This window comes from Arachis hypogaea, chromosome 2, assembly GCF_003086295.3.
Source record: "Arachis hypogaea cultivar Tifrunner chromosome 2, arahy.Tifrunner.gnm2.J5K5, whole genome shotgun sequence".
Classification (NCBI taxonomy): domain Eukaryota; kingdom Viridiplantae; phylum Streptophyta; class Magnoliopsida; order Fabales; family Fabaceae; genus Arachis; species Arachis hypogaea.
In genome coordinates, this window is record NC_092037.1 from 37,890,741 (window position 1) to 37,962,829 (window position 72,089).

A 72,089-nucleotide genomic window follows, 5' to 3' on the forward strand; every position below is an offset into this window, starting at 1 on the left:
AAAAGGTGCATGTGCATCATCTCTTATCAAAACTTTTGACATAAAGACATCTTTATACTATCTATAATCAGACATGGTTGGACATCTTAAATTCATTAATTGAGTTCCTATCCTATCTTTAAAAGTACTTGGATCTCCTACAAAATTTTTAATAATGGTATATATCAATGTGAATGTAGCATCTGGTGACTGATCTTCTTGTTTAATGCTATTAATAATTAATTTTTTTTCTTGGATGCTGAAAAAATTATCCCACCAGCCTTTTAATTGTCCTGTAAATTATTGGGTTAACATAATTGCTGCTTCTTTATCGGAAGTTTTTCTCATCTTATAAGCAGTTGCAGCCATAGTCATATTACACATTTGATCTAAAATGGCCTGTTCACTTAATCCATTGATATTCTATTCTACTAAATCTGATCTTGAGAAACTATTCTGTACTAATTGCGTTCTTTCTTCTAAGCCCACATCTACTAGTGATGATCTAGAATAATAATTTCTTGTTTTAGAATAATCTCTTTTGTGAGATATTTTATTTATTTCTAATTCTTCTTTCTTTTTTAATGTATTAGTCGTCATTTTTCCTAGACTAATACTTCTGAGTTTTTCTTTTAGTTCTTCAACTTCTGCTTCTACACTAGATTTTAAATTAATATTATCTAAGCTTTGTAATTTATATACAGGTTTTTCTATAGGTTTTTCTACTTTAGTGGTTTTTTCTATATTTTCTATTCTTCTTAATTGATTTTTTATTATATCTAACATGGTATTAGTAAAGTTTAATTGTTGATGTAATTTCTTAATATCTCTTTTTTCTATATTTCCTTCTGCATTGCTATCTTTATAAGATGTTGCTTCAATTTCTAGATTTTTTTCAACTGGTATTTTAATAGTTTCTTTAGGAGGATATTCAGATTCTATTATTGATCCTGAACTAGTTTTCCATACAACAGTTGGTTTTGTTAACAGACATAATTTCTTGTTGTTTTCAGAGTAATAATTAACATACCAGTCAAAGAAATATAAATTAATTCTATTTTCTTTCATAAATCATAAAATAGTTATCTTAGTCTAATGACATCATTTTCAGAATAATTGGTAAAATATCAATCTCTTAATGGTTTATTATAATCAACTTTAAAATCTTGTCTTATCTATTTTTTATCAATCTCAAATGGTTCTTCCTTGATAATTACTGATAATATTTGTGATTCCATTAGATCGTATTCTGAAGGTGCTTTATATACAGGGGTGGCTATATGAGGCCTTTATATTATTAATTCCTATAATATTATCCATATTTCCTATTGATGAATTATCTATAGAATTTCTATGACTAATGGTTTCAACACTATCAGGAATTCTTAATGATTAGGATCTATTCAACCTAATTCTAATATCCGATCCTTCTCTTATTATTTCTCTTAATCTAGTGTTTTCTTTTTGTGGCTCTTTAATAATATCAGGTATTACCTATTTTTCAGGCATTTTGCTTATTAATTCCTCATGTCTTAGCTTTCTAGGTGTTTGTATATTAGATCTTTTAAGATTTACATGCATAATTATTGTTTCTTCTTTTGCGGATTGTTTTAATGCTTTAAAGTTATAATTAACCTTAGTTATTTTATAATATATTCTATATATTATTTCAAATAGATAATATTTTTCATTTATAATTTTCTCATTAGATCGGACCTGCAATTTTAAGGCTTGCCAAGTGTATTCATTTTTTAAATTCATAGCATAATTCGGATAACAATTGAAGAAAACTGGTCCATTATGACAGTTACTTTCTAATATTCCTATTAATGAATCAGTAAAATTTTGAAATCTGGTATCTCTTAAGGTCAATACTATAGAAAGATTTATTCCAATTCTAAAATTAGGTTTTATTGCTACTTGTATTAATCCTATGGATGAAGTTGTATCCTTTGTTACTATGTTCTTTTAGCTTATCTTCTTCTAAGATGGTAATAGTCCTATTAGTACTTGTTCCTGGTTTACAGTATTCTAACATATGAATTTCATAATCTCTTCCTTTCCAGAAATTTCTTTTTTTTTATATACTTCATCTTTATCTATTATAGGTATATTCCAATTATGAAAACTTTCCTCTAACTTAGCTATTTCTAATTTATTTTTAGTTCCAGAGGTGGATGCTTCACCATTATCTGTTTTTACTACTAAAGAATTATTTTTTCCTAGATTTAAACTATTCATTGTTCTCAATAAACTAGCCATTTTATGGTTAGAACTTTGTGAGTTACAAGACCACCCTCGTTAACTGACGGATTCACTGCCTCACTAGGACTTACAACCGGGACCAAGATCTGGGATGACCAACGTATTAACAGTTCTCACTACTACTTCAAATTTTTAACTATAAAACTTTTAGTTTATGAAAAAGATTTGTAATAAAAACCCAGTTAAAAAATATTTCTTTATAAATGTTATCAATCCCGTATGCTTTTAGTTATTGTGTGAATGCTTCGTGCTTTTCTATCTTTGTTTTGAGTTTTAATTTTTCATCGGGCTTCTAATAATTATTAATTCTTTCTATATATAATATTATATGAGCTTTAGAAATATCGTGGCACTTTGTTATCCTTCACTTTACGATGTGAGGTAAGGCTTAGAGTAATAAAGTGTTACATGATCAACATCCATCTAGCAATGAAGCACAGTATTAATAAAGAGAAGAAGAGAAGTATGAACTAGATAGGAGCTAGTTTTTCAGATAAAAAAGTTACAATAACAATGACAAGTTCCAACTTTCAATGAGCAAACATCTGTACACCTTCATATTGAATTCAAAACCAATCTGTAAGCAAATTAATAATCCAAAAATACAACAAAAAAAACATAAAACTCTCAAGGAAGAAACACCATGAATAAGCTTGTGAACAGTGTATCTAATAGAAGGTGCACAATCATCCAATTCATCATCACCCTTTTTAGCTTCCTTCTTATCAAGGACATCGTAAGCACTCTGAACAACCTTCAATCTTATCACCAGTTGTTTTGCGACTGCTTCCCTAATAGATTCCACCGCAACTACGAGATCCTTGAACACATCCGGGAGCTGAGAAGCTCCACCGATACTGGTTTCGAGCGTGTTCAGTGAATGAGCCTATACTGTAGAGTTTGAAGGTGCTTAGACTTGGTGTCTACAATGCATGACACCTCTCCTTGTCAATTTTTTAGAGTGGGATAATGTGGTGGTAATGAGGAGGAAGTGACAGCAACAACGATGATGGTAGCAATAGATATGGGGATGAAGATTAAATGAGAAATAATATGGGTGGTAGTGGTAAACAATTGTGAACTGGGATAATAAGTAAATGAGGGTTAGGGATTGAAAATTGGGAATGAAATATGTTAGGATAAAAAGGGTAGTTTAAGAAATTTGAATAGTTATTTAAGATTTACGTAATTTTGTCACCTTTTATTTTTTATGGTAGAAAGTCAATTTTATTTTTTCATAGATAAATTTGTCAATATTTTTAATATTCATAGATAAAAATGATAATTTATTCAAAATTAAAATACCCATTTAATTAGTTTTAAAATAGTCAACATATCTTTTTATACTCAATTTTGAAAAGGACCAAAATATGCTTTTAGGTTAAGGTAATATATAACTCCTTATGCAATAGTATACTAAAAAGGATACTCAAAAGGATAATTTTACATTTTTTAGCTAGTTAATTATTAGAAAGATATTTTAATATATTTTTAAATTTAATTAATATTTCAGGTGAAAATATAAAAAAGATATAAATGGTTGGGTTTAAATATAATTTGTTTACTTATTAATGATGCAATATTAAATTATCACATGTTTAATCTTAAATGATTCCAACTAAAAAGGATAATTGTTTTTCTTAATTAATTGGAGTTTGGAAGAAGCAACCATTAATTAAGTGGGTATTTTATTTTTTATAAAATTAAATTTAAAATTTTATTCTTTTGCAACTAAAGAACTTTAATCCCAAAAAATATTTTAGCCTCTTTTAACAAAAAATAAAGTATCTAATTATTATTAAGACAGTTAAAAACTCTAATTCTAAGAGAATATTTTAGTCTTTGTAAAATAAATCCTAAAAAGATATTTTACTATTTTAAAATAAACTAAAAATGTATTTTAGTTTTTTAAGAATCAAACTCATTCTATTTATAATATAATCAAACACTATTAGTTAGTCCTATAATCATAGTTTAGTCTTTTTTTTTAAATATTGATTTTGTTCACAATATTTGCGTCAATTTCAAAGTTATTCTTAACGTTTAAATAATCTTATTTATGTATATAATGTTTTAAAATTAAATCAATGTTGTGCTTCCACGATAGACAAAAATATCTATATGCACGTGTGTAATGCTAATAGTGAAATTTTAACAAGGCTGACTGTCACGGCCTTGGACACACTCCAACGCTACCGTACCGGCACTTGGATTTACTCAACCTCTTGAGTTAAGACCAAGTCAGTCTAACCCTCAGTATTTAGCAAGAAAGCTAAGAACACAAGAGAAAGGAAGTTTTGGTGGAAAGAACACTTCATTACTCAAGTGTTTATTACGAATGACTCATACATGACTTACACTAACTCTCACCTCCTATTTATAGCCATCCACCTCTTTAATGGATAGTTAGGATTAAATCTAATCAACGGTCCAAATTAATCATCTAGAACCTTCATTATAAATATCTAATCCTATCCCAACTTTCTAAATACTTCTAGATTATTCTATACTACTCTTCATACTTCTTTATATACCCAGATTCTTCTAGATTACTCTATGCCCTTCTAGAGTCTTCTAAAACCTTCTAGGATATTCTAGGACCTTTTAGAATATTCTAGAATATTCCAAAATCATCTAGAGCATTCTCAAACACTCTAGAAAACTATACAAACACTATTAATTTTAATATTCTAAAATTTACTGTGATATTCTCTCTCACCTAATGCATAGATATTCTCGTCGCATTCTATTCATGATAGCGCTCCAGGTGTTCTTGGATTTCCCACAGATCTTCACGAGCTTCCCAGCTAGCTTCGGTTATCAGGAGTCCTTTCCACTTGATCAAGTATTGGATACTGATGACAAGTCATCATATACCCATTTTTCAAGCTAATTTCACTTGTTTTGTTAAGCATTTATGCACTTTCTTGCATCCTAAGTAAGTGATTTGGAGTGAAAATGCATAACTTCTTTAAATCAAGCAACCACCATGAAATTAATGTTAATCCATGAGGTTTGAGCTAACTTTGATTGAATTTTAATTGATTTATAAGCCTCTTGAATTTAGTGACACTTGGAGTGGTTGTTTTGGTTTATTGTAGGTGAAGAAAAGAAAAGAAAAGGAAAAGCGTGGCCTAAGAAGTGTAGCCTAAGGAAAGGAAAGCATGGCCAAGGAGAGAAGAAGCGTGCCGCATGCTAAAGGGGGAGGCAACATTGCCCTCCACAAGGGCAGACTGCCCTCTAGGAGGGCAACATAAGGAAACCAAATAATGAAGGCAACTCTGCCTTGCCCACTACAAGGGCAGAGCACAAAATGTGCCTTGGAACCAAGAGGAAGAGAACATTGCCCTGCCCTTGTGGAGGGCAGAATCGGGCTCTCTAAGGAAGAAATTCAAGAGAAAAATGTCACCCATGCATGCTACAAGGATCGAACAAAGAACCATGAGGAAGCCAAGACTTAAGGATGAGTGCCGTGCCAAGAAACCAAGGAAATTATTGTAGCGTGTGCGTCCTCCGTGTTTCGAACACGGGACAGCAAAGTGGCAACTCTGCCCTGCCCTTGGCGCGGGCAGGGCAGCATTTGGATTGGCGCAGCACCTTGCGCACCAAGAAGCAAATCTGGTGCACCAAATCCTTCCCTGGCAGCACCAACGCGCACCACGACCCTCTCCTGGCAGCACCACAACTTTCTGCCCTGCCCTTGGCGCGGGCAGGGCAGCGTTTTGTGTTCCTGGTGCACCACGCACGAGTTCTGGCGCACCAATCTTCGACCTTGGCAGCACCACAACTTTCTGCCCTGCCCTTGGCGCGGGCAGGGCAGCGTTTTGCGTTCCTGGCAGCACCAAGGCCGCACCAACTCGCACCAAGGCCGCACCAACCGTCCGCACCATGCACCAATTTTCTGCCCTGCCCTCCACAAGGGCAGGGCAGCCTCCTGGGAGTGATTTTTAATGGGCCAAAAATTCAAATTAAAAATCCATTTGAATTCATTTCTTCACCAAATCAAAAGCCCATCCAAATCCCAAAATCCAAGAATAGAAAGTGTATAAATAGAAGCTAGTTTGATGTAATTAGGGACTTTTTTTTGGAACCTTTTACCATTTTGACTTTTTACCTTTACTTTCAATTTCACCTTTCTTTTGAGGTTTTGCAATTGTTCTTGGGAGACTTGTCCGAGCACTAAGAGGATCAAGGGAGAATTGACTGATCTCCTTCCTCATTCTCACTTGGGCAATTCTACTCTTCTGTTTCTGAGTTTTGGGTGTGTGAAATTGAGAAAATTCTGTCTCAATTCCCATTCAAACTCTTTTCAATTTGTTCTCTGCATAATTCAATTTTATTTCTGTTCTTCTATTGCTTCTTCTTTAATTTTCTGTCAATTGCTTAGAGAACTTGGATCTAGGAAGGCAAATAGAGATCTAGGCTCTGTTACCTAGTCTCTTGAGACCTGAGACCCAATTTTACTTTTGGTTCTTCTGTGAACCTCTGCTACATTTTATTTCCTTTCTGTTTGAATGCTTATTGCTTCTGATTTAATTTTTGCTCTCTTAATTGTTGCAATTCACTTCTTCTTTGTTTAGATCCTGCAATCCCAGTCCTCAATTCCCTTTTATATTCAAGCCATTTATCTTTCTTGCCATTTAAGTTACTGCAGTTTATGTTTCTTGCACTTTAAGTTTCAGTCATTTACTTTCTTGTTCTTTAAGTTTCTGCAAATTTACTTTCCTGTCCTTTAATTTACTGCACTTCTCCCTTCCCCCTTTACATTTACTGTCATTTACTTCCTGTTAAACACAAATCACTCAACCAAAACTTGATTCGCTTGACTAAATCACCCACTAAACTAAAATTGCTCAATCCTTCAATCCCTGTGGGATCGACCTCACTCATGTGAGTTATTATTACTTGATGCGACCCGGTACACTTGCTGGTGAGTTTTGTGTTGGATCGTTTTCCACACATCAAGTTTTTGGCGCCGTTGCCGGGGATTGAAATAGATTGACAATGATTAAGTGAAGTGGGGGTCTAGATTAAGCACTCTTTCTTTTCTGTTATTCTAATTCCTACTAACACACTAACTGTTTGAGAAATTGCCTCTATTAACTCACTAACAATTTATCTCAAATAACTGCACCTAATTCTCAAGCGTGTTGTTGCTTGGTCATCCTGATTGTTTGCATATCACAGGAAATCAAGTTTCTACAGACAAAGGGTATCATGACATGAAGCCACCACTCATTACACTCATTAAGAACAATTGTTCTTATGACGGAAATCCATCGGATGATCCTCAGCAGCACATATCCACTTTTCTAAAGACTTGTAATGCAGTCAAAACTGATGGTTCAGATCATGACACTTATAAGATCCTGTTATTCCCCTTCTCATTAAAGGGTGAAGCTGCACAATGGTTTGAAACTTTTCCTCAAGGAAGCATCACTAGTTGGGATGATTTGGTTACCAAATTTCTGGCCAAATTCACCTCATCTAGACAGATCATCCAGCTGAAAAAGGAGGAACATCTATTCACACAAGGGGACGAAGAACCACTCTTTAAGGCCTGGGAAAGATACAAGAAAGCGACTGATAAAGTGGGCTTCCGAGCTTTCTATGAAGGATTGACCCCAGAAACAAGAAAAGCAGTGGATTACTTCTCAGATGGCCTACTCAAAGCAACAACAACTGCCCAAGGAATTGCAGACCTCAATGACAAAGGAGTCAACAACCAACAGTCATTTGAGAAATCACAAAATGCAATCTCAGAAAAAGAAGTGATGAATAGTGAAGGGGTAAATGCGTTCAAAGACTTAAACAGACAAATGCATCCTCAACCACAGCAAAACATGGAAACATCTGCTGCAGTGAATGCCAAATTTCCACCATGGAGACCCCATTCTTATCTGAGAATGAGGGAGTTTCAACATCAAGAACAAGGAAGTTTCCACCAAGGCAACCTCATGATCACAAATAATCAATATCACACATCTACTAATACCATTCAAAGCCAACCCTCACAACACAGGCACTCCCAAACCCATCTCAACTGGAGAAGGAGTGAGTACCAAAATCACAGACCAAGGGAATTTCATTATAACAACCCGAACTTCATAAACCATCAAAAACACCATTACAGCAATAACAACCATTACATGCCGCCACCACACCCACCCTTCCTACCTTCAACATGTCATAACCAACCAACCTCACAAGACTCTCAGAGAATCACAAACTTAGAGATCCTAATGGAAAGAATGATGAAACATCAAGAGGAAACAACAAGGAACCAAGAGATGTTAATGAGAGGAATTGAGGAGCAGATAGTTCAACTAGCGAAGTACTTTGCAGAAATGGGAGAGAAGAAACCAGATACTTTCTTCAAAACCATTGAAGACAAACCAACCAACAACAAAGATGCTACAAAGAAGGAAGGATGGAAAGGGATCATAGAAGACAATGAGAAAATACTGGACAAAGGAAGCACCAGTCAAGAAAAACACAACAAGGAATTCTTTCAAGAAGAAGCAGAGGATAAAACTAAAGAAAAGCAAAAATTCCTCACTGGAAAGTTTTCACTAGGGGATCGAGTGGTGATCAATATTCAACCCTTGAAGGTGTCCCCACAGTTACCTGAGCACTACACTGTGACTAAGATCCTTCCACAAGAATTTATAGAAGTCATCAAAGAGGAAACCGGAAGGAAGTTCACAGTGAAGACAGACAAGCTAAGGCACTGTGATTTTCGACCCCCTTGAAGCAAAAATGAAGATGTCAAGCTAGTGACAATAAAAGAGCGCTTGTTGGGAGGCAACCCAACCTGAGGTAGTTTCTTTTCATAGCTTCTCAATAAAAATGTTGAATAATTGGTATGCATTGCAAGGAGCTAAGTTTGGTGTTGCACACCAAAACAATTTGAGGAAGAATGAAAACTTCTAAGTTTGGTGTTCCACCAAAAATATCATTTAAAAACACATTTTCACCTCTTGCATGATTCTAGCTCCAAGCAATCAAAGACATTATTCAACTGTTGAATTGTTTTCTAGCTTTTATTTCATTAAACTTTAGCAAGGATACATGGTTTCAAATATGGTTAACTTGTCACATCTGAGACAGTGGCAAAACAATTAAGTTTGGTGTTCACACACCAAAACAAATCCTGAAACCACACTCAGTTTATGCACACTAACCATATAACTAAGGGCTTGAGAAGCAAGCAACTTTGAGGATTATGCAGGACATGAGTCAGCAATTGAAGACACTATGCATTTTAACTCAAAGAGAACACAACAGAAGGAAGAATCAAAGGGCTGCAACTTCAAAGGTTGTATCTGAACTTAATCCTTGCTGCTGTGTATTGTTTCGAACATGGGAACCTTTGTATGTCTTGCTCAAGTGTTTATCTAGTTGCAAGTGAAATTGTTTGCCAAAAATGATAAGTCTGCACAATGCTTGTTATCCATCACATAGTTTAAATATTGCTTTGTTTCCCATATGCTTAAATAAAAGAGTTTGGTTTGAATTGAAAAGTAAAATATCCAATGTTGCATAAGTATGAATGGAAGTTGGTGGTGGTATATGTGTTTGATCAAAGGCATGACTCATGAAATAAGTGTTGCATAATATCATTCTCATTCAATTGTGAGTTAGCTTGCTGTTACAAAGACTCCTATCAATAATGAAACAACCTTGGTAACAAAAACAGAAAGAAAAGAAGAAAGAAAAAGCCAAAATGGCAAGAAAAATAAAGAATAAAGGTTGGACACCAATAGCTTGAACCTTAGGACATATGCCTGTGGTGTTCTTGTACTAAGATCTGCTTTGGATGAGTAAATTCTAAGGGGTATTTTGAAACCCGGTCACTTAGATCAACTGATTTGGGATGGCCAATTGAAAATCCACAATAAAGAGCAACTTAGATACAGAACATTTAGTTATCCAAAGAGATGCTGGGCATCAATGATCCTAGGAAGAATTAATGAGCCAAGTGTCTGTGGTGGAAAGATGTTGAGCAAAAAGAAAAGAAAATAAAGCCAAAGGCTATGCTGCAGCATTTGACACCCAACCTATAAAAGAATAATAAGCTTGTTAAGCTTTGTAAGCCAAGAAAAGTTAGCAAGGGAGTGAGTAAAAAGTGAGTATTATAACAGCAAGTTTAGCAAACCTTTTGATGCAAAATGTATATTATGTAACAAGAACAATAACTTGAGTTGTCATTGTCTGCATAAATGCCCCATAGATCAAGTTCTGCTATCTGCATAATAAGGATAAGTATCCTTTTCTTATTCATTCCATTTACTCTTAGTTTTGATACTTGCTTGGGGACAAGCAAGGTTTAAGTTTGGTGTTGTGATGACAAGTCATCATATACCCATTTTTCAAGCTAATTTCACTTGTTTTGTTAAGCATTTATGCACTTTCTTGCATCCTAAGTAAGTGATTTGGAGTGAAAATGCATAACTTCTTTAAATCAAGCAACCACCATGAAATTAATGTTAATCCATGAGGTTTGAGCTAACTTTGATTGAATTTTTATTGATTTATAAGCCTCTTGAATTTAGTGAGACTTGGAGTGGTTGTTTTGGTTTGTTGTAGGTGAAGAAAAGAAAAGAAAAGGAAAAGCGTGGCCTAAGAAGTGTAGCCTAAGGAAAGGAAAGCGTGGCCAAGGAGAGAAGAAGTGTGCCGCATGCTAAAGGGGGAGGCAACATTGCCCTCCACAAGGGCAGACTGCCCTCTAGGAGGGCAACATAAGGAAACCAAACAATGAAGGCAACGCTGCCCTGCCCACTACAAGGGCAGAGCACAAAATGTGCCTTGGAACCAAGAGGAAGAGAACATTGCCCTGCCCTTGTGGAGGGCAGAATCGGGCTCTCTAAGGAAGAAATTCAAGAGAAAAATGTCACCCATGCATGCTACAAGGATCGAACAAGGAACCATGAGGAAGCCAAGACTTAAGGATGAGTGCCGTGCCAAGAAACCAAGGAAATTATTGTAGCGTGTGCGTCCTCCGTGTTTCGAACACGGGACAGCAAAGTGGCAACTCTGCCCTGCCCTTGGCGCGGGCAGGGCAGCATTTGGATTGGCGCAGCACCTTGCGCACCAAGAAGCAAATCTGGCGCACCAAATCCTTCCCTGGCAGCACCAGCGCGCACCACGACCCTCTCCTGGCAGCACCACAACTTTCTGCCCTGCCCTTGGCGTGGGCAGGGCAGCGTTTTGTGTTCCTGGCGCACCACGCACGAATTCTGGCGCACCAATCTTCGACCCTGGCAGCACCATAACTTTCTGCCCTGCCCTTGGCGCGGGCAGGGCAGCGTTTTGCGTTCCTGGCAGCACCAAGGCCGCACCAACTCGCACCAAGGCCGCACCAACCGTCCGCACCATGCACCAATTTTCTGCCTGCCCTCCACAAGGGCAGGGCAGCCTCCTGGGAGTGATTTTTAATGGGCCAAAAATTCAAATTAAAAATCCATTTGAATTCATTTCTTCACCAAATCAAAAGCCCATCCAAATCCCAAAATCCAAGAATAGAAAGTGTATAAATAGAAGCTAGTTTGATGTAATTAGGGACTTTTTTTTGGAACCTTTTACCATTTTGACTTTTTACCTTTACTTTCAATTTCACCTTTCTTTTGAGCTTTTGCAATTGTTCTTGGGAGACTTGTCCGAGCACTAAGAGGATCAAGGGAGAATTGACTGATCTCCTTCATCATTCTCACTTGGGCAATTCTACTCTTTTGTTTCTGAGTTTTGGGTGTGTGAAATTGAGGAAATTCTGTCTCAATTCCCATTCAAACTCTTTTCAATTTGTTCTCTGCATAATTCAATTTTATTTCTGTTCTTCTATTGCTTCTTCTTTAATTTTCTTTCAATTGCTTAGAGAACTTGGATCTAGGAAGGCAAATAGAGATCTAGGCTCTGCTACCTAGTCTCTTGAGACCTGAGACCCAATTTTACTTTTGGTTCTTCTGTGAACCTCTGCTACATTTTATTTCCTTTCTGTTTGAATGCTTATTGCTTCTGATTTAATTTTTGCTCTCTTAATTGTTGCAATTCACTTCTTCTTTGTTTAGATCCTGCAATCCCAGTTCTCAATTCCCTTTTATATTCAAGCCATTTATCTTTCTTGCCATTTAAGTTACTGCAGTTTATGTTTCTTGCACTTTAAGTTTCAGTCATTTACTTTCTTGTTCTTTAAGTTTCTGCAAATTTACTTTCCTGTCCTTTAATTTACTGCACTTCTCCCTTCCCCCTTTACATTTACTGTCATTTACTTCCTGTTAAACACAAATCACTCAACCAAAACTTGATTCGCTTGACTAAATCACCCACTAAACTAAAATTGCTCAATCCTTCAATCCCTGTGGGATCGACCTCACTCATGTGAGTTATTATTACTTGATGCGACCCGGTACACTTGCCGGTGAGTTTTGTGTTGGATCGTTTTCCACACATCAGATACTTGGTGGTTCTCCTCTTCGTTGCACGACACGATTGGCTAAGATATCTTCGATTTCTTTATCAAAGGATCTAATCACCATAGGCGGAGCACGACTCGAGTCACCTCTATTTAGTTTATCTTGGTCTTTATGATATGGTTTATGCATACTCACATGGAAGACCGGGTAGATCTTCATAGTGGAAGGGAGTTGTACTTTGTAAGCAACCTTCCCAACACATCCAATGATCTTAAATGGCCCTTCGTATTTGCGGATTAAGCCCTTATGAACCTTGCGAAAGGCTTTGAATTTATGTAGAAGAAGTTTAATCATTACCTTGTCTTTCACTTGATAGCTTGCATGCCTCCTCTTCTTATCTACCCATTTCTTCATCCTCTTTGTAGCTTTGTCGAGGTAAGAACGAGTGACATCTACTTGTTCTTCCAATGACTTAATCATATGATAAGCTCCTAGACTCTTTCCTGAGTAAAAGAAAGAAAGAGAGTGTGGTGTAACCGTTTGTTGTCCGGTCACAATCTCGAATGGACTTTTCCCTGTGGACTCGCTCCCTTGCAAATTGTATGAGAACTGAGCAATGTCGAGGAGTTTTGTCCAATCCTTCTTATTAGCGTTTACAAAATGCCTCAAGTAACACTCGAGTAAGGCATTCACTCTCTCAGTCTGTCCATCGGTTTGAAGAGGAAAACTTGTTGAAAAATGAAGCTTCGACCCAAGAAGTTTGAACAACTCCGTCCATAGTTATCTTGTGAAGCGTGGATCTTGATCACTAATAATACTCTTAGGCAATCCCCAGTACTTCACCACATTCTTGAAGAATAGTCGTGCTGCTTCCTCTGCAGTGTAGTCAGTAGGGGCAGGTATAAAGGTAGCATACTTTGAAAATCGATCTACCACAAGAATAGGTCTAAACCCCTCATACTTTGGTAAGGCAGAGATGAAATCTAGAGAGACACTTTCCCATGGTCACTCTGATGGAGGCAGAGGTTCCAACAACTCACTTGGTGTCATGTTTTCAATCTTATCTTGTTGGTACACAAGACAAGTCTTCACATAGCTCTCCACTTCATCTCTCATTTGAGGCCAATAATAAGAAGATTCAATGAGTGCCAAGGTCCTTCACTGACCTTGGTGACCAGCCCACTTGGTGTCGTGGCATTCTCTTACTAATTTTCTTCTTAGATTTTCTCATTTAGGGATGTATAGTCTTCTTCCTTTGGTACAGAGAAGGTTATGTTCTAGCCAAAATCTTTTGCTCTTACCTTCTCTAGCCAACTCTACCAACTTCTTAGCTAATGGATCATGATGCAACCCTTCTTTGATGGTATACACAATATCTCCTTCGACCATAAAAATGATTGCCAACTCAGCCTTGCAGCTCAGCACATCTGCTACCACATTAGTCTTGCCTGACTTGTATTCAAATTCGAAATCAAACTCAACTAAGAAATATTGCCACCTAGCTTGTTTGGGGCTTAACTTCTTCTGAGTTTAGAAGTAGCTTTTAGCTACATTGTTTGTCTTGACGATAAAGTGTGAACCAAGCAAGTAGTGACACTAAGTTCTCAGACAATGCACTACCACTGTTATCTCCTTCTCTTGGATGGTGTATAGCCTCTCTGTATCATTCAACTTGTGACTCTCAAAGGCATTCAGATGTCCTTATTGCATCAGAACCCCTCCAATAGCATAGTCAGAAGCATTAGTGTGGACTTCAAATACCTTTGAGTAGTTGGATAGTGCTAGTACTAATCCTTCTGTGATAGCAGCCTTCAACTCATCAAAGGACTTTTGACACTCCTTTGACCATTTCCAAGAGTGATTCTTCTTGAGAAGATTAATTAATGGTGCAGCCTCGGTGGAGTATTCCTTAATAAACCTCCGATAGTAATTAGCAAACCCGAGGAATGACCTCAATTCAGATACCTTATTTGGCGGCTCCCATTTTTTGATAGCCTTTACCTTTCCTTGATCAATGCAGAGAGTTCCATCTTTAATTATGTATCCCAAGAAATGGACTTCATCCCTTGCAAAAAAATACTATTCCTTCTTCACATATAGGTTATTCTCTCGCAAGATCTTAAACACAGTTCGTAAATGTTCTACATGTTCCTCTAAACTATTGCTATAGACAACAGTATCAGCTAAGTAGACCACTATAAACTGATCAAGGTAAGGTCGAAAGATCTCGTTCATCAAGGTACAGAAGGTTGCAGGAGCATTGGTCAAGCCAAAAGGCATCACCAACCACTCATACGATCCATACCTCGTGACACATATGGTCTTAGGCTCATCACCATCAGCAATCCTCACTTGGTGATATCTTGACCTCAAATCCAGTTTTGAGAACCACTTGGCTCTACCAAGTTGATCAAACAAATCAACTATCAAAGGAGTAGGGTATTTGTTCTTAATGGTTACCTTGTTAAGTGCTCGATAGACGATAGTCGATGCATAGTCTCAATGAACCATCATGCTTCTTTTGAAAAAAGACTGGTGCGCCATAAAGTGCCTTCGATGGACTGATGAACCCAGCATCTAGAACATCCTTGAGTTGCTTCTTTAACTCCTCAAGTTCTGGCAGTGCCATCCTATAAGGTGCTGAGGCAGACGGCTTTACTCCTGACTCCAATTCAATCTTGTGGTCCACCTTCCTCCTAGGTGGTAGTTGTTTTGGCAACTCAGGAGGCATCATGTCCTTATTTTCTTCTAGGACTTCCTTTATTTTAGGAGGAGCATATTCTTTTTTAGATGTTGACTCCTCTTGTAATAGAGCCAAATATGTAATCTCTCCCTTCTTGAACCCTTTCTTGAGTTGCATAGCAAAGAGCATCGGTGATTCTCCAACTTTAGAGACCGTAGGGACCATGCATGGAGATACTTTCTCCATGACGCATACTATGTCATAGTATGGCTGATAAACCCCAATTTTGTGGTTTATTTTGTGCCGATTTTAGGGGATTTTTTAATCTTTTCTCACATTTATTCAATGAAATAGCATGACTTTGTGAATTTCTTCTAATTTGTGCTTGAAAGTAAAAACATGCTTTTTAGGCCCAAAAATTGATAATTTTAATTCCATTCGATGCCTTGATATGTTTGTTAAGTGATTTCAAGATTAGAAGGCAAAGATTGGGTTGAAAGAATGAAGAAAAAGCATGCAAAAATGGATAATTCATGAAGAAATGAGGATTTGCTTAATTGAAGGCCACGCGCTTGCGTCACCCATGCATATGCGTGAGAAGGAGATTCGCCATTGATGCGCACGCGTCACCCACGCGTACGCGTGATGGTGCACGAAATTGTGATCAATACTTTTCACAACTCAAATAATCCCCGGTGATGAACCCAAAAACTTGGTGTTCAATACCATGGCATAAACACAACTTCGCACAACTAACCAGCAAGTGTACTGGGTCGTCCAAGTAATAAACCTTACGCGAGTAAGGGTCGATCCCACAGAGATTGTTGGTATGAAGCAAGCTATGGTCACCTTGTAAATCTTAGTCAGGCAAACTCAAATGGTTATGAATGATGAATAAAACATAAAGATAAAGATAGAGATACTTATGCAATTCATTGGTGGGAATTTCAGATAAGCGTATGGAGATGCTGCGTTCCTTCCGTCTCTCTGCTTTCCTACTGTCTTCATCCAATCCTTCTTACTCCTTTCCATGGCAAGCTGTATGCAAGGGTTTCACCGTTGTCCGTGGCTACCTCCCATCCTCTCAGTGAAAATGTTCAATGCACCCTGTCACAGCACGGCTATTCATCTGTCGGTTCTCAATCAGGTTGGAATAGAATCCAGTGATTCTTTTGCGTCTGTCACTAACGCCCAGCCTTCAGGAGTTTGAAGCTCGTCACAGTCATTCAATCATTGAATCCTACTCAGAATACCACAGACAAGGTTTAGACCTTCCGGATTCTCTTGAATGCCGCCATCAATTCTAGCTTATACCACGAAGATTCCGGTTAAAGAATCCAAGAGATATCCACCCAATCTAAGGTAGAACGGAGGTGGTTGTCAGGCACACGTTCATAGGTGAGAATGATGATGAGTGTCACGGATCATCACATTCATCAAGTTGAAGAACAAGTGATATCTTAGAACAAGAACAAGCGGAATTGAATAGAAGAACAATAGTAATTGCATTAATACTCGAGGTACAGCAGAGCTCCACACCTTAATCTATGGTGTGTAGAAACTCCACTGTTGAAAATACATAAGAACAAGGTCTAGGCATGGCCGTGAGGCCAGCCCCCAAAACGTGATCAAAGATCCAAAGATCAAAAGATTCCAAAGATCAAAGATGAAAATACAATAGCAAAAGGTCCTATATATAGAGAACTAGTAGCCTAGGGTTTACAGAGATGAGTAAATGACATAAAAATCCACTTTCGGGCCCACTTAGTGTGTGCTTGGGCTGAGCATTGAAGCATTTTCGTGTAGAGACTTCTCTTGGAGTTAAACGCCAGCTTTTGTGCCAGTTTGGGCGTTTAACTCCCATCCTTGTGCCAGTTCCGGCGTTTAACGCTGGGAATTCTGATGGTGATTTGAACGCCGGTTTGGGCCATCAAATATTGGGCAAAGTATAGACTATCATATATTGCTGGAAAGCCCGGGATGTCTACTTTCCAACGCCGTTGAGAGCGCGCCAATTGGGCTTCTGTAGCTCCAGAAAATCCACTTCGAGTACAGGGAGGTCAGAATCCAACAGCATCTGCAGTCCTTTTTAGTCTCTGAATCAGATTTTTGCTCAGGTCCCTCAATTTCAGCCAGAAAATACCTGAAATCACAGAAAAACACACAAACTCATAGTAAAGTCTAGAAAAGTGAATTTTAACTAAAAACTAATAAAAACATACTAAAAACTAACTAAATCCTACTAGAAACATACTAAAAACAATGCCAAAAAGCGTATAAATTATCCGCTCATCACAACACCAAACTTAAATTGTTTCTTGTCCTCAAGCAACTGAAAATCAAATAAGATAAAAAGAAGAGAATATACAATGAATTCCAAAAACATCTATGAAGATTAGCATTAATTAGATGAGCGGGGCTTTTAGCTTTTTGCCTCTGAACAGTTTTGGCATCTCACTCTATCCTTTGAAATTCAGAATGATTGGCTTCTTTAGGAACTCAGAATCCAGATAGTGTCATTGATTCTCCTAGTTAAGTATGATGATTCTTGAACACAGCTACTTATTGAGTCTTGGCCGTGGCCCAAAGCACTCTGTCTTCCAGTATTACCACCGGATACATACATGCCACAGACACATAATTGGGTGAACCTTTTCAGATTGTGACTCAGCTTTGCTAGAGTCCCCAACTAGAGGTGTCCAGGGTTCTTAAGCACACTCTTTTTGCCTTGGATCTCACTTTTATTTCTTTCTTTTTCTTTCTTTTTCTTTCTTTTTCTCTTTCTTTTTCTTTCTTTTTTTTCGATTTTTTTTTGTATTCACTGCTTTTTCTTGCTTCAAGAATCATTTTTATGATTTTTCAGATCCTCAGTAACACGTCTCCTTTTTCATCATTCTTTCAAGAGCCAACATTCATGAACAACAAATTCAAAAGACATATGCACTGTTTAAGCATACATTCAGAAAACAAAAGTATTGCCACCACATCAAAATAATTAATCTGTTATAAAATTCAGAATTCATGCAATTCTTCTCTTTTTCAATTAAGAACATTTTTCATTCAAGAAAGGTGATGGATTCGTAGGACATTCATAACTTTAAGGCATAGACACTAAGACACTAATGATCACAAGACACAAACATAGACAAATATAAGCATGAAAATTCGAAAAACAGGAAAATAAGGAACAAGGAGATTAAAGAACGGGTCCACCTTAGTGATGGCGGCTTGTTCTTCCTCTTGAAGATCCTATGGAGTGCTTGAGCTCCTCAATGTCTCTTCCTTGTCTTTGTTGCTCCTCTCTCATGATTCTTTGATCTTCTCTAATTTCATGGAGGAGGATGGAATATTCTTGGTGCTCCACCCTTAGTTGTCCCATGTTGGAACTCAATTCTCCTAGGGAGGTGTTTAGTTGCTCCCAATAGTTTTGTGGAGGAAAGTGCATCCCTTGAGGCATCTCAGGGATTTGATGGTGAGAGGGGTCTCTTGTTTGCTCCATCCTCTTCTTAGTGATGGGCTTGTCCTCATCAATGGGGATGTCTCCCTCTATGTCAACCCCAACTGAATAACAGAGGTGACAAATGAGATGAGGAAAGGCTAATCTTGCCAAGGTAGAGGACTTGTCCGCCACCTTATAAAGTTCTTGGGATATCACCTCATGAACTTCTATTTCTTCTCCAATCACGATGCTATGAATCATGATAGCCCAGTCTATAGTAACTTCGGACCGGTTGCTAGTGGGAATGATTGAGCGTTGGATAAACTCCAACCATCCTCTAGCTACGGGCTTGAGGTCATGCCTTCTCAATTGAACCAGCTTTCCTCTTGAATCTCTCTTCCATTGGGCGCCCTCTTCACAAATGACTGTGAGGACTTGGTCCAACCTTTGATCAAAGTTGACCCTTCTAGTGTAAGGGTGTTCATATCCTTGCATCATGGGCAAGTTGAATGCCAACCTTACATTTTTCGGACTAAAATCCAAGTATTTCTCCCGAACCATAGTAAGCCAATTCTTTGGGTCCGGGTTCACACTTTGATCATGGTTCTTGGTGATCCATGCATTGGCATAGAACTCTTGAACCATTAAGATTCCGACTTGTTGAATGTGTTTGGTAAGAACTTCCCAACCTCTTCTTCGGATCTCATGTCGGATCTCCGGATATTCACTCTTTTTGAGTTTGAAAGGGACCTCGGGGATCACTTTCTTCAAGGCCACAACTTCATAGAAGTGGTCTTGATGCACCCTTGAGATGAATCTTTCCATCTCCCATGACTCGGAGGTGGAAGCTTTTGCCTTCCCTTTCCTCTTTCTAGAGGTTTCTTCGGCCTTGGATGCCATAAATGGTTATCAAAAAACAAAAAGCAATGCTTTTACCACACCAAACTTAAAAGGTTTGCTCGTCCTCGAGCAAAAGAGAAAAGAAGAGAGTAGAAGAAGAAGAAATGAAGGAGATGGAAATGGCGTTGTGGTTCGGCCAAAGGGGGGAGAAGTAGTGTTTAGGTTGTGTGAAAATGAAGGAGTGAAGATGGGTTTATATAAGAGAGGGGAGAGGGGTAGGGTTCGGTCATGTATGGGTGGGTTTGGGTGGGAAAGTGGTTTGAATTTGAATGGTGAGGTAGGTGGGGTTTTATGAAGGATGGATGTGAGTGGTGAAGAGAAAGATGGGATTTGATAGGTGAAGGGTTTTTGGGGAAGAGGTTTTGAGGTGATTGGTGAATGGGTGAAGAAGAGAGAGAGTGTTGGGATAGGTGGGGATCTTGTGGGGTCCACAGATCCTGAGGTGTCAAGGAAAAGTCATCTCTGCACCAAGTGGCGAGCAAAATTGCTCTTTGTGCCAATTCTGGCGTTAAACGTCGTGCTGGTGCCCATTTCTGGCATTTAACGCCAAGTTCTTGCCCTTTACTGGTGTTTAACGCCAGTCTGGTGCCCCTTTCTGGCGTTAAACGCCCAGAATGGTGCCAGACTGGGCGTTAAACGCCCATCTGCTAGCCTTACTGGCGTTTAAACGCCAGCAAGATCTTCCTCCAGGGTGTGCTGTTTTTCTTTCTGTTTTTCATTTTGTTTTTGCTTTTTCAATTGATTTTGTGACTTCTCATGATCACCAACCTACAGAAAACATAAAATAACAAAGGAAAATAGATAAAATATAACATTGGGTTGCCTCCCAACAAGCGCTTCTTTAATGTCAGTAGCTTGACAGAGGGCTCTCATGGAGCCTCACAGATGCTCAGAGCAATGTTGGAACCTCCCAACACCAAACTTAGAGTGTGAATGTGGGGGTTCAACACCACACTTAGAAGTTGGTTGTGGCCTCCCAACACCAAACTTAGAGTTTGACTGTGGGGATTCTATTTGGCTCTGTTTTGAGAGAAGCTCTTCATGCTTCCTCTCCATGGTGATAGAGGGATATCCTTGAGCCTTAAACACAAAGGATTCTTCATTCACTTGAATGATCAATTCTCCTCTATCAACATCAATCACAGCCTTTGCTGTGGCTAGGAAGGGTCTGCCAAGGATGATGGATTCATCCATGCACTTCCCAGTCTCTAGGACTATGAAATCAGCAGGGATGTAATGGTCTTCAACTTTTACCAGAACATCCTCTACAAGTCCATAGGCTTGTTTTCTTGAATTGTCTGCCATCTCTAGTGAGATTTTTGCAGCTTGCACCTCAAAGGTCCCTAGCTTCTCCATTACAGAGAGAGGCATGAGGTTTACACTTGACCCTAGGTCACACAAGGCCTTCTTGAAGGTCATGGTGCCTATGATACAAGGTATTGAAAACTTCCCAGGATCCTGTCTCTTTTGAGGTAATTTCTGCCTAGACAAGTCATCCAGTTCTTTGGTGAGCAAAGGGGGTTCATCATCCCAAGTCTCATTTCCAAATAACTTGTCATTTAGCTTCATGATTGCTCCAAGGTATTTAGCAACTTGCTCTTCAGTGACATATTCATCCTCTTCAGAGGAAGAATACTCATCAGAGCTCATAAATGGCAGAAGTAAGTTCAATGAAATCTCTATGGTCTCATTTTGAGCCTCAGATTCCCATGGTTCCTTATTGGGGAACTCATTGGAGGCCAGTGGACGTCCATTGAGGTCTTCCTCAGTAGCGTTCACTGCCTCTCCTTCCTCTCCAAATTCGGCCATGTTGATGGCCTTGCACTCTCCTTTTGGATTTTCTTCTGTATTGCTTGGAAGAGTACTAGGAGGGAGTTTAGTAATTTTCTTGCTCAGCTGTCCCACTTGTGCCTCCAAGTTTCTAATGGAGGACCTTTTTCAGTCATGAAACTTTGAGTGGTTTTGATTAGATCAGAGACCATGGTTGCTAAGTCAGAGTTGTTCTGCTTAGAACTCTCTGTCTGTTGCTGAGAAGATGATCGAAAAGGCTTGCTATTGCTAAACCTGTTTCTTCCACCATTATTGTTGTTGAAACCTTGTTGAGGTCTCTGTTGATCCTTCCATGAGAGATTTGGATGATTTCTCCATGAAGGATTATAGGTGTTTCCATAGGGGTCTCCCATGTAATTCACCTCTTCCATTGAAGGGTTCTGAGGATCATAAGCTTCTTCTTCAGATGAAGCCTCCTTAGTACTACCTGGTGCATTTTGCATTCCAGACAGACTTTGAGAAATCATATTGACTTGCTGAGTCAATATTTTGTTCTGAGCCAATATGGCATTCAGAGTGTCAATCTCAAGAACTCCTTTCTTCTGATTTGTCCCATTGTTCACAAGATTTCTTTCAGAGGTGTACATGAATTGTTTATTTGCAACCATTTCAATTAGTTCTTGAGCTTCTGTAGGCGTCTTCTTCAGATGAAGAGATCCTCCAGCAGAGCTATCCAAAGACATCTTGGACAGTTCAGACAGACCATCATAGAAAATACCTATGATGCTCCATTCAGAAAGCATATCAGAGGGACACTTTCTGATTAATTGTTTGTATCTTTCCCAAGCTTCATAGAGGGATTCTCCTTCCTTCTGTTTGAAGGTTTGGACTTCCACTCTAAGCTTACTCAATTTTTGAGGTGGAAAGAACTTTGCCAAGAAGGCATTGACTAGCTTTTTCCAAGAGTTCAGGCTTTCTTTAGGTTGTGAGTCTAACCATATTCTAGCTCTGTCTCTTACAGCAAAAGGGAATAGCATAAGTCTGTAGACCTCAGGGTCAACCCCATTAGTCTTGACAGTGTCACAGATTTGCAAGAATTCAGCTAAAAACTGATGAGGATCTTCCAATGGAAGTCGATGGAACTTGCAATTTTGTTGCATTAGAGAAACTAATTGAGGCTTAAGCTCAAAGTTGTTTGCTCCAATGGCAGGGATAGAGATGCTTCTCCCATAGAAGTCGGGAGTAGGTGCAGTGAAGTCACCCAGCACCTTCCTTGCATTGTTGTTCTTGTTTTCGGCTGCCATGGGTTCTTCTTCTTTGAAGATTTCTGTTAGGTCCTCTACAGAGAGTTGTGCCTTAGCTTCTCTTAGCTTTCGCTTCAAGGTCCTTTCAGGTTCAGGATCAGCCTCAACAAGAATGCCTTTGTCTTTGCTCCTGCTCATATGAAAGAGAAGAGAACAAGAAAATATGAAATCCTCTATGTCAAAGTATAGAGATTCCTTGAGGTGTCAGAGGAAAAGAAAAATGGAAGGAAGAGGTAGAAAATTCGAACTTATCAAGAAAGATGGAGTTCGAATTGTGCATTAAGGAATAGTGTTAGTCCATAAATAGAAGGAGGTGAGAAGAGGGGAAGAAATTTTCGAAAATAAAGTAAAAGATTTTAAAAACATTTTGAAAAACTTTAATTGATTTTCGAAAACCAAGATTGAGAAAGAAGTAAAGTGATTTTTGAAAAAGATTTTGAAATTAAAAATTAAAAAGATTTGATTGAAAACTATTTTGAAAAAGATGTGGTTAAGAAGATATGATTGGTTTTAAAAAAAGTGATTGAGAAGATATGATTTGAAAAACATTTTAAAAAGATTTGATTTTTTTTTAAAAATTAACTTGGCTAACAAGAAAAGATATGATTCAAACATTAAACCTTTCTCAACAGAAAAGGCAACATACTTGAAATGTTGAATCAAATCATTAATTGATAGCAAGTATCTTTAAAAATAGAAAGAAATTGATTTTGAAAAAGATTTGATTGAAAAGATTTGATTTGAAAAAGATTTGATTTTGAAAAACTTTGAAAACTTGAAAAAAATTTGAATTGAAAACAGAATCTTCCCTCTTGTGCCATCCTGGCGTTAAACGCCCAGAATGGTGCACATTCTGGCGTTTGACGCCCAAACTACTACCCTTTTGGGCGTTAAACGCCCAGCCAGGCACCCTGGCTGGCGTTTAAACGCCAGTTTGCCTTCCTTACTGGGCGTTTTGAATGCCCAGCTTTTTCTGTGTAATTCCTCTGCACTATGTTCTGAATCTTCAATTCTCTATATTATTGACTTGAAAAGACACAAATTAAAAATATTTTTGGATTTTTAATAACAAGAAATAATCAAAATGTAACTAAAATCAAATAACAATGCATGCAAGACACCAAACTTAGCAGTTTGTATACTACTGACACTAACAAAAAGATAATGCATATGAGAAACACAAACACTCAAGTCAAGAGAATTTAAAGATCAGAGTAATGAAATCATCAAGAACATCTTTGAAGATCACTTAAGACACATGAATGAATGTAAGAAGAACATGCAATTGACAACAAACTTAAAATGAAACTCTAGACTCAAACAAGAAATTTTTGGATTTTATGATTTTGTAATTTTTTTGTGCTTTTTCGAAAATTAAGTGGAAAAGAAAATAAAGATATCAAAATTCTTAATGAGAATTCTAGGAATCATGCAATGTTAGTCTAAGACTCCGGTCCAGGAATTAGACATGGCTTCATAGCCAGCCAAGCTTTCAAAGAAAGCTTCGGTCCAAAACACTAGACATGGCCAATGGCCAGCCAAGCCTTAGCAGATCACTGCTCCAACAACAAGATTGATAGAAATCAACAAGCTCTTGTGATGATAAGTTAAAACCTCGGTCCAAAATTTAGACATGGCTTCACAGCCAGCCAGACTTCAACAGATCATCATGAAACTCTAGAATTCATTCTTAAGAATTCTGAAAAAAAAATACCTAATCTAAGCAACAAGATGAACCATCAGTTGTCCAAACTCAACAATCCCCGGCAACGGCGCCAAAAACTTGGTGCACGAAATTGTGATCAATACTTTTCACAACTCAAATAATCCCCGGTGATGAACCCAAAAACTTGGTGTTCAATACCATGGCATAAACACAACTTCGCACAACTAACCAGCAAGTGTACTGGGTCGTCCAAGTAATAAACCTTACGCGAGTAAGGGTCGATCCCACAGAGATTGTTGGTATGAAGCAAGCTATGGTCACCTTGTAAATCTTAGTCAGGCAAACTCAAATGGTTATGAATGATGAATAAAACATAAAGATAAAGATAGAGATACTTATGCAATTCATTGGTGGGAATTTCAGATAAGCGTATGGAGATGCTGCGTTCCTTCCGTCTCTCTGCTTTCCTACTGTCTTCATCCAATCCTTCTTACTCTTTTCCATGGCAAGCTGTATGCAAGGGTTTCACCGTTGTCAGTGGCTACCTCCCATCCTCTCAGTGAAAATGTTCAACCCACCCTGTCACGGCACGGCTATTCATCTGTCGGTTCTCAATCAGGTTGGAATAGAATCCAGTGATTCTTTTGCGTCTGTCACTAATGCCCAGCCTTCAGGAGTTTGAAGCTCGTCACAGTCATTCAATCATTGAATCCTACTCAGAATACCACATACAAGGTTTAGACCTTCCGGATTCTCTTGAATGCCGCCATCAATTCTAGCTTATACCACGAAGATTCCGGTTAAAGAATCCAAGAGATATCCACCCAATCTAAGGTAGAACGGAGGTGGTTGTCAGGCACACGTTCATAGGTGAGAATGATGATGAGTGTCACGGATCATCACATTCATCAAGTTGAAGAACAAGTGATATCTTAGAACAAGAACAAGCGGAATTGAATAGAAGAACAATAGTAATTGCATTAATACTCGAGGTACAGCAGAGCTCCACACCTTAATCTATGGTGTGTAGAAACTCCACCATTGAAAATACATAAGAACAAGGTCTAGGCATGGCCGTGAGGCCAGCCCCCAAAACGTGATCAAAGATCCAAAGATCAAAAGATTCCAAAGATCAAAGATGAAAATACAATAGCAAAAGGTCCTATATATAGAGAACTAGTAGCCTAGGGTTTACAGAGATGAGTAAATGACATAAAAATCCACTTTCGGGCCCACTTGGTGTGTGCTTGGGCTGAGCATTGAAACATTTTCGTGTAGAGACTTCTCTTGGACTTAAACGCCAGCTTTTGTGCCAGTTTGGGCGTTTAACTCCCATCCTTGTGCCAGTTCCGGCGTTTGACTTTGAACGCCGGTTTGGGCCATCAAATCTTGGGCAAAGTATGAACTATCATATATTGCTGGAAAGCCCAGGATGTCTACTTTCCAACGCCGTTGAGAGCGCGCCAATTGGGCTTCTGTAGCTCCAGAAAATCCACTTCGAGGGCAGGGAGGTCAGAATCCAACAGCATCTGCAGTCCTTTTTAGTCTCTGAATCAGATTTTTGCTCAGGTCCCTCAATTTCAGCCAGAAAATACCTGAAATCACATAAAAACACATAAACTCATAGTAAAGTCCAGAAAAGTGAATTTTAACTAAAAACTAATAAAAACATACTAAAAACTAACTAAATCCTACTAGAAACATACTAAAAACAATGCCAAAAAGCGTATAAATTATCCGCTCTTCATGTGACCAGAGAATCATCAAGCGATGCGCACGTGTCATCCACACGCATGCGTGATGTTGGTCACGTGACTCACTTAAAGGAAAAACATTGGGGGCGATTTCTGAGTTGAAGGAGGCCCAAATCCAACTCATTTATGATGATTTTGAACCCAAGGATGCCAAGGGAATAGGGGGACACTCATAGTATAGTTTTCATCATGTTGTAGGTAGAATTCTAGAGAGAGAAGCTCTCCCTTCTCTATAGAATTTAGGTTAGTTTAAGTCAATTTCTCTTAGATCCAACTTTTAATTCTTGTTTTGATTTAGTTTTTCCTTTTTAATTCCTTGTTATTATACCTTTGTTCTTCTAATTCTTGTTGTTAATTTCCTTTTCATGTCATTTTCATATTGATGCACTCTTATTGATTTCGATTTCCTTTTAATGCAATTTTATATTCCCATGTTTCTTGATGTTTACCTCACTGCTATTGTTGATTTCTTGCTTTTGTAAGTTATAGCTTTTATTAAGTCTTGCAATTTGTGATGTTTACTTTTATTGCACTCTAGGTGTTTGTTAAAATGTTTTCTCTAGTTTTTGAGTAGTTTTCCTTACTCTTGGCCTAGGCTAAGAGAATTGAGTGACCTTGAGTCATTGGGTCTCATTGAATTGGTGATTTGAGAACCCTTGGTGGTCAATTTGATAACCATTGACTCTAGCCTACTACTAAGCCAATTAGTAGCTAGGTTAGGACTTATGGATTGATGTTGATCAAGCTTATTTGACGTACTTAATGCATTGAGGTAGACATTATACTTACTTCAAGCACAAGAGTAGACTAAATGGGTTGGTCCCTTATAATTATGAATGTATGGTTTGTAGACAATGATGGTGATCTCAATTACCTATGTGTAGCCAAGAGTTCTTTCCTTTATTTTATTAGTTCTTGTTATTTACTTTCTTGCTTTTATATTTCCTTGCCAATTATAAATCAAACCCCCTTGTCCTTCATAGCCAATAATTAATCACTTCATTGCAATTCCTTATGAGACGACACGAGGTTTGAATACTTTGGTTAATTTTCATTGGGGTTTGTACTTGTGAGAACCAAAATTTTATTAAAATTTGAATTGAGCATTACTAGTTGGTTGGAAATTATACTATCAATGGAATTATTTTGAATGAAATTCCTAACCATACGAAAATGCTCTTTCAAGTTTTTGCGGTTTGTAGACAAGGATGGTGATCTCAATTACCTATGTCTAGCCAAGAGTTCTTTCCTTTATTTTATTAGTTCTTGTTATTTACTTTCTTGCTTTTATATTTCCTTGCCAATTATAAATCGAACCCCCTTGTGCTTCATAGCCAATAATTGATCACTTCATTAAAATTCCTTGTGAGACGACCCGGGTTTGAATACTTTGGTTAATTTTCATTGGGATTTGTACTTGTGACAACCAAAATTTTATTAAAATTTGAATTGAGCATTACTAGCTAGTTGGGAACTATACTATCAACGGAATTATTTTGAATGAAATTCCTAACCATATGAAAATGCTCTTTTAAGTTTTTGGTGCCATTGTTGAGGAATTGCAATGGTGTTATGTTATTGGCTATTGTTCATATGTGAATATTGTGAATAGTTTGATTTTTTCTTTATTTTCTAGTTTGTTTTATTTTCTTTTGATACTATGAATTGTCATCCTTTTGGCTATGAGTTTGGTTATAACTATGTTGTAGGGAATGGAAGCGTCAATAAGGACATGCATTAAGGGTGGAACAATCAAAGATGGGAGGAGCCTTAAGGGATTGATCAACCTTCTTGGCAACAACCTCCTCCGATCTCTTATAGGTGTAATTTCGCTCCTGATGCATACCAATCTAATATATGTTGTGACCCTCATTGTGACTGTCAACCACAACCACCACATACATATGACCCTTCCCCTCAACATAGCCCTCAACATAGCCCTCAACACCTATACTCACAAGCCCCTTACCACTATTCACCTACATATGACCTTAATCCTTACCCATCATACCAACCACCTTATGAGCCATATAAACCATACATAGAGCCACCACAATTCCAACATAATTACTTCCAAGAACTACCTCAATGTATACCATCTCCATACCCTTACCAAGATAAACCACCTTCCAATTATGAACCATTTTTCCCAACCAATGAACCCTCTCTTCCGCCACCACCTTCATTGGACCAATTTCTCCAACCCCTAATACAAGAACAACAAGATCTTCTAATTCGTTGCCAAAAGCAAGGGGAAGTGGTGGCTAACTTAACTGAAGTGATGAGCCAATTGGCCTCATTGTGCACAACTATTTAAGACACCCTTATTGTTAAATGTGGAGGATTAGTTGAAGAGCACAATGAGAAGGAGAATTTGGAGCTTCAAGGTGGAGAGGAGGAATTGAAGCAAGAATTTTGATGCCAAGGCATCTTAGGCTAGTTTCACTAGCCTTTTTCTTTGTTTTTAGTAGGTTTGATGCACTTTCTTGCATTATAAGTAAGCAATTGGGTTAGAAATTCAGATATGCTTAGATTCATCCAACCATGGTTAATTTGATGCAATTTTATGAGAATTATACTATAATTACTTGGATGCTAAGAAGAATGATAATTCTCATAGATTTAGCAAGGCTTTGATGCCTATGTTGGTTGATGACAGGTAAAGAAATACAAGGAAGGAGGTTGAAGAAGGGTCATGAAGAGGAGGAAGAAGAAGCAACGTTGGTGGCTAAGTTGGACCACCAACGTTGCCTCCAACATTGAAAAGAGGGCAGAGCAATACTCTGCATAATTTGCTGATACACACATTAGAGGCAACGTTGGCAAGCCAACGTTACCCCTAACATCATAATAAAATGTGCTTTCTCGAGATTTTGAAAATTTGTAGCAACGCGCACGCGTGCTTTACGCGCACGCGTGAATGGGTAATGTTGGACCAACAATGCTACCTCCAATGTAGGGGCCAACGTGCCCGATTCTGAGCTCAAAATTTTGATCTTGAAAATGTGCAACGACGCGCACGCATCCATGGCACGTACGCGCAAGTGAGCTTTCGAGCATCCACACGCACGCGTACAGCACGCGTACGTGTGGATCAGCCAACGTTGGGGGGAACGTTGCCAGTCCAACACTGATGGCAACGTTCTTCTAAAAGCTTTGAAAATTGGAAATTAGGATTTTTGCATCCACGCGCACGCGTGCATTACGCGCACGCGTACATCACGCGCACGCGTGGATGAGCATTTTTACCCCAAGTGCATGGACGCGCAAGGCACGTGTACACGTGGATAGAAGAACGCTGGCACTCCAACGTTGAGTCAAACGTTGATGACAGCAAACAGAACTGAATTTTAAAAGAAACGTTTGATTCAACGTTGGCCACCAAACGTGGACTGCAATGTGAAGCATTAGGACTTGGCACATTCAAAGCAGAGCTATTCTCAACAGCAAGGAAACCCATTAGAGCAACTTCAACCCAATTCAGTTAAGGCCAAAAGCCCAATTCAGAGACTGAAGAATGAATGAAAGGAAGTGTATAAATAGCTTAGAAGTCAAGTTTAGGGGAGACTTTTTTTGGGATTTTTTTGGATCACTTGGACGGAGATTCATCTGGAAATTCTGCCAATTTCCATTTTTTCTATAATTTTACCTCTGTGACGTATTTTTCAATTTCATTTTCTATTCTTAGAGCTACGAATAACTAAACCCCTTTTATTGGGGTAGGGAGCTCTGTGTAATTCATTGGATCAATATTAGTTTTCATTCATCTTCTTCTTTTTTTTCTCTTGATTTTGCTAGAAAGCTTTCGGTCTTCATTCAATTGGATAGTTATCTTGGGAAAGAAGCTATTCATAATTGGATCTCCTCTAAACCTTGGAAGAGGAATGAGGAGATCATGCTAGAAATGCTTTCTCACATTGGATTAGATTGGGGTTTGGATGGATATCGTGACATGCAATCCTACCAACACGTTGATCTATGAATATGTGTGGTATAATCAGTGACCATACTTCATCACTTCCCATGAGCACTTAAATCAAGGAATTGGGAATTTATTCATGCTTAGAGAGATTAGATTGCCAAGGAATGGGGATCTAATCACCTAAGATTACCAAGGAGATCAATGAATACATTGATTGAGGAAGAGATGAAAATGAACTTGATCCGAAGAATTATCACATCTCTTGACCCCAATGAGCTCCGATCCCCATTCTCTGATTTACCCATTCTCTTTACATTCTAATCCTTAATTTCATGCTCAATCCCCATCCCCGTTTACTTTCTTGCAATTTAAGTTTTTGCTCTTTATATTCTGCCATTTAATTTCTATTCATTTAATTTCTTGCAATTTAAGCTTCTCGCCAAATTACATTCTGCAACATAAATTCCATTTCCTATTTCGCTCAACTCGAACAATTCTCCAATTAAAGTTGCTCAACCAACCAATCTCTGTGGAATTTGACCTTATTCTATTGTGACTTTTTACATGACGATAATCTGGTGCACTTGCGAGTAAGAAAATTATTGAGAGATAGTTTTCGAGTGAATCAAATTTCCACCAGGGGAGGAAGTTAAGACAATTGAGCCGAAAGAAGTGGTTGAAGACCTAGGAGATGTTGAAAACCTATAGGAATGTAGAATTATAGAGCCCTCTTCCAAGAAACTTGATATTGATGTTGAGGAGGGTATATAACCTCCAACGCATATCATGGTGGAGAACTTTGAAGAGGTTGATCAAGAGATGAATTCAATCATTGATGAATTCTTATGTACAATTGAATCCTCTCCCATTAGACATGAAACTGAGGTCATAGAAGAATGTGTACAACCTCATATACCCTTGGTGAGCAATGAAGAATAGATGGAATTGGAAGAAAGTGACCAAGAAGAAGGTTTGGAAGAGGTTGAGCAAGAGACAAGTTCCATCATTAAAGATAACTCTACACCAAGTGACATTGATGACCTTGTTGAAGATTCTTCCAATGGATGTGAAGTTGATGTTGAAGTGGATTTCACACAACCTCCAAAATTTGATTTGATTGATGATAATGAGGAGTTAGAAGAAGTTGACAAGCAAGGAGAAGTTTAAGGAAGTTGTCAAGAGGTGGAAGTCATCAAGGAAGAGTATAAGGGAATAACACTTGCAAAACCATTGGAGATATACCTTCCTAAGCCACCATCCAACATAACATTTAAGTGGGTAAAATTCTTATCCCCAAGCTTTATTTTCTCACTTGAATATGGTTTGATTGAAAATGATTGACAACTTAATTAGAGCTCTTTGTGGAGTTAATAGTAGGAGAGAATTGTGTAGTGGTTGGAGATTTGATGTTAGGCTCATCAAAGTTGAACCCTCAAGGCATAGGTCCCATGGTTGGGAGAGTGCTAGATTGCTTGGGTCTAGGAGAATGTTTGGGTGCTCATATGAGAATTCGGCTTGCCTACCACCCAATTGGAATCATGATGATCAATTAGAAGATGGGTGTGTGATGTGTGAGCATCTTTCCTATCTTTTGCTAGTGAATTTGCATTTAATTTGTTGAATTTAATCAAGAATTAAGTATCTTTTAGCCACTATGGATGCTACTTTGATTTGTATGAAATTCTATTTATTTCAGATAGTATTCGGATGAATTTGATGGAGTTTCCACAGAAAAAGAGAAGAAGGCGAATGATGCTATTAATCCTGACCTCTCTGCACTCAAACCTGAATAACTCGAGCTACAGAGGTCAAATGCGAACAATATTTGGATTGAACAGAGAGTTCTGCGGGAGGTGTGCTGGAAGAGTGCCTTGTGCACGAGCAAGCCTACGCGTACGTGTATATCATGTGTGCACGTCACTTGTAGTTTTGGCACCCCACGCGTAAGCGTCTAGGATGCGCATGCGTGCATTAGGGAATTAGCGTAAATATGTTTTGAACAAAAAGTTGTGATGGCCTTGCATTGGCATTGTGTGAGAGGCACCAATCAACTCACGCGTATGCGTCCCTGACACGTACGTGTCCCTCTCGTTCTCAGACCACCCACGCGTGCGCGTGCTTGATGCGCACGCGTCGCATGCAAATTTACATCTGCAACATAAATTTCATTTCCTATTTCACTCAACTAGAACAATTCTCCAATTAAATTTGCTTAACCAACCAATCCCTGTGGGATTCGACCTCACTCTATTGTGAGTTTTTACTTGACGATAATCTGGTGCACTTGCCGGTAAGAAAATTGTTGAGAGACAGTTTTCAAGCGAATCTAGTTTATGGCGCCGTTGCCGAGGATTGGTTTTGTATTGACAATGATTAAATTGAAGGATAACTAGATTGAACATTTTTATTTTCTTTTGAAGTTTTATTTCAGTTGTTCATTTTCACTTTCTGCAATTTTTGTTATTTCCCCTTTTATTTTTCTTTCTTTCCTTGCTTTCCAGCAAACTAACCTACTAACCATTTGATAAATTGCTCTAACCAAGCTAACTATACTCTGTTTTAGTAGACTCTGCACTTGCTGTTCCTTGTACTTGTTCATTGTATGACAGGTAGAAGAAGGGAAACCTCAACCTCTTTTGATAGTGAACCGGAGAGGACCTTCGTTAGATTAAGGAGGGAATCAAGATGGAAGAAGGTTATTGGTGTAGAAGAAGAGAAGGAATACTTGGATATAGACATGGAGGATGATATGGACAACCATCATGAAGGAGAGGTGAACAATCATGCCAGAAGAGGCACAGACAACCCTGCTGGACAAGAGAGGAGAGTGTTGGGTTCCTATATCAATCCAAACCCAGGAAACTGTGGTAGCAGCATTCAAAAGCCAACTATCCATGCTAATAATTTCGAATTAAAGTCTCAGCTCATCACACTCATCCAAAACAATTGTTCTTTCCGGGGAAGTGCACAAGAGGACCCCAATGAGCATCGCACTACATTCCTAAGGATCAGTGATATAGTTAAATCTAATGGTGTTCATCTTGACACCTATAGATTGTTACTGTTTCCATTCTCTTTGAAGGACAAAGCATCCAAATGGCTGGAATCATTCCCTAAGGAAAGCTTGACAACCTGGGAAGATGTGGTTCATAGATTCTTGGCAAGGTTCTATCTACCTCAAAGAGTGAATAGACTGAGAACCGAGGTGCAGACATTCAGACAGTATGATGGTGAAACCTTATATGAAACTTGGGAGAGATTCAAAGATTTGACAAGGAAATGCCCCCTGATATGTTTAATGAATGGGTGCAACTGCACATCTTTTATGAAGGGCTTTCCTATGAATCAAAGAAGGCTGTGGACCACTCATCTGAAGGCTCCCTTAACAAGAAGAAGACTATTGAAGAAGCCATTGATGTCAAAGAAACAGTGGCTGACAATGAGTATTTTTATGCCTCAGAAAGAAGCAACAATAGAGGAATCATGGAGTTGAACAACATAGATGCAATCCTAGCCCAAAATAAGATGATCACTAAGCAACTAGCTGAGTTAACCAAGCAAATGAAGAAAAATCAGGCGGCATCCATCCACACTCAACCATTACCTCAATCAGAGCCAAACACAAAGGAAGGAGTTAACTGGGAGGAAGTCAACTACCTAGGAAATTCATCTAGGAAAGTTAATGATCCATATTCCAAGACCTATAACCCTGGTTGGAGGAACCATCCAAATTTCGGGTGGGAAAACCAACAAGCCCAAGGCCAAGACCATAAAACTCATAAGTCCAACCAGAACACCTACCAACAATCCAACCCAAGATCATATCAACACCCATACAAGAACTCTTCCCAGCCACCATACCAAAACCAAAATAACCACTCTCAACAACTCCATCCCAACCAACCATCAGCACATGATGATGATAGAATATCCAAAATTGAAGCTATGTTTGCACATCTCTGCAAGGAATCTGAAGACATGAAAAACTTTAAGGAAGAAGTGAGAGCTAGTATAAAAAGTCGAGGAGAAACTATTAAGAAGCTTGAGGCTCAAGTAGGACATCTCTCACAACAAATCCCTAAGTCCACAGATAGCTTCCTGGTGCGGTGATTTAACAACCACAGACTAACCGACAAGTGCACCGGGTCGTACCAAGTAATACCCTAGGTGAGTGAGGGTCGATCCTACGAGGATCAATCGATAAAGCTACAATGATTGAGTGATTGGCTTAGTTAGGCAAGCAGAAAATGGTTTTGAGATGTTCAAAAGGTTTAAGTTGAAAATATCAGAAGGCAGGCACATAAGTAAATAAGTTGAAAATAAAATATTGGAGAAACAGTTAAGGCTTCAGAGTTATTTATTTTCCTGATTGACTTTTCTTATTAATTATTTTAGTCATGTAAGATTTAATTTATGGCAAACTATTTGTGAATAGATCCTAATTCCTTAGACCTTCCTAGTCTCCTCTAAAATTCATCGACTGCCAATTCTTTGGTCAATTAATTCCAATTAGAGGGTGATATCAAATTCCAGTTTATATGCCACAAGAATCCTAATTATCCAAAAATAAAGGGGTTATATGTCACGTATCCCGTTAAATACAAACAATTAGAAATTCAGGATAATATGTTTTCAAGCTGTTGTTCAAGTAAAGAGCTTTTTCAAGTTATACAAGAACTCAATTAGAACATGGGTCATACTTCCATTCCACCCAAATTCATAAAATAAAGAACAAAAACAATTATTGAAATATAAATCAAAACATGAATTAAAATATAAAAATAATAGTATCAATCCATACAATAGACAGAGCTCCTAACCTTAACAGTGGAGGTTTAGTTGCTCATGGTTCAGAGAGAAAATAAGGATTCAGGTAAAAATGTACTGAGTTCCAATCTGATGGATGAAAAGTTAACTAATGGAATCCCTTTTTATAACTAATCCTAATTAATTTTAGAAAAATCAAATTTAATTTAAATCAAAATTAATTATAACAATCACCAAGTCTTCAATTGATGGATAGGGACCACTTGATTCCTTCACTCTGCAACCTCTGATCTGTGCTTTCCAGGCTGAAAACTGGGTCAAAAGCAGCCCAGAAATCGCCCCCAGCATTTTTTGCACGTGGCGTATGTCATGCGTATGCGTCAGTCACGCGTACGCATCGATAGTCTTTTTCGCGTGTCACGCGTAACTGTCAAGTACGCGCACGTGTTGCTGTGCAATCTTCAAATCACGCGTACGCGTCATCTACGCGCACGCGTCGCCATGGAAAGCTCCAAATCACACGAACGCGTACGCGTCGCTCCTCGCTGGTTTTCTCCTTTAATTCTTGTGTTGCAAAAACTCCATCAAATCTAGCTGAATGCTACCTAAATTAAACAGAAATGCAGAAGACTTAAAGTAGCATCCATAGTGGCTAAAAGATAATTGATTCTTGATTAAACTCAACAATTTAAGTGTAAATTCACTAGGAAAAGATAAGAAAGATGCTCACACATCACAACACCAAACTTGAACTGTTGCTTGTCCTCAAGCAACCAAAACTAATATAGGCTTAAGATGTGAATTTACATGAGAATAAGAGTTCGATTAAGCTCATGTCTCTTCTTATAGTGGGGTTTATAACTGCAATCATAAATAGGTTTGGCATCTCACTCTCCTTTGAATCAGAAGGATGTCATTGTCATTCGGAATTAGAATCTGGATAATATTATGAATTCTCTGATCTTTATATTTCAGTTTAATCCTTGAACAAAACAAAATTTACTTTAATTAATTTTTCTTTCGTGCTTTGCACCTTGAGCCTAGCCGTGACTTTAAATATTTTGTTTCAAGGGTTACTTGACACAGAAACACCACAAGCACTTAACTGGGGAACTCTCTTTGAGTTCTGATTTTTTTCTTTCAGTTACTCCCAAACAGTGGTGCTCAAAGCCTTTGGCATACTCTGTTAAACGCACTTGGTCTCGACTCTAAGTGTTCTATCTCAAGGATTACTTGACACAATCACACCACAAGCATATGACTAGGGAAACAACTCTTTGAGCTTTTAATGGTGTCTGACCTCCCTAGTCATTGATGCTCAGAGCCTTGGACCTTGCTTTTATAGTTTCTTTTTCTTTTGCTATTTCTTTTGCTTTAAGGATTAATTTTTTTTGTTTCAGAGAAGTCATAATAATTTTTTAAATTCCTGTTTCTTGTACATCAACATTCCTTGATTCAAATTCAAATATACACTGTTCATGTCATGCATTCAGAATCACAGAAAATACCACCACATTTAAGTAAATAAGACTACTCTTAAATATAACTCAATTTCTCATGCAATACATCACTTCTTTTTCTTTTGAATTCAAGCTTTAGTGAGTATTACATGAGACAATTTTTTTTGGGTTAAAAGTACTAATGATAATGCAAGCAATCAAAGCAACAGAAAATAGAAGATAACACAATAAGAACGGAGGAGAAATAGAATTAAAGGAACTCAACCACCTCAGTTATGCTGGTGGTTATCTCATTCCTTCATGAAGAAGATTATTCTCCCTTTGGTGCTAGACAGAAAAGCCATAGGCGAAGCGTCAACACCAAACTTAAAGGTTTCCTTGTCCTCAAGTAAAGAAAAACTGCAGACAGAGAGAGACATAAAAGTAATTTATATGATGAAAGAAGAATAAAAAGATAAAAGAACAAGAGAGAATTAGGATTTGGGAGGTGGATGATTTGAAATCAGGCGCTGAGGTGGTTCAATTGGGCGTCGCATGCTGATGAGCGGATAATTTATACGCTTTTTGGCATTGTTTTTAGGTAGTTTTTAGTAGGATCTAGCTACTTTTTAGTATATTTTTATTAGCTTTTAAGCAAAATTCACATTTTTGTACTTTACTATGAGTTTGTGTGTTTTTCTGTAATTTTAGGTATTTTTTGGCTGAAATTTAGGGACCTGAGCAAAAATCTGATTCAGAGGCTGAAAAAGGACTGCAGATGCTGTTGGATTCTGACATCCTTACACCCGAAATGGATTTTTTGGAGCTATAGAAGCCCAAATGGCATGCTCTCAATTGCGTTGGAAAGTAGACATCCTGGGATTTCCAGCAATATATAATACTTAAAAACTTTTCCCGAGTTTTGACGATCCAAACTAGCATTCAAACACCAACTTCCTGCCTTATTCTGGCGTTAAACGCCAAAAATAGGATAAAAGCTGGAGTTAAATGCCCAAAATGGCATAAAAGCTGGCATTTAACTCCAAGAGAAGTCTCTACACATGAAAGCTTCAATGCTCAGCCCAAGCACACACCAAGTGGGCTCGGAAGTGGATTTCTGCACCATTTACTTATTTCTGTAAACCCTAGTAACTAGTCTAGTATAAATAGGACTTTTTACTATTGTATTGACATCTTTTTTGGGGAAAATCTTTGGACCTTTTTGATCATCTTTTGATCTTTTGATCACTTTGGAAGGCTGGCCATTCGGCCATGCCTGGACCTTCATCACTTACGTATTTTCAACGATGGAGTTTCTGCACACCATAGATTAAGGTGTGGAGCTCTGCTATTCCTCGAGTATTAATGAAAAGTACTATTGTTCTTCTATTCAATTCAAGCTTATTCTTATTCTAAGATGTTCACTCGCACTTCAACATGATGAATGTGATGATCCGTGACACTCATCACCATTCTCAATTTATGAACGTGTGCCTGACAACCACTTCCGTTCTACCTGCGAAAGCTAGAGTGTGTATCTCTTGGGTTTCTAATCAACGATTCACATCGACTCCCCTCTGACAATGGGGCATCTAAATCTGAGATTAGAACCTTCTTGGTATAGGCTAAAATCAATTGGAAGCATTCCTGAGATCTGAAAACTCTAAACATTGTCTGTGGTATTCCGAGTAAGATCTGGGAAGGGATGACTCTGACGAGCTTCAAACTTGCGACTGTGGGGCGTAATGACAGACACAAAAGGATCATTGGATCTTATTCCGACACGATTGAGAACCAACAGCTAATTAGCCATGCGGTAGCTGTGCCTGGTATTTTTCATCTGAGACGAAAAATCTGACAGTTGATTAGCCATACAAAAACCATAGAGGACCATTTTCACTAAGAGGATGGGAGGTAGCCATTGACAGTAGGAAAGCAGAGATTCAGAAGGAATAACGCATCTCCATACGCTTATTTGAAATTCCTACAAATGAATTACATAAGTATCTCTATCTTTATTTTGTGTTTATTTATCTTTTAATTATCAAAACTCTATAACCATCTGAATCCGCCTGACTGAGATTTACAAGATGACCATAGCTTGCTTCAAGCTGACAATCTCCGTGGGATCGACCCTTACTCATGAAAGGTATTACTTGGACGACCTAGTGCACTTGCTGGTCAACTGTGCGAAGTTGTGAAGAAACGTGTGAATCATGGTATTGCGCACCAAGTTTTTGGAGCCATGCCAAGGGATAACAATTTTGCCTACCAAGTTTTTGGTGTCGTTGCCAAGGATTGTTCGAGTTTGGACAACTGACGGTTCATCTTGTTGCTCAGATTAGGTAATTTTCTTCTTGTTTCAACCTTTATTTTATTTTCAAAAAGTTTTCAAAAATCTTTCAAAAAAATTTTTCTCTTCTCTTTTGCTTTTCCAAAAAAAAACAATTTTGAAAAATTTCAAAAAAATTAATAAAATAAAAAAACAAAAAAATATTGTGTTTCTTGTTTGAGTGTAGTGTCAATTTTTAAGTTTGGTGTCAATTGCATGTTTTAATTTTTCTAAAAAAAATTTTCAAAAATTCATGCATTGCATTCTTCATGATCTTCACGTTGTTCTTAATGAGTCTCCTTGTTTGATCTTCATATTTTCTTGTTTTGTGTCTTTTGTTGTTTTTCATATGCATTTTTTGAATTCATAGTGTCTAAACATGAAAAATCTCTAAGTTTGGTGTCTTGCATGTTTTTCTTTGCTTGAAAATTTTTCAAAAATAAGTTCTTGATGTTCATCATGATCTTCAAAGTGTTCTTGGTGTTCATCTTGACATTCATAGTGTTCTTGCATGCAATATTTGTTTTAATCCAAAATTTCTATATGTTGAGTCATTTTTGTGTTTTTCTCTTTCCTAACTAAATTAAAAAAAATAAAAAATATCTTTCCCTTATTTCACTCATAAATTTTGAAATCTTTGGGTTGACTTAGTCAAAAAATTTTAAAATAAGTTGTTTTTTATTAGTCAAGTCAAGATTTCAATTTCGAAAATCCTATGTTTTCAAAACTTTTTCAAAAATCAAACCTTTTTCATCTTTTCTTTCATGTTTTTCGAAAATTTTAAAAATTGTTTTTCAAAATCTTTTTCTTAATTTCATTTCAAATTTTCAAAAACCTTACTAACAATTAATGTGATTGATTCAAAAATTTTAAGTTTGTTACTTTCTTGTTAAGAAAGGTTCAACCTTTAAACTCTAGAATCATATCTTTTAGTTTCTTGTTAGTCAAATCATTAACTTTAATTTTCAAAATCAAATCTTTCTAAATTTCTTTTTCAAATCTTTTTCAAAATAAATTTCAATCATATCTTTTTAATCATATCTTTTCAATCATATCTTTTCAAACATATCTTTTTCAAATCATATCCTTTTCAAAATCAATTTCAAAATCTTTTCTAACTTCTTATCTTTCCAAAATTGATTTTCAAATCTTTTTCAATTAACTAATTGACTTTTTGTTTGTTTTACTATTTCTTATCTTTTTCAAAACTACCTAACTACTTTTCTCTCTCTAATTTTCGAAAATCACCTTCCTCTTTTTCAAAATTCTTTTTAATTAACTAATTATTTTAAATTTTAATTTTATTCTATTTCTTCTCTTAATTTTCGAATTCTAACAAAATTTTAAAATAAAAACAAAATATTTTCCTTTTTCTTTTAATTATTTTCGAAAACTCTCTCTCTCATCTTCTTCTATTTATTTAATCACTAACACTCTTCTCTTCTTCTTATAATTCGAACCCTCTCTCCCTCTATGTGTTCGAATTCCTTATCTCTTCTCTCTACATTATTCTTCTATTCTTCTTTCTTCTACTCACATAAAGGAATCTCTATACTGTGACATAGAGGATTCCTCTTCTTTTCTGTTCTCTTATTTTTCATATGAACAGGAACAAGGACAAAAATATTCTTGTTAAAGCAGATCCTGAACCTAAAAGGACTCTGAAGAAGAAGCTAAGAGAAGCTAAAGCACAACAATCCAGAGAAAACCTTACAGAGAATCTCGAAAAAGAAGTAATGGCCAAACCCCAACAATGCAAGGAAGATACTTGGTGACTTCACTGAACCGAATTCTAACTTCCATGGAAGAAGCATCTCAATCCCTGCCATTGGAGCAAACAATTTTGAGCTAAAGCCTCAATTAGTTTCTCTGATGCAACAGAATTACAAGTTTTATGGACTTCCATCAGAAGATCCTTTTCAGTTCTTAACTAATTTCTTACAGATCTATGATACTGTTAAGACCAATGGAGTTGATCCCGAGGTCTATAAGCTTATGCTTTTCCCTTTTGCTGTAAGAGACAGAGCTAGAATATGGTTGGATCTCAACCTAGAGATAGCCTGAACTCTTGGGATAAGCTGGTCACGGCTTTCTTAGCCAAATTCTTTCATCCTCAAAAGCTGAGCAAGCTTAGAGTAGATGTTCAAACCTTCAGACAGAAAGAAGGTAAATTCCTCTATGAAGCTTGGGAAAGATACAAACAACTGACCAAAAAGTGTCATTCTGACATGCTCTCAGAATGGACCATCCTGGATATATTCTATGATGGTCTGTCTGAATTGTCTAAAATGTCATTGGACCATTCTGTCGGTGGATCTATTCACCTGAAGAAAATGCCTGTAGAAGCTCAGGAACTCATTGAAATGGTTGCAAATAACCAGTTCATGTACACCTCTGAAAGGAATCCTGTGAATAATGGGACGCCTCAGAGGAAGGGAGTTCTTGAAATTGATGCTCTGAATGCCGCCATATTGGCTCAGAACAAAATATTGACTCAACAGGTCAATATGATTTTTCAGAGTCTGAATGGATTGCAAAATGCATCCAACAGTACTAAAGAAGCATCTTCTGAAGAAGAAGCTTATGATCCTGAGAACCCTTCAATGGCAGAGGTGAATTACATGGGTGAAGCCTATGGAAACACCTATAATTCATCATGGAGAAATCATCCAAATTTCTCATGGAAGGATCAATAAAAGCCTCAACAAGGCTTTAACAACAATAATGGTGGAAGAAACAGATTTAGCAATAGCAAGCATTTTCCATCATTCTCTCAGCAACAGACAGAGAATTCTGAGCAGAACCCATCTAGCTTAGCAAATATAGTCTCTGATCTATCTAAGGCTACTCTCAGTTTCATGAATGAAACAAGGTCCTCCATCAAAAACTTGGAGGAACAAGTGGCTCAGCTGAGTAAAAGGGTTACTGAAACTCCTCCTAGCACTCTCTCAAGCAATACAGAGGAGAATCCCAAAAGAGAGTGCAAGGCCATAACTGTGATCAATATGGCCGAACCTGGAGAGAGTGAAAAGGCAGTGATTCCCTATGAGGAAGACCTCAGGAAACGTCCACTGGCCATTAAGGAGTACCCCAATGAGGAACCAAAGGAATCTAAGGCTCATATAGAGATTCCATTAAACTTCTTTTTACCATTCATGAGCTCTGATGACTATTCATCTTCTGAAGAAGATGAAGACATTACTGAAGGGTAAGTTACCCAGTATTTAGGAGTAATCATGAAGCTGAATGCCAAGCTATTTGGTAATGAGACTTGGGAGGATGAACCTCCATTGCTCATTAATGAACTGAATACCTGGATTTAGCAAACTTTACCTCAAAAGAAATAGGATCCGGATAAATTTTTAATACCCTGTACCATAGGTACCATGACCTTTGAGAAGGCTCTGTGTGACCTAGGGTCAGGTATTAACCTCATGCCACTCTCTGTAATGGAGAAACTAGGAATCTTTGAGGTACAAACTGCAAGAATCTCACTAGATATTGCAGACAAATCAATGAAATAGGCTTATGGACTAGTAGAGGACGTGCTAGTGAAGGTTGAAGACCTTTACATCCCTGCTGATTTTATAATCCTAGACACTGGGAAGGATGAGGATGAATCCATCATCCTTGGCACACCTTTCCTAGCCACAACAAAAGCTGTGATTGATGTTGACAGAGGAGAGTTGGTCCTTCAATTGAATGAGGACTACCTTGTATTCAAGACTCAAGGTTCTCTTTCTGTACATATAGAGAGGAAGCATGAAAAGCTTCTCTCAATATAGAGTCAAACAAAGCCCCCACATTCAAACTCTATGTTTGGTGTTGGGAGGCCACAACCAAACTCTAAGTTTGGTGTTGGGAGGCCCCAACCATGCTCTGAATGTCTGTGAGGCTCCATGAGAGCTCACTATCAAGCTATTGACATTAAAGAAGCGCTTATTGGGAGGTAACCCAATTTTTATTTATCTATGTTATTTTATGTTTTCTTTAGGTTGATGATCATGTGGAGTCACAAAAACAACTGCAAAAATCAAAGCAAAATGAAAAACAACATTAAAAACAGACACCCTGGAGGAAAAACATACTGGCGTTTAAACGCCAGTAAGAGTAGCAGAATGGGCATTAAACGCCCAGTCTGGCACCATTCTGGGCGTTTAATGCCAGAAATGGGCACCAGACTGGCGTTTAATGCCAGAACAGAGTACCAAGTTGGCGTTTAACGCCAGAAACAGGCTACAGCTTGGCGTTAAACGCCAGAAAAGGTATAAAAGCTGGTGTTCAACACTAGAAACAGGCAGCAGTCTGGCGTTAAACGCCAGAATTGCACTCTAAGGGTGTTTTGCACGCCTAAATGGAGCAGGGATGAGAAATCCTTGATCCTTCAGGATCTGTGGACCCCACAGGATCCCCACCAACCTCAACTCATTCTCTCTCTCACACACCTTTTCATAACACTTTTTCTCAAATACCATTCACCAATCACCTCCATCTCTCTACCCCAAATACCCCTCACGAATCAACTCCATATCTCTTCCCCAAAAACCCCACCTACCTCCAAAATTCAAAATCCTTTCCCTCCCAAACCCAACCCAAAATACACGCACCCAACCCTCCCCCACTCCTATATAAATCCCTCTTCACTCCTTCATTTTCACACATTACAACCACTCTCCTACCCCCTTGACCGAACCTATCTCTCCCTCCATCTCCTCCATTTTCTTCTTCTTCCCCTTCTTTCTTTCTTCTTTTGCTCGAGGATGAGCAAACCTTTTAAGTTTGGTGTGGTAAAAGCATTGCTTTTTGTTTTTCCATAACTATTTATGGCACCTAAGGCCGGAGAAACCTCTAGAAAGAGGAAAGGGAAGGCAAAAGCTTCCACCTCCGAGTCATGGAAGATGGAAAGATTCATCTCAAAGGTCCATCAAGACCACTTCTATGAAGTTGTGGCCTAGAAGAAAGTGATCCCTGAGGTTTCTTTCATGCTCAAGAAGAATGAGTATCCGGAGATCCGACATGAGATCCAAAGAAGAGGTTGGAAAGTTCTTACCAATCCCATTCAACAAGTCAGAATCTTAATAGTTTAAGAGTTCTATGCCAATGCATGGATCACTAGAAACCATGATCAAAGTATGAACCTGAATCCAAAGAATTGGCTTACAATGGTTCGGGGGAAATACATTAGATTTCAGTTCAGAAAATGTAAGGTTGGCATTCAACTTGCCAATGATGCAAGAAAACGCACGCCCTTACATTAGAAGGGTCAACTTTGATCAAAGGTTAGACCAAGTCCTCATGGACATATGTGTGGAAGGAGCTCAATGGAAAAGAGACTCAAGAGACAAGCCGGTTCAATTGAGAAGACCGGACCTTAAGCCTGTGGCTAGAGGATGGTTGGAATTCATCCAATGCTCCATCATTCCTACTAGCAACCAATTCGAAGTAACTGTGGATCGGGCCATCATGATCCATAGTATCATGATTGGGGAGGAAGTGGAAGTTCATGAGATCATACCTCTAGAACTCTACAAGGTGCCTGACAAGTCCTCCACTTTGGCAAGGTTAGCATTTTCTCATCTCATTTGTCACCTATGCAATTCGGCTGGGATTGACATAGAAGGAGACATCCTCATTGAAGAGGACAAGCCCATCACTAAAAAAAAGGATGTAGCAAACAAGAGAGCCCACTCATGGACCTCAACAAGAGCATGAGGAAATTCCTCATCAAGAAATCCCTGAGATGCCTCATGGGATGCATTTTCCTCCACATAACTATTAGGAGCAACTCAACACATCTTTGGAAGGCTTGAGTTACAACATGGACCAACTAAGGGTGGAGCACCAAGAGCACTCCATCATTCTCCATGAGATTAGAGAAGATCAAAGAGCTATGAGGGATGAGCAACAAAAGGCAAGGAAGAGACATAGAGGAGCTCAGGCGTTCCATTGGATCTTCAAGAGGAAGAACTAGCCGCCATCACTAAGGTGGACCCGTTCTTTGATTTCCTTGTTCTTATTTTTTTATTTTTCGAATTTGATGCTTTATGTTTGTCTATGTTTGTGTCTTTACTACATGATCATTAGTGTCTAGCGTCTATGCCTTAAAGCTATGAATAATTCCATGAATCATTCACCTCTCTTAAATGAAAAATGTGCCTAATTACAAAAGAACAAGAAGTACTTAGATTTCAAATTTTATCTTGAAATTAGTTTAATTATTTTGATGTGGTGGCAATACTTTTTGTTTTCTGAATGAATGCTTGAACAGTGCATATTTTTTATAGTAAGTTTATGAATGTTAAAATTGTTGGCTCTTGAAAGAATGATGAACAAAGAGAAGTGTTATTGATAATCTGAAAAATCATGAAATTGATTCTTGAAGCAAGAAAAAGCAGTGAAAAAGAAAAAAAGTAGCGAAAAAAATGGCGGAAAAAAAGAGAGAGAAAGAAAGAAAAAGAAAAAGAAAACAAGCAGAAAAAGCCAATAGCCCTTTAAACCAAAAGTCAAGGGTAAAAAGGATCCAAGGCATTGAGCATTAATGGATAGGAGGGCCCAAAGGAATAAAATCTTGGCCTAAGCGGCAAAATTAAGCTGTGCCTAACCATGTGCTTATGGCATGAAGGTCCAAGTGAAAAGCTTGAGACTGAGTGGTTAAAGTCGTGATCCAAAGCAAAAAGAGTGTGCTTAAGAACTCTGGACACCTCTAATTAGGGACTTTAGCAAAGCTAAGTCACAATCTGAAAAGGTTCACCTAATTATATGTTTGTGGCATTTATGTATCTGGTGGTAATACTAGAAAACAAAGTGCTTAGGGCCACGACCAAGACTCATAAAGTAGCTGTGTTCAAGAATCAACATACTGAACTAGGAGAATCAATAACACTATCCAAAATTCTGAGTTCCTATAGATGCCAATCATTCTAAATTTCAAAGGATAAAGTGAGATGCCAAAACTGTTCAAAAGTAAAAAGCTACTATCCCCGCTCATCTAATTGGGACTAAGTTTTATTGATATTGTAAGATTCATTGTATATTCTCTTCTTTTTATCCTATTTGATTTTCAGTTGCTTGGGGACAAGCAACAATTTAAGTTTGGTGTTGTGATGAGCGGATAATTTATACGCTTTTTGCCATTATTTTTAGGTAGTTTTTAGTAGGATCTAGCTACTTTTTAGTATATTTTGTTTAGTTTTTAAGCAAAATTCACATTTCTGGACTTTACTATGAGTTTGTGTGTTTTTATGTGATTTCAGGTATTTTCTGGCTAAAATTGAGGGACCTGAGTGAAAATCTGATTCAGAGGCTGAAAAAGGACTGCAGTTGCTGTTGGATTCTGACCTCCCTGCACTCGAAATGGATTTTTTGGAGATTAAAAAACCCAAATGGCACGTTCTTAAATGCTTTGGAAAGTAGACATCTTGGGCTTTCCAGAAATATATAATAGTCCATACTTTGCTCGAGTTTTGACAATGTAAACTGGCATTCAAACGCCAACTCCCTGTCCTATTCTGGCGTTAAACGCCAGAAACAGGATAAAAGCTGGAGTTAAACGCCCAAACTGGCATAAAAGCTGGCGTTTAACTCCAAGAGAAGTTTCTACACATGAAAGCTTCAATGCTCAGCCCAATCGCACACCAAGTGGGCCCTGAAGTGGATTTTTGCATCATTTACTTATTTCTATAAACCCTAGTAACTAGTGTAGTATAAATAAGACTTTTTACTATTGTATTGACATCTTTTTTGGGGAACATCTTTGGACCTTTTTGATCATCTTTTGATCTTTTGATCACTTTGGGAGGCTGGCCATTCGGCCATGCCTGGACCTTCATCACTTATGTATTTTCAACGGTGGAGTTTCTGCACACCATAGATTAAGGTGTGAAGCTCTGCTGTTCCTCGAGTATTAATGCAAAGTACTATTGTTCTTCTATTCAATTCAAGCTTATTCTTATTCTAAGATGTTCACTCGCACTTCAACATGATGAATGTGATGATCCGTGACACTCATCACCATTCTCAATTTATGAACGCGTGCCTGACAACCACTTCCGTTCTACCTGTGAAAGCTAGCGTGTGTATCTCTTGGGTTTCTAATCAATGATTCACATCGACTCGCCTCTGACAATGGGGCATCTAAATCTGAGATTAGAACCTTTGTGGTATAGGCTAGAATCAATTGGCAGCATTCCTGAGATCCGAAAAGTCTAAATCTTGTCTGTGGTATTCTGAGTAGGATTTGGGAATGGATGACTGTGACGAGCTTCAAACTCGCGACTGTGGGGCATAGTGACATATGCCAAAGGATCATTGGATCTTATTCTGACACGATCGAGAACCAACAGCTGATTAGCCATCCGGTAGCTATGCCTGGTATTTTTCATCCGAGACGAGCAATCTGACAGTTGATTAGCCGTACAGAAACTGTAGAGGGCCATTTTCACTGAGAGGACGGGAGGTAGCCATTGACAACGGTGATCCCCAACATACAGCTTGCCATGGAAAGGAGTATGAATGATTGAATGAAGACAATAGGAAAGTAGAGGTTCAGAAGGAATAACACATCTCCATATGCTTATTTGAAATTCTCACCAATGAATTACATAAATATCTCTATCTTTCTTTTGTGTTTATTTATCTTTTAATTTTTAAAACTCTATAACCATCTGAATCCACCTGACTGAGATTTACAAGATGACCATAGCTTGCTTCAAGCTGACAATCTCCGTGGATCGACCCTTACTCACATAAGGTATTACTTGGACGACCCAGTGCACTTGTTGGTCAGCTGTGCGAAGCTGTGAAGAGATGTGTGAATCATGGTATTGCACACCAAGTTTTTGGAGCCATGCCAAGAGATAACAATTTCGCCTACCACATGCGACGCGTATGCGTGAGGCACGCATATGCGTGGATCGCGCGAAATTCAAGTGACGCATAAGACGCATACACGTGGACGGCCAGGATAGGAAAACGACGCGAACGCATCAAGGACGCATTTGCGTGGTGGGGTTTGTGCGTCCAGCATAGTTCTAGCCCCACACCTGCATAACTCTCTGGCTAAACACCTTTTACGCCATTTTTACTCATCCACGCGTGCGCGTGCTTGACGCGTACACGTGGAGTGCCAAAATCGCAAATGACACGCACGCGTCATGGACTCGTACGCGTGAGCCAATTTGTGTGCTAGGCACACTTCCTGCTCCCCTCCCGCGTAACTTTCTGTTCACTTTTTATTTTTCACGTACACACATATGATGCGTACGCGTCAGCGACGCTTGCGCGTTGTGTGCTCGTTTTTTTTATTACTCGGTCCCTGGTCTAAGATAGTTGCACGATCAGAAAAATAGTAAAAACTCAATAAAAATCAAATAAGTAAGAAAATTACTACAACAAAAAATAACTAAGAATACGAAATTATCGGGTTGCCTCCCGACAAGCGCTCTTTTACCGCCACTAGCTTGACGGTCAGCTCCTCTAAGAAGGAGGATCATAGAGGCTTAGCTCTTCACCCCTTACTTTGAACTTCTTTCCTGTGTCTCCATAACGTAGCTCAATATGCTCTAGACACTACAAGAAAACACGTCTATTGCCACGCTTTTAAAGCATGGCAAAAAGCTGAAAAAAGTGTAGCGATAGCTTTTTGCCACGCTTTTTGAGCTACCGCCATGCTTTTGAAAGGGTGGCGGTTGCTCTATCGCCACGCTTTTGGTGACCTATCACCACGCTTTTTCTTTTGCCATGCTTTTTACAACTGGCCACCCGTTAAAGCGTGGCCGTATGTGGGAGATTGAAGCGTGGCGATAGGTAGAGATACGGCCACACTTTTGAAGCGTGGCGATAGCAAGAGATACAACCACGCTTTTAAAGCGTGGGGATAGGGAGAGATACGGCCACGCTTTTAAAGTGTGGCGATAGGGAGATATACGGCCAAAACTAAAAACAGTAGAAAAATACAAAAACAATAAAACTTAAACACTAAGTCCTTTGTTATTCTTTCTTCCTCTAGCCCTCTCAAACTTCCTTCCCTTAGATCGTACATAAGGCTTGGTATGGCTGTGAGGAACACCAGGACCAGGACCAAAATGTTTCACAGCTTCCCTGAAATAGCAAAATCAACAAGGGAACAAAAAACATGTTTAAGTTACAAAAGATAAAGTAAGACATAAGACAAGAAGAAGCAAGGGTGTAATACTCTAGAATCCCCAATTTTTGGCTGAATTAGGACATAGCAAAGTCGAACTTACAATCTGACTGGGCAGAACAAGTCCTTTTCCATCAACACATCATTTCTGATTATAGTAATCCATTGACTCCTCAGCAATTGGAAAGAACGTCAGCACATTTAACTTACCAAATATAAATAAAACTGAGCAGCATAAAAAGAAAAATGGAGTAAAGTAAAGTAGGTTCATTAAATTTAGAAGAAAATATTTAGATACTGCTCACCTTCAAGAATAATAGAAGAGTAGAAATCATCAACCTTGTTCATTCCAGCCTTACAGTGGACAACCACAACATTCTCAATATCTAACTTCAACCACGAGTATGCATTATGACAGAAAGAGATAATTAGTTGAAGTGGTGGGCAATTATGATCACCAAATGAAAAGCTAGCCACCTGAAGAGGGAATTTGATATTGCACATGAAAGCATCAGTTGGTTTGTAAAACAAATCTAAGTGCTGAAAAAACCTAAAACCCAAGTGAAACAGAAAGTTGACACATGTAGTCTAGGTGTTAGACAAACAGGGTTTTATAACTGAACCCACCCCAGCCCCTTTCCTTTCTTTGATTGAGAAAATTGCTACTTCTTATTAATTTTCATCGTTAAGTTTTTATAGGTATGATGTGTGGAAAATGATCCAACACAAAACTCATCGACAAGTGTACTGGGTCGCATCAAGTAGTAATTACTTACATGAGTGAGGTCGATCCCACAGGGATTGAAGGATTGAGCAATTTTAGTTAGGTGGTTGATTTAGTCAAGCGAACAAGAGTTGATTTGAGTGATTGGTATCTGACAGAAGCTAAATTGCATGAAATTTAAAGGGAGAGGGATAATTGACTAGAATTTAAAGTGCAAAAGAATTAAAAGAGCTGAATCTTAAAGTGCAAGTAATGTAAATTACAGAAACTTAGATTGCAAGAAACGTAGATAGCTGAAACTTAAAGAGCAAGAAATGTAAATGGCTTGAATCATAAAAGGATTTGGGAGATGGGATTGTAGAAATTAAACAAGAGAAAGTAAAATGGCATTAAACAGAGAAGTAAAGGATGAATTAAAATGCAACAGATCTAAAAAGAAAAGAGAAATTACTTGAGAAACCAAACAGAAAGCAAAATGTAGCTTAATTGCAATAGCTAAAGGAAAAGTTGAAGATCTCAGGGGTGGAGGAGACTAGAAAACGAGTGAAAAATGCTTGCAAAGCTAGCATATGATGACTTGTTTCATTAGGTTTTTTGTACTTTCTTGCATTGTAAGTAAGTAATTTGGAGTGAAATTGCATAGTTTTGAAGAATCAATCAACCATCCTTTATTTGACACAAAATCATGAGGTTTAAGCTATAATTAATTGATTTTTGAATGAATTATGAGCTTTGTTAATTTTGTGATACTTTGATTGGTTGTTTTGATTACTTATAGGTGAAGAAAGAGAGAAAATAAGAAAAGCGTGGCTTAAGGAGTGTGCTCAAAGGAAACAAAAAGTGTAGCCAAAGGAGGGAAGAAGTGTGGCACAACAAGGAGCAAGAGCCTAAAGCTCTTGCCAAGAGCCTAGAGCTCTCACAAGGAGCACTACTCTAAGGCCAAAGGCCAAGCAAAGGAAAGCTCCGCTCTCCATGAGAACCGAGCACTACAAGCAAGGAGGGAGCAAGGCAATGTTTCAAAGCTCAGCTCTTGCCAAGAGCTTTATCGGGAGCTTCTCAAGAAAAATCAAGGAAAAATAATTTGCTAGTGCATGCCATGAGATTTGAACCCAAGGTCAAGGGGGAAGGGTGCAGTGCTAATTTGCAAGAAAAACAAGCCAAAATTGGCTTGTTTGCACTCCCTCGGATTCGAACTAAGCACCTTAAGGAAGCAAGGCATTAGGCGCTACTTATATGCCAAGAAAAATGGGCAGCACAATGCTCTCCCAAGGACTCGAACTGTGTTCCTCACTAAAGACAAGGAGCATGCTCAGCTCTTGCCGAGAGCTGAGCGCTACTCCCTTGTCACAAGAAGGAATGCGCACTTGACACGGCCAGGGAAGGCTTGGTGCGCAACACACAAGCAACACCAAAGCTCCGCTCTTGTCATGAGCCGAGCTTGATCCTGGGAGTGTGACCTATAGCCCAAAAATTCAACCAAAATTCCAATTTAATTCAATTCTTCACCAAATTAAAAAGCCCACTCAAAATTCTAAAATCCAAAAATAGGAAGTGTATAAATAGAAGTTAGTTTGAGTTAGAGAGGACCCACTTTTTTTTGCTTGCTTTTGAATTTTCAATTTTATTTTCTAGATTTTGAGGTTTGGGAATTAAGGAGAGAATTGAATTCTCTTCTTCTTGTTCTTTCCTCTACTCTCTTCATCTTTGTTTCAAATCTTGGGTAGAGAATGAAGAAATTCTGTTTCAATTTCACCTTGAGATCTCTTTCTGTTTATTTTTCTGCATAATTCAAAGAATTGTGGTTTGGATCTAAGTTTTCTTTACTATTTTCATCTCTACGTCTTCTGTAATCCATCTAGACTCGTTTTCTAGTCTCCTCCATGCCTGAGATCTTCAACTTTTCCTTTAGCTATTGAAATTAAGCTACATTTTGCTTTCTGTTTGGTTTTTTAAGTAATTTCTCTTTTCTGTTTAGATCTGTTGCATTTTAATTCATCCTTTACTTCTCTGTTTAATGCCATTTTACTTTCTCTTGTTTAATTTCTGCAATCCCAACTCCCAAATCCTTTTATGATTCAAGCCATTTACATTTCTTTCATTTTAAGTTTCAGCTATCTACGTTTCTTGCAATCTAAGTTTCTGCAATTTACATTACTTGCACTTTAAGATTCAGCTCTTTTAATTCTTCTGCACTTTAAATTCTTGTTAATTATCCCTCTCCCTTTAAATTTCATGCAATTTAGCTTCTTTCAGATACCAATCACTCAAATAAACTCTTGTTCGCTTGACTAAATCAACCACCTAACTAAAATTGCTCAATCCTTCAATCCCTGTGGGATCGACCTCACTCATGTGAGTAATTACTATTTGATGCGACCCGGTACACTTGCCGGTGAGTTTTGTGTTGGATCATTTTTCACACATCAAGTTTTTGGCGCTATTACCGGGGATTGAATTTGATTGACAATGATTAAGTAAGGTGGTGGTCTAGATTAAGCACTTTTTCTTTGTTTTTCTTTATTTTTACTAAGCACATTAACTATTTGACACATTGTGTCACCTAACCCACTAACCACATTCTAGCATTAGAATGTCCATGTTTTATTTGGTTTGTTTGTGATTTTTTGCAAGTCATGGAGGCTGAGGTGTGTGAAGAGGGACTGAGCAACAATACCCAGCCTGCAAGAAGGGTGTTGGCCTCTTACACTATCCCCAATCCCAGACATTATGGAAGCTGCATCCTCACCCCAAATGTTCAGGAAAATGACTTTGAGTTGAAGCCTCAACTAATCACCTTGGTTCAGAACAATTGTGCTTATGGAGGTGGCCCTCTTGAAGACCCCAACCAACATTTGTAAAAATATCAATTAATGAGAAAGCAGTAACTAGAGACCAAAACCTGCAATCCCTCTTGCCCAACACCAAAAAACCAGATGGGGGAAAAAAACAATAAATACGGACATACCATTTCCATTTTTTGCTGATACAGCTGCAGTATAGATCTGAGAGAAAACAATAGTCAGTGAAATAGGACAGGGACACTTAAAAATATGTCAGATGCAATGAACAAAAAATTGAAACTTGTTAAATAAAACTGCTCCCTATATTCTGCAGTTCAAATCAGACACTACAAGAAACTTAGTGTAATACTAATTACTTACAGTCTTTATTTGGATATACGTGAATAACCCCATCTTGCATTTCAAAGTAATGCTGCATTACAAAACAAATTAACATTCATTTAATCACAGAAGATAAAATTGGGATATCTACCTCTTCGATGATGGAAAAGTATAAAATAAATTCATAAAAACTCACAATAGACTTTCCTTCAAGTGCATAAAAGAATGGTTGTGGGTTAGGCTTTGGAGTACTGGGGTCAGATATAACTTCTTTGTCCCATGGAGCAACCGCTTCTTTAAAAACATATCTTTTTCTCATTTCAAGGCACTCTTGAAGAACTACATAGACTTCCACAAACTAAAATCATTGCAGTTCATATAACAGTCCAGATTCTCTAATTAACCACCTAATTCAACTAAACTAAATTAGTTGAACTAAACAAGCTAAACATAATGAGCTAAACCAGATTAATCAAACAGAAATATTGGTGAGAGCATGATCAATCAATTATTGGTGAGAGCATAGAAACAATAGAGTGCAGTATTACAGTTAAACATAGCATAATTTCTGGATCTTCTAGGTCTCTTCGTAGCAATAAGTGCTAAATACAAAAAGAGAAGTTGAAATCAAATGAGAAAACATAATACATATAGTAGTAGTGGTAAGCGTTGCCTATAGACTATAGGGTTCCCTCCAATCTATATTTCCTTATTTAATTGCTATGTTACTACTATAAAATTGTACACATACAAAATGAAAATAATCCATATAGATAGCAAGTCCCCTATTTTAAATGCTTGCTCTTTATAAACTAACAAATATTTAATTTAACCTTACCATCCTTTACACTGAGTAAAACCAAACAGAATGCTGATACAATATCATGGTCCAATCCAGAAAAGAAAAAGAAAAAGGAACAAATATATGTTATGTAAGGATAAGAAACACTTAAAAATATAAAATTGAAGGTGCTACCTTATTCATGGCTGCCATTGCCTTACTAGCTCCTTGCATACCAGTAGTAATATTCAGAGGAAAGACAAATTCATTCCAAACAACAACAGTAAAACAAGGTGGGTGCTGGGATCACGGTAGTGGCGGAGGGTGGGTGCACAGTAAAATAGGGATTGTAAAAATTAGCTAATGAAGCTACCGAATTCATATATAGAAAAGATTTTCTTAGGGCAAGAAAAAAAAGTAGGCTACAGTTTAGGGATTGTAAAAAAATATAACAGCTAAAATATCAAAATTCAAAAGCTAAGATCACACAAAACAACATTCAAAATTAGGTATCCATTTTCAATTAACCAAGAAGGAACATGCGTGTTGAGCATGCGATTGATAGAGAGAACGAATTAGGGATTGAGATTAAATGGATCAAGACAGAGAGAAAGCAAACAATTATTGCAAAAACGAAATGAGAAGCAAGCATTTGAAAGCGATTTAGAGAAAAATGAAAATGGAAAGGGAAAGCCCTAAAATAAAATAAAAAATCGAGAAAATAAAAAATAGAAGCGTTGGAAGCGGAAAATCGATCATACCTTTGGAATCGGAGGGCTTGGAGGAGAAGAGATCGTCGGGGAGATTCACCTTGCCGTCGCCCATGTTTGGTGTAGCTCAAAAATTAATTTGTTGGCTTTGAACGTATGCACAGAGAGATCCAAAAGAAAGAATGGAAGAAGAACAAGAAAGAGAAGAAGAGTATGAAGACGAAGATGAAGATTAAGAAGATGAAGAAGATTGTGACACGATTAGGGTATGGAAGTGGTTTCGAAGGCGAAGGGAATGGGAGAAGCTCTTCTAGGGGTAGCCAGGGTGAAAGAGCGCGATGAGGAGGGTAGCTAGCTAGGGTGAAAGAGCGTCGTCAATGGGTTGGGGACCGGGTCATTAGGGTTTTTTTTTTAAAACCTTTTGGCCATGTTTTGTAAGCATGGTTGTAATGAAACCCTATCGCCACGCTTTTAAAACATACCTCTTTCTCTCTATGGCCACGCTTTTGAAGCGTGGCAGAAAAAAATGTGGCCATTTCTCTAATAAATGGCCACCCTTCAAAAGCATGGTTGTTGACCCTTTTCGCCACGTTTTTGAAGCATGGCAAGAAAAATGTGGCCAAATCTCTATTCAATTGCTACCCTCACAAAAGCGTGGCTATTGACCACTTTTGGCCATGCTTTTAAAGCGTGGCAAAAAAAAGTTGGCAATAGGCCATTTTTCTTGTAGTGAGAGAGAGGATTCTGATTACTGTATAAACCTATGCTGGATTGCTGGTCAACACCACCTTTATTCCTGGGGAGAAACCTTCAGTGGGGGATATTTTTGTTTCTCCATCCTTTGGGTACTTTCTTCTTTTTGGGAACCTTCTCCTTGGTAGATGATGCATTCCTAACACCAAACTTAGGTTTGATGTTAGGAGGAATTTTATTGATTGTTGCCAAAGGAGGTTTGAGCTGCAAATTCTGCTGTGTATCATCAAGGGGTTTTTGAAGGGTTGGATCAATAAGCTCACTCTGCACGCACCTCTCTTCTTCACCTGTTGAATGTACATCTTTGAAAACATGGAAGACTATTTGCTCATCATGCACTCTAAGCACTAATTTGCCCACTTTTACATCAATCAGAGCTCTTCCAGTGGCTAGGAATGGTCTTCCTAGAATTATAGAGGCATTCTCATCTTCCCCCGTGTCAAGAATCACAAAGTCTGCTGGGAGGAAGAACTTACCCACTTTGACCAAGATATTCTCCACTAATCCACATGCAGGCTTCATAGATTTGTCTGTCATCTGTAATGATATCTTTGTGGGTTGTTGATAAGCGGATATTTTATACACTTTTTGAGAGTGTTTTCACATAGTTTTTAGTAGGATATAGCTACTTTTTAGTACATTTTTATTCGTTTTTATGCAAAAATCACATTTCTGGACTTTACTATGAGTTTGTGTATTTTTCTGTGATTTCAGGTATTTTCTGGCTGAAATTGAAGGACCTGAGCAAAAATCTGATTCAGAGGCTGAAAAAGGACTACAGATGCTGTTGGATTCTGACCTCCCTGCACTTGAAATGGAATTTTTGGAGCTACAGAAGTCCAAATGGTGTGGTCTTAATTGCGTTGGAAAGTAGACATCCAGGGCTTTCCAGCAATATTTAATAGTTGATACTTTGCCCAAGTTTAGACGATGCAAACTGGCGTTCAACGCCAGATTTCTGCCCTATTCCGGCGTTAAACGCCAGAAAGAAGTTACAAAACAGAGTTAAACCCCAAAAACATGTTACAAACTGGCGTTTAACTCCAAGAATAGCCTATGCACGTGAAAGCTTCAATGCTCAGCCCCATCACGCACCAAGTGGGCCCCAGAAGTGGATTTCTGCACTATCTATCTTAGTTTACTCATTTTATGTAAACCTAGCTTACTAGTTGAGTATAAAAACTACTTTTAGAGATTTATTTTGTACCTCATGACATTTTACATCTGAAATTGTACCTTTGACGGCATGAGTCTCTAAACCCCATGGTTGGGGGTGAGGAGCTCTGCAGCGTCTCGATGAATTAATGCAAGTATTTCTGTTTTCTATTCAATCTCGCTTATTTCTATTCTAAGATATTCATTCGCACTTCAACATGATGAATGTGATTATCCGTGACAATCATCACCATTCTCAACCTATGAATATGTGCCTGACAACCATTTCCATTCTACCTTAGATTAAATGTTTATCTCTTGGGTTTTTGGCTCACCAGTTTGACTGCCTCTCTTGGCAACAGAGCGTTCAATCCGTGAGTCCAAAGTCTTCGTGGTATAAGCTAGAACCAATGGGCAGCATTCCTGAGATCCGGAAAGTCTAAACCTTATCTGTAGTATTCCGAGTAGGATCTGGGAGGAGATGTCTGTAATGAGCTTCAAACTCACGAACGTTAGGCGTAGTGACAGACGCAAAAGGATCACTGGATCCTATTCCAACATTAGTGAGAACCAACAGATGATTAGCCATGTACATGGACCCTTTTCACTGAGAGGATGGCTGGTAGCCATTGACAACGGTGATCCACCAACATACAGCTTGCCATGGAAGGAGACCTGCGTGCGGGAAGAAGAAGACAGTAGGAAAGCAGAAATTCAAAGGACAGAACATCTCCAAAACTCCAACCCATTCTCCATTACTTTGTAACAAGTATTCATTTCATGCTCTTTCACTTTTCACAATTAAAACTAAGAACCATTATTGACATCTTGACTCAGAATAATAAGATAACCATAGCTTGCTTCAAGCCAGCAATCTCCGTGGGATCGACCCTTACTCACGTAAGGTATTACTTGGACGACCCAGCATACTTGCTGGTTAGTTGTGCGAAATTACATATTGTGAGTGTAATTTTTGTGCACCAAGTTTTTGGCGCCGTTGCCGGGGATTGTTCGAGTTTGAACAACTGACGGTTTATTTTGTTACTTAGATTAGGAAAAAAATTTATCTTTTTGGTTTAGCGTCACTAGGATTGCATCTTTTATTATTCCTTTTAAAAATCTTTCAAAAAAATATTATTTTTCTTCATTAGTTTTTAATTTTTCTTTGAGTCTTTTGTTTGAGTCTAGTTGCATGTTTTAAGTTTGGTGTCCTTTGTGTTTTTGTCATCTAAAAAAAATAATTTTTTTTATCTGTTTAATCCCTGCATTTGTTGAATGTGTCTATTTTCTTAGGAATAGTTTCGCATTTGAGTCTTCCTTTCTAAAATCTATTTTTTTAAAAAATAAATTTTCTTTGTTTAAATCTTGTGCCAAATTTTAAGTTTGGTGTTCTCTTGTTAATTTTTCTTTAGTTTTCAAAATTTTATTTTGGTTTTCTAAAAATTTTAAGTTTAGTGTTCTTTCTTTTGTTCTTGTTGTTCTTGTGAGTCTTCAAAGTGTTCTTGAGTTTTCTTTGTGTTTTGATCTTAAAATTTTTAAGTTTGGTGTGCCTTGGTATTTTCCCTCCAAAATTTTCGAAAACAAGGAGCATTGGATCTAAAAATTTTAAGTCTTGTGTCTTTTGTGTGTTTTTCTCTTTCATAATAAATTCAAAAATCAAAAAATATATTTTTCTTTAATTGCTCATAATTTTCGAATCCCTTGGGTTGACTTGGTCAAAATTTTTCAAATCATATCCTTTTAAGATTTTTAAAATCATATCATTTTCAAAAACATCCTAACCACTTTCTCTCTCCTCACTTTTTCGAAAATCCTCATAAAATATTTTCAATTCTTTATTTATTTATTTATTTATTTATTTATTTTAGTTTTTTATTTTATTTTATTTTATTATTTCAAAAAAAATTCTTAATAAACAAATATAATAAAATAAATCCACATCATTTTCTTTTCTCTATCATGGACCTGAGTGGAAATGAACAATCCAGAAGGACTCTAGGGTCATATGCTAACCCCACTACTACTTTATATGGGAATAGTATCTGTATACCCTCCATCAGAGTCAGTAATTTTGAGTTGAATCCTCAACTCATTATCATGGTGCAGCAAAATTGCCAATATTTCAGTCTTCCACAGGAAGAACCTACTGAGTTTCTGGCACAATTCTTACAAATTGCTGACACAGTACATGATAAGGAAGTAGATCAGGATGTCTACAAATTATTACTGTTTCCATTTGCTATAAAAGACCAAGCTAAGAGGTGGTTAAATAACCAACCTAAGGCTAGCATAAGAACATGGAAATAGTTGTCAGACAAATTTCTGAATCAATATTTCCCTCCTAAGAGGATGACACAGCTAAGGCTGGATCCAAGGCTTTAAACAAGAGGATAATGAATCCCTTTACAATGCCTAGGAGAGGTACAGAGAAATGCTAAGGAAATGCCCCTCTGAAATATTTTCAGAATGGGTGTAGTTAGACATCTTCTACTACAGGCTTACAGCAAAAGCTCAGATATCTCTAGACCACTCAGCTGGTGGATCTATACACATGAGAAAAACAATTGAAGAGGCTCAAGAGCTTATTGATACAGTTGCTCGAAATCAGCATCTGTACTTAAGTAGTGAGTCCTCCATAAAAGAAGAGGCTAAGGCAGTGTCCATTGAACTTAGTCCTCTAGAACAAGTTACTGAAATCAATCAGAATTTATGTTATCTAACAGCACAATTGGAAAAATTTAAAGAGATGTTACAAGACACTAAGGATGCTAACAGGAACATGGAACCAGAACTTGACCAGACAAGATAGCAGTTATCAAAATAGATAACAGAAGAGTGCCAAGCATTTCAATTAAGGAGTGGAAAAACATTGAATACCTCAGCTCAAAGAAGTAGAAAGCCAAGAAAAGAACAAATAATAGAGGATGAGCAGACTGCTACCTAAAATCTCTCTGAGGACAGTAAGAGCCTAGAGAGGAATGATTCTGGCGTTTAAACACCAGAAAAGGGTGAAAAACTGGCGTTAAACGCCCAGTGGACGCCTAGTTCTGGCGTTCAAACGCCAGAAAAGGGAGGGAATCTGGCGTTAAACGCCAATCCAGCCCCTTTAAACGCCAATCCTGGCGTTCAAACACCTATGAGGGGTCAGACACTTGCAAGTGCTGATAATAACTCCCTCAAGAAGGCTTCTCAACCTACCTCTGTAGGAAATAAACCTGCAGCGACTAAGGTTGAAGAATACAAAGCCAAAATACCTTATCCTCAAAAACTTCGCCAAGCGGAACAGGATAAACAATTTGCCCGCTTTGCAGACTATCTTAGGACTCTTGAAATCAAGATTCCATTTGCAGAGGCACTTGAGCAAATACCCTCTTATGCTAAGTTCATGAAAGAGATCTTAAGTCATAAGAAGGATTGGAGAGAAACTGAAAAAGTTATCCTTACTGAAGAATGCAGTGCAATCATTTTAAAGAGCTTACCAGAGAAGCTTAAGGATCATGGCAGCTTTATGATACCATGCACATTAGAGGGTACCTGTACTAAGACAGCTTTATGTGATCTTGGGGCAAGTATCAACTAATTCCTGCATCCACTATCAGAAAGTTTGGCTTGACTGAAGAGGTAAAACCAACCAAGATATGTCTTCAACTTGCTGATGGCTCCATTAAATACCCATCAGGCATGATTGAAGACATGATTGTCACAGTTGGGCCATTCACCTTTCCCACTGACTTTGTACTGCTGGAAATGGAGGAGCACAAGAGTGTAACTCTCATTCTAGGAAGACCTTTCCTAGCAACTGGACAAACCTTCATTGACATCCAAAAAGGGGAAGTAACCCTGAGAGTCAATGAGGATGAGTTTAGGCTGAATGCTATTGAAGCAATGAAGTACCTAGACACATTAAAAGACTGCATGCGTGTTGATATTATTGACTCCCTGTTATAGGAGATCAGTATGGCTGAGAGTTTCGAATCAGAGCTAGAGAATATCTTTAAAGATGTTCAGCCTGATCTGAAAGAAGCAAAGGAAATAAAAGAACCTCTGAAAATCCCTTAGGAAGAGGAGAAACCTCCTAAACCCGAGCTCAAGCCACTACCACCATCCCTAAAATATGCATTTTTGGGAGAAGGTGAAATTTTTCCTGTAATCATAAGCTCTACTTTAGAACCATAGGAAGAGAAGACACTAATTTAGGTGCTGAGGACACACAAGATAGCTCTTGGGTGGTCCATTAGTGATCTCAAGGGCATTAGCCCAGCCAGATACATGCACAAGATCCTACTGGAGAATAATGCCAAACCAGTGGTTCAACCACAAAGGCGGCTGAATCCAGCCATGAAGGAGGTGGTGCAGAAAGAGGTCACTATATTACTAGAGGCTGGGATTATTTATCCCATTTCTAATACCCCCTGGGTGAGCCCTGTCCAAGTTGTACCCAAAAAGGGAGGCATGACAGTGGTTTATAATGAAAAAAATGAATTGGTTCCTAAAAGAACAGTAACAGGGTGGCGTATGTGTATTGACTACAGAAGACTCAATATAGCCACCAGAAAGGATCATTTTCCTTTACCATTCATAGACCAAATGCCAAAAAGGCTAGGAGGTCATGACTATCACTGCTTTCTGGATGGCTACTCAGGCTACAACCAAATTGTAGTAGATTCCCAAGATCAAGAAAAAATATCATTCACATGTCCATCTGGAGTATTTGCCTATAGAAGGATGCCCTTTGGTCTGTGTAATGCACCAGCAACCTTTCAGAGATGCATGCTCTCTATCTTCTCTGATATGGTGGAAAAATTTCTGGAAGTCTTCATGGATGACTTCTCAGTATTTGGAGACTTATTCAGCTCCTGTCTTGATCATCTAGCACTTGTTCTAAAAAGATGCCAAGAGACTAACCTGGTTTTAAACTGGAAAACTTTATGGTAACTAAAGGAATTATCCTTGGGCATAAAATTTCGAACAAAGGCATAGAGGTGGATCAAGCTAAGGTGGAGGTAATCAAAAAATTACCACCACTCACCAATGTTAAGGCAATCAGAAGTTTTTTGGGACATGCAGGATTCTACAGGAGGTTTATAAAAGATTTTTCAAAAATTGCAAAACCTCTGAGTAACCTGCTAGCTGCTGATACACCATTTGTCTTTGACACAGATTGTTTGTAGGCCTTTGAGACTCTGAAGGCTAAGCTGGTCACAGCGCCTGTCATTTCTGCACCGGACTGGACATTACCATTTGAACTAATATATAATGCTAGTAACCATGCTATTGGTGCAGTATTGGGACAGAGGCATGACAAGCTTCTGCACGTTATTTACTATGCCAGCCGTGTTCTAAATGATGCACCAAAAAATTACACAACCACAGAAAAGGAATTGCTTGCAGTGGTTTATGCCATTGACAAGTTCAAATCCTATTTGGTAGGATCAACAGTGATTGTGTACACTGATCATGCTGCTCTTAAATATCTACTTACAAAGCAGGATTCAAAACCCAGGCTCATAAGATGGGTGTTGCTTCTGCAAGAGTTTGATATAGAAATAAGAGACAGAAAAAGGACAGAGAATCAAGTAACAGATCACCTATCCCGGATAGAACCAGTAGAAGGGATGTCTCTCTCCTTCACTGAGATCTCTGAAACATTTCCAGATGAACAACTCTTTGCCATTCAGGAAGTGCCATGGTTTGCAGACATTGCAAACTATAAAGCTGCAAGATTCATTCCCAAGGAGTTTAGCAGGCAGCAAAAGAAAAAACTACTTTCTGATGTGAAGTACTACTTGTGGGATGAACCATATCTCTTTAAGAGATACGCAGACGGACTAATCCGTAGGTGCGTGCCTAGAGAAGAGGCGCAGAAGATCCTATGGCATTGCCATGGATCACAATATGGAGGACATTTCGGAGGTGAGCGAATAGCCACCAAAGTCTTCCAATGTGGCTTCTACTGGCCTACAACCTATAGAGACTCCCGAGAGTTTGTACGTAACTGTGACAGTTGCCAGCGAGCTGGTAATCTGCCTCATGGTTATGCCATGCCTCAACAAGGGATCTTAGAGATTGAGTTGTTTGATGTTTGGGGTATTGATTTCATGGGTCCTTTCCCACCATCATACTCAAACACTTACATTCTGGTGGCAGTAGACTATGTATCTAAATGGGTGGAGGCAATTGCAACACCCACTAATGATACTAAGAAAGTACTGAAGTTCCTCCAGAAACATATCTTTAGCAGATTTGGTGTCCCTAGAGCACTAATTAGTGATCGAGGCACTCATTTTTGCAATAAATAGCATTATACTGCCATGGTCAAATATGGAATTAGCCACAAGGTGGCAACTCCATATCATTCACAGACCAATGGGCAAGGTGAAGTTTGTAATAGAGAACTAAAAAGAATCCTGGAACAGACTGTAATTGCCTGTAGAAAGGATTGGGCAAAGAGCTTGGATGATGCTCTATGGGCATACAGAACAGCATTCAAGACTCCTATAGGAACCTTTCCATACCATCTTGTGTTTGGGAAGGCCTGTCACCTGCCCGTGGAACTGAAGCATAAAGCCTACTGGGCAACCAGATTCCTAAGCCTTGATGCCAAATTAGCTGGAGAGAAAAGATTCCTAAACTCAATGCTTTTGAAAATGTCAAAATCTACAAGGAGAAAGCAAAGGGATGGCATGATAAGAACCTGTCATCCAGAGTCTTTGAGCTAGGACAAAAGGTTCTACTGTTTAACTCTAGGCTCAGGTTATTCCCTGGGAAACTAAAATCCCGGTGGAGAGGACCATATATGATTACAGGCATGTCACCATATGGATATGTAGAGCTTCAGGATATTAATTCTGACAAAAAGTTTATTGTTAGTGGACAGAGAGTCAAACATTATCTTGAAAGCAATTTTGAGCAAGAATGCTCAAAACTGAGACTAGATTAAAGCTCAGTAAGGTCCAGCTAAAGACAATAAAGAAGCGCTTGCTGGGAGGCAACCCAGCCATTACTATAGTTTATTTGATATTTAAATAATAATTATAGGAGTTTAATAAATTATCATCAAAACTAATTCTCATTTATTGGAGTTTACAGAGTTACAGAAGGATTCTAAGCAGATAGTAGAGAAAAGAAGCTCACTGGCACAAAAACACCAGTAAGAGGCACTTTTGGGCGTTAAACGCCAGAATGGGTACCATTCTGGGCATTTAATGCCAGTAAGGATATCTTTCTGGGTGTTAAACGCCAGAATGGGTGCCATTCTGGGCGTTTAACGCCAGAACTGCAGCATCCTGGGCGTTTAGAAAAACGCCCAGTGATAAAGACTCTCTGGCATTTAACACCAGCCAAGGTACCTGGCTGGGCGTTAAACGCCCAAAACAAGTAGCAAATGGGCGTTAAACGCCCAAAACAAGCTGCAAATGGGCGTTAAACGTCCAAAACAAGCAACTTCTGGGCGTTTAACGCCAAGAACGTGGAGGGGAGGTAGTTTTGTTTTCAAACTCAATTTTTTTATTTTTTATGTTTTCATCCATAATTTTTTGCATAAACATGTTACAAATCCTCATCTTTTAATTTCAAATTTCAAAAAAATAACTCTTAATCCTAAAAATATTTTCTTCTTTTCAAATCTTTTTCATAATGCATATATCTTTTTAATTTCTTTTCAAATCTTTTTCAAAATTCATATATCTTTCTAATATCTTTTCAAATCTTTTTTTTTCAACTCATCATACTATCTTTTCAAATTTAGATTTATCTTTTTTTTCAAAACTCTCTCTTATCTTTTCAATTTTAAAATTACAACTTTTGCATATCATAATTATGTTTTTTACAAATCATATCTTCTATCATATCTTTTTCAAAAATTTTCAAACCACCCCTTCCATTTTAAATCAACATTCGGCCACCCCCTCTCCTCCACAATTCGAATTTGGCTCTCCTCCTTCTCCTCTCTTTTCCTTTTTTTTACTTGAGGACAAGCAAACCTCTAGGTTTGGTGTGTTGTGTGCGATCACTAAGCTAAGACTCACTGAGATCATGGCTCCTAAGGGAAAACAAACCACTTCAAGAGGCAAGAAAGAGAATAATCCAAGACCACTTTGGAATCAAGAGAGGTTCTTAAACAAGGAACATTCGGACCATTACCACAAAATAATGGGTCTAAGGTCAGTGATCTCGGAAGTTAAATTTGATCTAAAAGAAGACGAATATCCAGAGATCCAAGAGCAAATTCGAAATAGAGGCTGGGAAATTCTAGCTAATCCTGAGACAAAGGTGGGGTAGAAACATGGTTCAGGAATTCTACTTAAATCTGTGGCAAACAGAGAGGCAGAGAATGACTGGAACCACTTTCTATACCTTTCGAACCATGGTCAGAGGGAAGATGATTTACTTCCACCTTAACAAAATAAGAGAGTTCTTTAAGCTACCTCAACTAAAAGATGATCCAGAATCCTTTAATAAGAGAATGGTATTTGAATGATAAGCGCTTGGGCCAAATTCTAGAGGACATATGCATCCATGGAACCAAGTGGACAACCAGCACAAAAGGTGTTCCAAATAAACTCAAGAGAGGGGATCTCAAACCAATTGTTAGGGACTCGCTGGATTTCATTCGGCATTCCATACTGCCTACCAGCAACCGCCCCGAAGTCACTATCAAGAGAGCAGTGATGATCCATTGTATTATGCAAGGAAACAAAGTGGAGGTTCATCAACTGATTTCTTGTGAGCTCTACACAATTGCAAATAAGAACTCCAAGGACGCCAAATTGGCTTACCCAAACATGATTTCTCTGCTATGTAAAGAGGCTGGAGTGAAGATGGGAGTAGATGAGTTCATCCCAGTCAAACATCCAATCACCAAGAAGTCAATGGAGGGAAAACAAGTACAAGAAAACTTCATCAAGAAGAGGGCGCAGGAGTTCCTCCTAGAAATCCCTCAGACCCACCTAGAAGCATTTGTCACCAAGCTGCAAGAAACTATGGATCAACTTAAGGAAGAATAGTAGAATCAAAATAGTATGATCTGTAAACTGCTTAAGGAACAGGAGAAGCAAGGGCGTGAACTACAGGAGTTGAAGCGCCAGAAGCTTTCTCTTGAAGGTCCAGATAACCCAAAAATTGAAGGATCATCCATCTCCCAAAATAAAGGTTGTTGAGTCCTAATCTTAATTCTGTGATAACTTCTGCCATTAGAAATCTATCTTAGGAGTCATATGAGTAGTAGTAATTAGTATTTTTATTTTTATCATCTCCAAGTAAGCTATAATTTATTTTTCTCATCATTGTTAGACATGAATAAAATAGCAGATATTTTTAGAATAAAGAGGCAAATTTTTCGAGTTCTTAATAAGAAAAATTCAAATTATTTATATGTGGTGGCAACACTTTTTGTCTTCTGAATGAATGCTTAAACAGTGCATATTTTTTATCTTATTGTTTATGAATGTTAAAATTGTTGGCTTTTGAAAGAATGATGAAAAAGAAAACTGTTATTGATAATCTGAAAAATCCTAAAATTGATTCTTGAAGCAAGAAAAAACAGTGAAAAAAATGGCAAAAAAAAGAGAAGAAAAAGAAAAAGAAAAATCCAATAGCCCTTAAAACTAAAAGGCAAGGGTAAAAAGGATCCAATGCTTTGAGCATCAATGGATAGGAGGGCCTAAAGGAATAAAATTCAGGTCTAAGCGGCTGAACCCAACTGTCCCTAATCATGTGCTTGAGGCATGCTGGTCCAAGTGAAAAGCTTGAGACTGAGTGGTTAAAGTCGTGATCCAAAAGAGTGTGCTTAAGAACTCTGGACACCTATAATTGGAGACTTTAGCAAAGCTGAGTCACAATCTGAAAAGGTTCACCCAGTTATGTGTCTGTGGCATTTATGTATCTGGTGGTAATACAAGAAGACAAAGTGCTTAGGGCCACGGCTAAGACTCATAAAGTAGCTGTGTTCAAGAATCAACATACTAAACTAGGAGAATCCATAACACTATCTGAATTTTGAGTTCCTATGGATGCCAATCATTCTAAACTTCAAGGGATGAAGTGAGATGCCAAAACTGTTCAGAAGCAAAAAGCTACTAGTTCCGCTCATCTAATTAGAATTGAGCTTCATGTAAAACTCTGAGATTGCCTCTTGATCTTCGTGCTATCCTATTTTATTTATCTAGTTGCTTGGGGACAAGCAACAATTTAAGTTTGGTGTTATGATGAGCGGATATTTTATATGCTTTTTGGGGTATTTTCACATAGTTTTTAGTAGGATCTAGCTACTTTTTAGTACATTTTTATTAGTTTTTATGAAAAAATCACATTTTTGGACTTTACTTTGAGTTTGTGTGTTTTTCTGTGATTTCAGGTATTTTCTGGCTGAAATTGAGGGACCTGAGCAAAAATCTGATTCAGAGGCTGAAAAAGGATTGCAGATGCTGTTGAATTCTGACCTCCCTGCACTCGAAATGGAATTTTCGGAGCTACAGAAGTCCAAATGACGCACCTTCAATTGCGTTGGAAAGTAGACATCCAGGACATTCCAGCATAATATAATAGTGCATATTGCCCAAGTTTAGACGACGCAAACGGACGTTCAACGCCAGCTTTCTGCCCTATTCTGGCGTTAAACGCCAGAAACAAGTTACAAACTAGAGTTAAACGCCAAAAACAGGTTACAAATTGGCGTTTAACTCCAAGAATAGTCTATGCACGTGAAAGCTTCAATGCTCAGCCCTAGCACACACCAAGTGGGCCCCAGAAGTGGATTTATGCACTATCGATCTTAGTTTACTCATTTTTTGTAAACCTAGGTTACTAGTTGAGTATAAAAACTACTTTTAGAGATTTATTTTGTACCTCATGACATTTTACATCTGAAATTGTACCTTTGACGGCATGAGTCTCTAAACCCCATGGTTGGGGATGAGGAGCTCTGCAGCGTTTCGATGAATTAATGCAAGTATTTCTATTTTCTATTCAATCTCGCTTGTTTCTATTCTAGGATATTCATTCACACTTCAACATGATGAATGTGATGATCTGTGACAATCATCACCATTCTCAACCTATGAACGCGTTCCTGACAACCACTTCCGTTCTACCTTAGATTGAATGTTTATTTCTTGAGTTTCTAGCTCACGAGTTTGACTGCCTCTCCAAATAACAGAGCATTCAATCCGTGAATCCAGAGTCTTCGTGTATAAGCTAGAACCAATGGGCAGCATTTCTAAGATCCGAAAAGTCTAAACCTTATCTGTCGTATTCCGAGTAGGATCTCGGAGGGGATGTCTCTAACGAGCTTCAAACTCACGAACGTTGGGCGTAGTGACAGACGCAAAAGGATCACTGGATCCTATTCCAACATTAGTGAGAACCAACAGATGATTAGCCATGTACATGGACCCTTTTCACTGAGAGGATGGCTGGTAGCCATTGACAACGGTGATCCACCAACATACAGCTTGCCATGGAAGGAGACCTGCGTGCGGGAAGAAGAAGTCAGTAGGAAAGCAGAAATTCAAAGGACAGAACATCTCCAAAACTCCAACCCATTCTCCATTACTTCGTAACAAGTATTCATTTCATGCTCTTTCACTTTTCACAATTAAAACTAAGAACCATTATTGACATCTTGACTCAGAATAATAAGATAACCATAGCTTGCTTCAAGCCGGCAATCTCCGTGGGATCGACCCTTACTCACGTAAGGTATTACTTGGACGACCCAGTGCACTTGCTGGTTAGTTGTGCGGAATTACATAGTGTGAGTGTAATTTTTGTGCACCAGTTGTGCCTCTTGGATTTGCAGCTTCTTCATCACAAATAAAGGCATTAGATTTATTCTTGCCCCTAGATCACATAGGGCTTTCTCAAAGGTTATGCTCCCAATGGTGCATGGAATTTGAAAGCTCCCTATATCTGAGATCTTCGTTGGCAAGTTATTCTGAATTACAGCACTACATTTTTTATTCAGGACTACTGTCTCATCTCCCTTTAAATGTTTCTTCTTTGACAACAGCTCCTTCATGAACATGACATAGATAGGCATTTGTTCCAAAATCTCAGCAAAAGGAATATTGATTTGCAACTTTTTGAAGACTTCCAAGAACTTTGAAAACTGCTTGTCCTTGGTCTCCTTTTGATGTTTTTGAGGATATGGCATCTTAGGCTTGTACTCAGGAGCCTTTGGCAATGTAGGATGAGTGTCAAGAGAGTCTAGGAATGGGTTTTTCCCACGCTTTGGAGGGGCGTGCTCTTCTTCTTCCTTCTTCTTCTCTGGAGCTTCTTTTTCAACTGAGTCTTCATTGACCTTGGCCTCAGAGCCAGCTACTTTACCATTTCTCAGTTGAATAACCTTGCAATCCTTTTCAACTGGCTCCTCAGCAACTTGTGCTTCCATACTTGCCACTTGTCTACTTATCAAGGTGATAGCTATTAGTGGTCATTTGATCAATTTCATTAACTTTTATGGCTAATTGACCCATCTGAATCTCTAAGTTCTTGATTGATGCTCTGGTTTCCTGTCTAAAACTTATCAACATTGCTTCCAAATCATTATTCTGTTGGGGCTGAGAAGTTGCTTGCTGAGATGACTGAAACTGGTGGTTATTAAAATTATTCTGTTGAAACCACCCTGAGAATTATGATTAAAATTTTGTGGCCTCTGAGGTTGCTCTCTCTACCCAAAATTTGGCTGATTTCTCCACCCCTGATTGTAGGTCTTAGAGTAGGGATCATTGTTGGGATTTCTCGGAGCACTCCCCATGTAATTGCCCTGTTCAGAAGAAAATTGAGCATAATCATAATTATCGTTTTGCACAAAATTACCTATCATGTCATAAGAGGCTTCTTGAGGTGGATTTTGGGTGTTGATAGCTGAGACATGCATCCCACACATCTGTTGAGTAAGTAGACTTGTTTGCTGAGACATAAGCTTGTTCTGAGCAAGAAGAGCATTAAAAGTTTCTACTTCCATGACACCCTTCTTCTGAGGAGCCTCAGAGTTCACAGAATTCTTGTTAGATGAGTATAAATATTGGTTACTAATAACCAATTTAATAAGCTCAATAGTCTCCTCTGGTGTTTTCTTCTTGTGCAATGAACCACCTACAGAATTATCTAAGCACATCTTGGACATTTCACCCAAACCTTCATAAAAGATATCTAGTTGGGTTCATTTGGAAAACATGTCCGGAGGGCATTTCCTAGTCAGTAGCTTGTATCTCTCCCAAGCTTCATAAAGAGTTTCACCATCCCTCTGCCTAAAGGTCTAAACCTCCACCCTAGGCTTAGTCAGCTTCTTTGGTGGGAAAAATTTAGTAAGAAACTCAGTAACAACCTTATCCTAAGTATCTAAACTCTCATTGGGTCAGGAATCTAGCCGTAGCTTTGCTCCATCCCTCAGGGTAAACGGGAAGAGCATGAGTTTGTACACCTCTGGGTTCACTCCATTTGTCTTCATAGTATCACAAATCTGCAAAAAATTAGAAATAAATTGATTTGGGTCTTCGTGGGAAAGACCATGATACTGGCAGTTTTGTTGCACCAGGGTGACTAGTTGTGGCTTCAACTCAAAAGTTGTTCGCAGCTATAGGAGACACCACAATGCTTTTTCCATAAAATCTGCAGTAGGAGCAGAATAAGAACCAAGCATTCTCCTTTGTTGCTCATCCCCATTCGGATTTGCCACATTGGCATTATTAGCATTATTAGGATCCATAGTGGGTTCTGCAGCCTTGTAAAGTCTTGCTTGTTGTAAACGTCGCCTGAAAGTCCTTTCAGGTTCAGGATCAAAGTCTAAGAGATGTTCTTTGTCTCCATTCCTGCGCATAAACAAACAAAAAACAAGAAAAGATGGGAATCTCTACGTCAGAGTGTAGAGAATTCCCAGTGAGGTAACCTATGTAAAGAGATAAAATATTTTTTTTCGAAATTAATAAAGCAAAATTTAAATAAAATTAAAACTAAAACGCCTAATCTAAGCAGTCAAACAACTAATAGTTGTTAATCACTAGCAATCCCCGATAACGGTGCCAAAAACTTGGTGCGGTGATTTAACAACCACATGCTAACCGACAAGTGCATCGGGTCGTACCAAGTAATACCTCAGGTGAGTGAGGGTCGATCCCATGAGGATCAATGGATCAAGCAACAATGATTGAGTGATTGGCTTAGTTAGGCAAGCAAAAAATGGTTTTGAGATGTACAAAAGGTTTAAGTTGAAAATATCAGAAGGCAGGCACGCAAGTAAATAAGTTGAAAATAAAATATTGGAGAAACAGCTAAGGCTTCAAAGTTATCTATTTTTCTGATTGACTTTTCTTATTAATTATTTTAGTCATGTAAGATTTAATTCATGGCAAACTATTTGTGACTAGAACCTAATTCCTTAGACCTTCCTAGTCTCCTTTAAAATTCATTGACTGCTAATTCCTTGGTCAATTAATTCCAATTAAAGGGTGATGATCAAATTCCAGTTTATATGCCACAAGAATCCTAATTATCCAAAAATAAGGGGATTATATGTCACGTATCCCGTTAAATACAAACAATTAGAAATTCAGGATAATATGTTTTCAAGCTGTTGTTCAAGTAAAGAGCTTTTCCAAGTTATACAAGAACTCAATTAGAACATGGGTCATACTTCCATTCCACCCAAATTCATAAAATAAAGAACGAAAACAATTATTGAAATATAAATCAAAAAATGAATTAAAATATAAAAATAATAGTATCAATCCATACAATAGACAGAGCTCCTAACCTTAACAGTGGAGGTTTAGTTGCTCATGGTTTAGAGAGAAAATAAGGATTCAGGTAAAAATGTACTGAGTTCCAATCTGATGGATAAAAAGTTAACTAATGGAATCCCTTTTTATAACTAATCCTAATTAATTTTAGAAAAATCTATTTTCTAAAATTAAGTAATATCTTTTCCTAATTTAAAACTCAAATTTGAATTTAAATCAAAATTAATTATAACAATCATCAAGTCTTCAATTGATGGATCGGGACCACTTGATTCCTTCACTCTGCAGCCTCTAATAGGTGCTTTTTGGGCTGAAAATTGGGTCAAAAGCAGCCCAGAAATCGCCCCCAGCATTTTCAGCACGTGGCGCAATGCGTTAGTCACGCGTACGCGTCAGTCACGCGTACGCGTCAGTCACGCGTACGCGTCAGTCACGCGTACGCGTCATCCACGCACACGCGTCACCATGGAAAGCTCTAAATCACGCGCACGCGTCAGGTACGCATACGCATCGCTCCTTGCTAGTTTTCTCCTTTAATTCTTGTGCTGCAGAAACTCCATCAAATCCAGCTGAATGCTACCTAAAATAAACAGAAATGCACAAGACTCAAAGTAGCATCCATAGTGGCTAAAAGATAATTAATTCTTGATTAAACTTAACAATTTAAGTGCAAATTTACTAGGAAAAGATAAGAAAGATACTCACGCATCACTTTCCCAGTGATACTGAGAAAAATCCAAGGGGGAAATGAAGAAGGTGAGATGGAAAGAATGTAAGGCAATTACACTTGCAATTAAAGAGAGTAGGGAGGAAGAGACCAACAAGTTGACAGAGCACGGCCAAGGAAGTCCCCAAGAAATTCTGGAGGAAAATGAATAAGGAAATAGACTAATACAAGGGAAAGAACAACAGAAGAAGGAAATTCTAAAACCTTACGTGCCAAAAGCACCATTCCCTCAAAGATTCAGAGGTGGTGAGAAAGTGAAGTCATACTCAAGATTTCTAGACATGTTTGCATCCCTCAGTGTTAACATACCTTTCATCAAAACTCTCCAACAGATGCCTAACTACATCAAGTGCATAAAGGAGTTGCTGACCAAGAAAGGAACCTTGAAAGGGGGACAAACAGTGATAATGAACAAACAATGTAGTACCCTTATCAAGAAGGATCTACCTTTGAAAAAAATAGATCCAGGGAGCTTTCATATCCCCTGTGCCATAGGAAATACAAGGGTTGATAGAGGATTCTGTGATTTAGGAGCCAGCATAAATGTGATGCCTCTGTCTTTCATGAAAAAATTGCAAATCAATGAACTGAAATCCACAGACGTAG

At 38.2% G+C, this 72,089-nt stretch overlaps 2 non-coding genes across 2 annotated transcripts; one reads left to right on the top strand and one right to left on the bottom strand.

Moving 5' to 3' along the window:
* The first annotated feature begins 22,245 nt into the window (after positions 1-22,245).
* Positions 22,246-22,353, top strand: LOC112767276 (small nucleolar RNA R71). The gene has a single exon (XR_003184824.1). It is a non-coding gene; the product is annotated as a small nucleolar RNA R71 (small nucleolar RNA).
* A 10,931-nt stretch (positions 22,354-33,284) lies between these two features.
* On the bottom strand, positions 33,285-33,391 carry LOC112764798 (small nucleolar RNA R71). Its single transcript, XR_003183349.1, has one exon. It is a non-coding gene; the product is annotated as a small nucleolar RNA R71 (small nucleolar RNA).
* Between the last annotated feature and the right edge of the window lie 38,698 nt (positions 33,392-72,089).